The sequence below is a fragment of the Jatropha curcas genome, chromosome 7, assembly GCF_041381405.1.
Source record: "Jatropha curcas cultivar XTBG-Jc1 chromosome 7, XTBG_Jcur_1.0, whole genome shotgun sequence".
Classification (NCBI taxonomy): domain Eukaryota; kingdom Viridiplantae; phylum Streptophyta; class Magnoliopsida; order Malpighiales; family Euphorbiaceae; genus Jatropha; species Jatropha curcas.
The window spans coordinates 18,266,814-18,329,635 of record NC_143157.1 but is presented as its reverse complement, the minus strand read 5'-3'; the positions used below and the strand labels follow the sequence as shown (position 1 = coordinate 18,329,635).

The following is a 62,822-nucleotide window of genomic DNA, read 5'->3' as shown; positions in this document are numbered from 1 at the left end:
AAATAAGTTCAATCAATCTTTTCTCCTTCTTAAACTTATCATTTGGTAAATCAAACTTGATAACACAAGATTGAAATCAACCCCCAATTTCATAATGGGTAGAATAATATGGTTCTGATTTCCATTCGAAGGGATATGCAGGCAGGCTCACTTCAAGTTCTGAACCAAATCAACAAGAACAAAATTTCCCCTCTTTTCTTCTTTATTTTATTGCTTTATTATTTTGGGAGATTTGTGATCATTCTGGAATCCTTAAAAGGATTAGAGATGATACTTTCTAATTACTTTCAAGTAATTTCTTTTCTTTTCTTTTAATTTTCTTTTCACCTTTAATTTAATTATTACTTGAATGGTATAATTGTCATGCATATTATAATTGTTCATCAAATCTATTTTAGGCCAAATCAGAAACTATTTCAAACTGAAAACCTAGTCCTTGAATTCTCATTGGTTTCTTGAATTAGTGCATTTCCAATTGGAATAATATTAGAGTCATATGGTTTTTCCTTAAATTTTGCTTTCAAATCAAAACCTAAGTGGCGATTCCTTAAAAGCAACAATCAAATATTAAACATGCTTATTCCATGATTGATGGTCCAATTCAAAATGAACATTTTTGAACCCTTAGTGGATCAGATCTACTTGCTCGGGTTGGGGCCACAAGTATCTAATTAGAGATTCAATAGAGTGATCACATTCTTTTTTTTTTTTTTTTTTTTTTTTTGTCTAAGAATACCTCTATAGCCAATGCCAGAGGCATCAATTTCTATTATAAGAAAATAATTGAGATTTGAAATTAAAATTTAAGGAAGACTTTTGACTTTAGATTTTATGGTTTTAATTATTTATGTATGTTTTTTTTTATCTAGGGAGAATAGTTTTTTTTAATCTATTAAATAATGGTTGATACAAGATACAAATATCTTTTATAAAATTGGCAACATAGTTTAAATATTTTTAAAATCTTTGTAATTAATTTCTATCAGTAATTTCATTAGGAAATTTTTTTAGTAATTGATATATTAATTGGTTTAATAGTTCGTTGAAAAATATCATGTCCAAAAAATCTAATTATAATTTGAAATAATTTTATTTTTTGAGAAGAAAAAACTAAACAACGTTGCTTAATTAGAATATAAACTTTTAAATTAAGAAAAATGTTAATTAATATTATTGGAGAAAATGAGCAAATCATCGATGTAAACAATCGAAAATTAACAATGCTCATTTAAAATGTCATTGATAATATTTTGAAGTTTGGATGGAGCATTTTTGAAATTGAATAACATAACATTCCATTCATAATGTCCAAAAGAAATATCAAACCAATTTTAAATCTGTCAGACTCATATATTTCTACGTGTTAAAATCTTGATTTTATATTAAATTTAGTAAATATTTTGCATTATATAACCCTTCAATAAAACTATTTTATTTTGGTATGGGATACATAATCCATTTTAATACTTTATTTCAATATTTATAATTAATAACTAATCTAGATACTTCTCTTTTTATTTCTCAACATTTTGAATACAGAAAGTAAATCAGCTTAAAGGATATTTAGATTTTCAAATCAATCCTTTATTTTATAAATCATTTATTTCTTTTGTAAAAATATTTTTATAATTATTTACCAATTATATAACTCTAGATTTAGTTGAAATATTTTTTCTTATCAAAATCTTTTATATAAGATAAGTTAGACTATATGTTGTTTTCTATACCAAAAAACATTTGTAATATTAGAATAAACTTCTTTATTTAAAAGTTATTTTTAATTATTTTTTGTACATAGATTCATTGTAATTTATTTTATATTCTAATATTATTAATTCCTTATCTTAAATTGCTAATATACTTTTATTTTTATCGAATAAGATTTATTTCTCTACATGCATGATGTTTTGTATAATACTTTTAGATCCTTTGTTTAATTGGCTCAATAAAATGAAAACAGATTTAGTTATTTAAAATATTGTCTTAAAATAAAAACTAAGGTTACATATTTTTGCTTTAATTAATTTATATTATACTTTTAATTTATTACCATTAAGTGTATGTAATCTTTCTTTTGTTTCTTCATAATATATATTCGAAATTAATAATTCTTGTAGACAATTTTAATATACAATAAAAGTCCACTGAAAGCTTACTTTAAATATTACATTACATTATAAAATAAATTTTCAATATTAAATTGTTAATATTAATATTATATTGTTATAAAAATATTGTTATAAAATTTATAATTATACACATAGTCATATAATATATAGATTGTAATGATAGATAATATTATTTTCTAAATTACTAATTTTATTTTGTAACTATAATTTATTATTTTTATATTTTTTTTCACATTTAATAATATATTTTTAAATAATAAAAGTTGAAGATATAAAAGGTTCCTCATATTTTCTCTTAGTTAACTATAAGAAAAAATTTCTCATATTTTATCATTTCCTTCAGTAAAATAATATTTTTAAAAAATAACAAAAAAGCGAGTTATTTAAAATAATTGAATTGAAAAATATTTTTCAAAAATAATTTGTTTTTCAGAAACATAAAGAATGTGTGCAATTTTGTACTTTTCTAAAATATTTTTAAATTGGTATTTTATTTCGGAGGAGGGATCCGACATTTTTAAACCTCTTCTATGCTGTGATAGGGTTTAAGCTTTCAGCTTCAGAACCAGTAAAGAAAGAGAAACATGGCGCGCAGGTCGACGTTGGCCGGGATGGAAGTCCCTATAACCGGCAGCGATTCCATCAAGTGGGTTGAACTCTCCGTCGCCGATAGTGAGACAGTCACCGTGTCCGCAACTCCTCCGCCTGTGGCCCCTCTCACTGAAGATTGTGCCTCCTGCTCCGTGATCGGAGATCCCCCTCTCTATGTTATTTGGTACTTAGGTTTTCTTTTCTCTTCGTCTCCATTTGAAAAACTAGTGGAAGCAATGAAATCAAAACTTCAACTAATCAATATGTACTACCTCTTTTAATTGCAACAGGAGGATTAACAAGAATCGGCCTAGAGCTCTTGAGTTACTTGAGCTCTCTGCTAATAAAGAATTTCCCAAAATTGGACTTCGAATCACCCTCCCTGATTCTCTTTGTCCTTTCGCTTATATCTGCAAAAACGAGGTTTGCCCATGTATTCTGTGTTTTACTTTAGGAATTTGAAAATTGAGTATTTATTTTACATAGATAGAAATGCAAATTAGTTTCTTTTATATGCATTATTCTGTGTTTTGTTTAGGGATTTTGAACACTGAATTATTTATTTTCATATAAATGGGAATGCAGATTGGTCGTCCTGCAACACCCTACTTGCTCTATTTATTGACTGTCTCTGGAGTTGCTTACGTTTTCAAGCTCAGAAATGTTTCTGGTTACACTTCCTGCTCCACATTTCCACCAAGCGAGGTTATAGAGTTTAATTTGCGGAGTTATTTTGATAATGTAACAATAACTAGTGTAGCAGCTACTGCTGGATGCCTTGTGGTTGGTAGAAATGATGGATCTGTTGCTTGCTTCCAACTTGGCTCAGCTGATCAAACTGCTCCTGGTACGTTGCTAGTCATGTTACTGTTTTCATGGTCCTTTTTAGGGGGGTTTCTTATTCTCTCTTTTATATTCTTCTTTTCTCTAGTCAATAAATATTCTTTCTTAATAAAATTTCTTTCTTATTGAGAAATATACTTCAGTTGCTGTTTTTTAGCTCTTTGAATGTCAAAATATAAACCTCTACCATGTTTTGCTCCTCCCTATGTCCAAGGAATTCCTTTTGGTGTTGTATTTTGGTTCAGTTGGCGATAACTCTCTCTCTCTCTCTCTCTCCGTCTTGGCTCATAGGTTTTGCGTATGAGCTGCGGGATGATTTGGGCATGAGTCGTTTGTGGGGTTTTATGTCAAGGTACGCATTATTGTTTACTAAACTGTTCAGTTATATAAGAAGCTTTTACTGCATAATATTATGCTCTTTATTTTATATTGCCAAGAAAAATGCAAAGAGAGTTCATAAAATATTATGTTCTTTTTAGACTTCGTTAATTGCTTAAGTGTCAAAAGATTGTATAATATTTGTAATATGTGGATGTGTAAAACCAAATAGTACTTACTTTTTTCAGAGTTAAAATTGAAGTGATTGTCTGCCTGGTGGCTAATTGCTTTTAGTGGTGAGTGGAGGCACATTTTTTGGGCCATCTTTTTGGATTTTCACAATATAGTTCAGATTCTTCATTATTAGGCAACATGTGGCCCTAAAATAGCATTGAGGATAACCTTTTGATGAGTTCTGAACTAGCTAATATCTGCTGTAATTTTTAATTTATATATATCAGAAGCAAATCTATAAACACTTGAATATTATCATCGGGACTGTTATGTAATTGATATTATTAAATCTTAGTTGTCGTGATTAATTTTCTTGTCTATTTCAATGTGATTGAAATATGTTTTTCTGAAACATGCCATGCAGGGGTAAGGTGTTGGGAGCTGTAGAGAATTTGGTAATACAGGAGCTGCATGGCCTTAAACTTTTATTTGTGCTTCATTCTGATGGGATACTGCGAATATGGGATCTGTCAAATCGTGTCAAGATCTTAAATCACACCATGAGCATTCCAAATTCAGAAGGTAATATTATCACTTTTACTTTTTGCAGCTTCAAACATTGTAATTATTTTAATTTAAAAAAAAAAAAAATCATGAAGTGTCACAATAACTTTTGAATGAAAAGGCCTTTGTTACCTTAGTATTAAGCACCTATTGATAGGTTTTTGAAGGAATTCGTGAGATCATTTGAGAATCTAAGATCTTGTTTTTAGAGAAAACATATTGGAGAATGTTGTTTGATTAGTGGTTCCTAATGCCTAATTTGCTGGATGAAGATTGTAATAAAATAGAGATAAATCTAAGATCCTTCATCTAAGAATTTTCTTAAAGTTCTTCTCTGTGACATGAATTTGTGACTCACATCACTTTAAGCTGTTCCCTAATAAGCAAGCATAAAGATATGAATATTTGAAGTCTTACTAGAATGCCTGTTTTTTATGAAAAGCTTGTGATTAGTTTTTGGTAGATTGTTGTGTTTACGGGCAGACTCGGAAGTAGTTGCACGAGTTCCCTGTAAAAGGACTTGGAAAGCAATTAAAAAAAAAGGTTCAATTATCAAGGACGGGCTAATCTGCTTTAAATTGTCTTATGGCTTGCAGTTAGCTATCATGGTGCTACAAGCTGAATTAGCATATCTGGTTATTCATTTCTTTTTTTGGTATTGGGAGAGGGAGGTGGTGGGGGGTTTTGTTTCTCTTAGCTGAATGGCAGGTAGTTGAAAATTATTGTTTAAATTTTTGGCTTGGTGCATATTGCTTTTTGCTTTGGGCTGTCTGGACCTTTTTCTTGTTTTTAGTTTTCTTAGATCTTAAATAATTTTCTCCTTGATGTTTTATTCCAAACTTTTTTCTGCATGCTTATCCAAAAATGGAGCAGAAAAATCCTGAAAAGATGCTACTTGCTTAACATCATCTGATGGAGGGTATCCTTGATTTATACTATTCTCTATGCAAGTTTGTTTGATTGTGAATTTTTAGATTTTACGTATTTGTTAAATCTCAGAAGGTTGCATTTGTTTTATTTTACCTTCTATATTTTTCTTTCAGGTGCAAAATTTGTGAGGTTGTGGGTGGGTGAAGTTATTGAAAATTCAACCTTAATTCCCCTGGCCATCTTGTATAGATATAATGAGGTATTTCTTTCTGCACTCAGTGATGATCCTTATTGTTTTCCAAACACAAAGTAGTTATGGCTTTTATTTAGCTTTATTAGCTGTTCAGTTGCTTCGTAAATATATGCTGAATCATAATTTGTGATTTTTGCCCTTTTTTGGGCGGAGGGTGGTGGTGGTTGTGGGATTCTAGATGATCTATCATCAAGTTGAAAATTTACACATGCCTTTTGTTGAAGTTGATTTCTGAAGGACCTAGTGTATTCATATCTAGTTGGGTCTTTTTTAGGTGCAGCTTAGGAATTTTACTACTTTGTTAAATCTCTAAAATCTTATGCATATGACCTGTGCATTAGGCATTTATTGGTGCAGAAGTATTACTTCTGAGGGAGGCGTCAGATCAAACTCATTCATCTTGGTCATATCCAAATCAATCTTGTTAAATAAATTGATTTATTGCTGTATGACCTAGTTCTTAGTGAATTAATAAATTGAGCCATTTCAAATTCAGTAACTTTTGATAAACATATAGTAGCAAATATCCTCTTCTAAAAAAAAGAGGAAAGAAAAGAAAAAAAAAGAAGCAGATTGATGAAGAATGGTTCCGCATCAAGTTGGATATCAGCTAAAGAAACCCTTCTAAAGTTTCCTAAGACTCTACTCATAGATAAGCTGAATTAAAAAAAAAAAAAAAAAAGTTATGTGTAAATAATAGGAAGCAAGTATTTGGTTCTTTTTCTTTAAACCTATGACTTTTATCTCATCCAAATTCCCATACTTCCAAAAACAGCAGAATGAATGATCTTTATGCTCTTCAAAATATTATATATCTCCTAAAATTGTTCTTAAAACTCCTTTGCTAGCTAGGCAAATCCAACTATCCTTGAAAATATCAGAACTGATTCTAAAGAGGGCAAGCAGAGAAGTGTAGGGAGAGGTATGTTTTGTACTTATTTTACTGAAGCTCATAAGATGGTTAAGGGCTCATCCTAGTTTTTCTCCTTTGGGATAGATGTTAATTCAATGGTGAATTGATGATCAGATAAAAACCCTTACTCTTGATGACACCTTAGCGTTCAAAACATGATCAGATAAAAGAACTTGAAATGAGTATAAAAGGATTTACAAGAGAAACAATGAATGTTCTCTACTAGAGAACATTCATTGTTTTTGTAAAAGCGAATGATCTTCTAGGAAGCTAAGTCTCTGCTGATAATGAAAAAATGTGAAAAATGAGTGCATTATGCTAGAAATTATGTGGAGGTGAGAGCAGAAAAATGGGTGCATTATGCTAGAAATAATGTGGAGATGAGAGCAGAAAGTACAGAACATATTTTCTTCTCAAATGTTCCCACAGAAATGTATATGAACACGTTATATGGAAAACAAAAGAGGTAACTGTGGTACCTCATCAATGTTATCTCAAGCCTGGGAACTTTTCTTTCATTGGTAAGAAAATAGTGTTAGCTTTGTTACCATATTTGGCAAAGGATAACTTCATGTATTTTAAGGATCCCTTTTTTTTTTTTTTTGCTACATTTACATAATAGTTTTACCTTGTTAATGTTTAGCAAAAATGAATAACTTAATTCTTTTTGTCTTTCATGAGCAGGGAAACGTATCTTTAATGAAAATTGTTTCAAATATACCTTCAATTAGTGACAGATCCAGAATTATATAACTTTGGGGGAGGGGTTGCAAAAAATTCTAATGAATATTTCACAACATAATTAATATATAATATCTTTGAAATAGATATTATATTAGTTAAAAAAATTACAGATTGTGTTAATTGAATAAAGCATACAAGTATTAAAAAACTAAAAGTGAAAAGAACTTAAAGGTGGGTTTTTACTCCTCATCATAAGGCACACTTTGTCAAAACCCACAATACATCATAATTCAGAAAACATATTTCATGCCTTTTAAGTTTTTCTGGTCATGCATTTAGAGTTTATAGCGATCATTAACTTTTTCTGTTATTCACTTAATTCTAAGAGCAAACAATATTTGACACCTATGACGTATGAACACTTGAATAATATATTCATGTTATTCTCTTAATCCGTATTGAATTGTTTAAACAATAGTGGAAACAGACTTGTAAAATTAAGTGCTAATAAACATAAATTTCAATACTTGTAACTTTTTCAATTTTGTCTAGTTGCAATTGTTTCCAAATGAGAGAATTGGACAAAAAATGGAACTAAAATAATATTTTGTTCATAATTGAAATAGAATATTAATTTTTTTTCCTTTCCATCAACCTCTCTCTCTCTCTCTAAGCTTCACCTCTCTCATGAGTCATGAATTAATCATTATTCTATTTTGTTTCTTGGGTTGAGAGAGAGAGAGAGGAAAAGAAGAGCTTAAAAAGTATTATTTATTTCAATTATGAATAAAATGTAACTTTTTATTTCAATTTTGACTTATTTCTCTCACTTTAGCCCAGTTGCAACAAAATTTGTAAATCTGAGACAAAATTGATGGAATTAAAAGCTTTGGACAAAATTGCAAAAACATGCAAAGTCTTGGATTATTTTAGCGATTGCCTTAAGGTTAGACATATTCAATCTAGAAGAGCGTACTCCAGAAAACTTTCTCAATTCTTACCAAAAGTATTACACAGTATTCAAAAAAAATTTTCAACCTTGGGGTGACCGATACCGCTTTTGATCCCCTTTCCTTCCGTCCTTGCCTACTCTGCACTGGAACCTTTTTCAAGGTAACAAATTGGCAGTAAAAATATTTGGTTGATTGTTTGATCTAGGTTCCTAGAAGATACAGGAGTGTGGCTGTAAAACATGTGATTTGATCGATTAAATATGATATTTGGTTGCATATTTTGTCGTGTTACTGATTTATGTATTGGCCCACTATGAAGGAAGTTAGCATGGAGATGGTCTGCGTTTATGGGCTTCATTGTAGTTTTGGGGACAGGATCACTTTGTTAGTAGAGACTTCAATGCAAAATATTCCGCTGGAGGAGGTTGGTGATTGGAGTCCTGATATTTTTTGTGCTTTATTTTTATTCAAGATAAACTCTGATCTCATTCTTTGCTACTGATTTAATTTTCAGGGGGAATGTGTTGATATCAAGCTTCATTCAGATAAAATATGGATATTGAAAGACACTGGATTAATTTTTCATACTTTTTCTCATAATACAGATAACTATGCGTAAGTATTTGCTTTTAGGTTGTATCTTTGAAGTGTATTCTCTTCCCAAATTTTGCTGCGATGATGACTATGTGCACATTATTTTTCAATTGTCCTGGGAACTTTATTCTTCAGATTCCCTGGTTCTGTTTTCTTCACTTCTTTTTTCCATCTGAAATTTTTTGTCTCCTATTTTCAATAATATTTGTCATCTAAAGCACTTTACTGTAGGCATTTATGATTCTATAACTTGAATTTCTTATCCCATAAGTTGCAATGTTCTATTCTCACATATCTCTGTGTGTGTGTCAGGATTTTAAGAAGCGGCTGCAAAATTATGTATTGGAATTAAAGCACTTAAATACATTACTTTCTGTTACATTGGGGTTGTCAAATTCATGCTGAAACACTGTCATATTCGGTGTTATGTCTGTTGTCAACTGTGATGTGAGAAGAGTAACAGGAAGTCAAGGAGAACAAGCAAAAGGAAGAGAGGGGAAGAGTGTGGGGGAGTTTGGGGTTTACCTAGACAGGGGGAATATTTGGATTTCTGGATCTTTTTCCAGTCTACTGTTAATAGAAACTATTGATGGAGAGAGTTATTATTTTTTTAATTTCATTTTGAAGCCTTTGTTTATAAAATGGGGAACCCTAATTTATAGTGGGCTTTTATTGAGGCTTTTGTTTGGACTTTCACTTTTATACCTCTGCATCTTTAAGTAATGGGTTTACCCTAATTTACAAATCATTTCTTTTATTTTTTTTCCCTGCCACTAATTTTTATATCTATAAGATCATTATGCCCTGTCATTAGATTTTTGGTTTATGTTGATTCATGTCATTTTGCAGATTTGTGAAAAAACAATTGGGTGGTGTATTCAGTCCCATTTTGTCTTATTGTGCGACAATTAAAACTCGTTTTTCTCTTTATATATGTATGTATGAGTACATTCGTACATAATATATGAGCTTAATTGTTTTGGCTTGTCAGGGAAGAGGCCCACTGCTATGCTTTGCAGGAAGAATTTGTTGCTGAACAACTATTTCAAACTTCTGAACATTCTTCCAATGATCTTATTTTGATTATCCATTCTATATTCTCATATACAAAGGTGAGCAACTATTTCAAACTTCTGAACATTCTTCCGATTATCTTATTTTGATTATCCATTCTGTATTCTCATATACAAAGGTGATACTACCATTTCTTTTTTCTGATTTAAAATTGAACTGTTGTGATAGCATCGTGTGTTGGAACTTTTATCTTCTTGGAGTAGGACAGCTTGGATGACTGGCTATTAAGGCTGGCTTTTAGGGTAGAACGGGTAGAAAATTAGGCAGGCAGTTAGGGTTTATAAAAGGTGGAATTGCAAGTCAGGTTATTTGGGTTAGATTTTAGGTTTTTTAGAGATCTAAAATGGGAAATATTTAGAAGGACAATTAGAGCTTGTATGGGAATATGTTAAACAAGCGAAATCAAACAAGAAAGAGGTTGTGGAATTGTTACAGTACTCTGAATTCTGAACAATCTCATGAATAGTAAAATAGAAGAACAAGTGTTTAGGCTTCATACATAAATGTCACCAAACATCACAACCAAGGTCCCATAGGCATCACAACTATGGTGAATTGCATTACACAACTCAGAATAGTATAATTGCTTGTTTTTATTAAATAATAAAACTGAATTAAAAGCATTACCTTCCTTTGTATTTGTAAACTTAAACAACTCCTAAACCTTTAAGAAAAGCACTTAATAGCTATCCACATGCTCTTTTGATTCCCAAAATAAACTAAATGGAATGATAATATTCCAACCTAGCAAGGACTTAAAAAATAAGACTTAAAATAATTATAAGAGACTCCTAAAGAAATCGGGACAAATTTTCTAGCAAAGAAAGAACTTACAGAATTGCCATTGATACTTAATTACTGGACCAATAGTTTATTTATTGCAATTTGTATAATAAGAACTAGAAGACTAGGACTTAATCTATAATTCCCTAATAAATGTTATATTAAATCTGGGCCACAATGTAACCCTTGGCTCCAACCAGTGTTGTCACTAGGCGCTAAGGTGAGCGATGCGAGGGGAGGTGTAGGCGCCTATACCTTCGGGCACTGCCGGGCGCCAAGGCACTGCAAGGCGTAGGCAAGCGCGTCAAATAGAAATTGCTATTTCCCATATAGATATGAAAATCTTAGAACATTCAAGATAAATATAAATATGGGGAAAAAAACCTAAAAGCGGCTAGAATATAGAAAGTTTGACAGCCATTTAATAATTAGGTCAATATTTATACAAATATGGGAAAAAGAAAAGAAAGTGGCTGAAAATTGGAAACTTTGACAGCATTAAATAAGGAGGTCAAAATCTAATCTAACCATTAAAAATAAGTATCACAAATATGGAAAAAAAAGAAAAGAAAGTGGCTAGCTTGACAGCCAATCAAAGAATTAGTTGAATAAAATCTAAAATAAAGAAAAGAAAAGCATGTAGGATTTTTGCCACATGAAAAGACACAACAGAACTGTAGGTAAAGTGGAAAATCCTCGGCATGATGAAGAAAATTCTTATGAACTAAGATTTTAAGTTTACATGACAGTTTTGATTCTTCAACATTTCATCTAGAATTCTAAATTATTAGTGTTCTTTTTGAAATTAATCTTTGGGTGCATAAATCTAATTCTAAATGCATGTTATAGTTTTGGACTTTTGATTTCTTTAGTAATATATCTAGAATTTTAAATTGTCTAATTCTAAATTTTAAGTTATCTTTAATTTTTTAATCCTCACATCACCCGGTTGAGCTCCTTGAGTGGTGCCTAGCACCTCGGGCAATGGAGGATCTTGTTGCCTCAAGCGCGCCTAGCACTTTTGATGACACTGGCTCCAACCATTAGAGGAATTGTCTGCTTTGGTCATAAGCCTCATGGTTTTGTCTCGCAGGTGGAATAACAAACTTCTCAGGAGGTCACCCATCCTAGGATTTCTCTTGAGCGAGCAAGCTTAACTCCGGAGTTCTTTCAACTCTCTAGGTCATTTCATGAAAATGCGCATTTAGTGATAAGTTTTCCTGTTTTCAATGTGAGATTCAATTCATTCCTGAGCCCTGCATTCTACTATTATAAGTAGCCTCGCCATCCTAGAAGCCTGCCAGAAGCCGTTTAGGCCCTTAACTCGGCGCCACTCACCACCCTCATCGGACTGCTTTCTCGGGTCGGGCTGTCACAGGCCCACCAACTTCTTCTTGGTTCATCTTCGAACCATACATCTATTGGAGGGGGTCAGGCTCTGATACCATCTATAACGTCCTAGCTCCAACCACTAGAGGAATTGTCAGCTTTGTCTATAAGCCTCACGGTTTTGTCTCGCAGGTGGAATAAAGAACCTTCCAGGAGATTACCCATTTTAGGATTTCTCAAAAGTGAGCATGCTTAACCTGGGGTTCTTCCAGCTCTTTGGGCTATTCGACCAAAAGGCGCCTCTAGTGATTAGTTTCCCTGTTGTCAATGTGAGATTCAATTTATTCTTGTGCCTCTTATTCCACTACTCTATGTAGCCTCGCCATCCTAGAAACTTGCCAAGAGCCACTCAGGCATTTTATCCGGTGCCACTCCCTACCCTCGTCGGACCGCTTTCCTTGGTCCGTTGTTACATGCAATTAGCTTCTTGTATCTTTGTATTTGAATTTTTTTTGAATTCCTGTTCTGCATCATACTTGACATAGATGCCATGATGCACCATGTTCAAACCTTGAAAGTTGAAATTGACAGTATTACCTATCGAAAAGAACAAAAAGGAGTTGTAGCGAGTAGGATTCTCTCTTTCAGAGATCCTGAAAATTAGAATCTCTTTCAGGATTTTATATAAAAAAATAATAAAAGCTTCTTTTTTTTTTTTTTTTTTTTTTTTTTTTTTTCCCTTGAGCCCCAGTTAGAATTAGAGAGGAGAGAGCACCAAAATAACACAAACTGAGGTATGGAACTTGAAAAGATTTTTTTATTTCTTCCTTTTTTTTTTTTTTTTAATTTTTATTTTAAATATAAGTTATCTTATAACTTTTCTCCTCTCTGTCTCTCCAACTTTCTCTTCATTGTTCCTCTACATTGCCCATTAACAAAGCTGCTATATATAGTTGCAGATTACATAGACAAGAACAACATTATTACTACCTAACAAAATAATTATAACATTTCTTTATTAAGATAACATTCCTAGACTTGCAGACATATACGCATTCACAATTAACACTAGATTTCATCTCCTTTCTGGAGTTAGAAGTCTCTCTAGAAAAATCTTTCACATTCCAATATACTCCTTGAAATTTTTCTTAGGGATTCCAAACTTTGCTGCCAATTCTTCGGACTTAGACTTTGACTTTGATAATCTGATTTGCCAGGAACAAGCTTCACAAAATAATTCCTCTTAGCTTTGTAGATTTGATATATCTTAACATGAACTTATGTGACTCTTCCCTGGTGGAAAATTCATAAAATTTCTCCTCCTTTGCAAACAACACAATGAACTCTCATACTTCACCTTAAATTGAAACCTGAACATAATCTTTTTTTTATTGATCCATTCATCACTGCATTGGATAGACTTCCAAATCATTCAAGTGCACTTCTTTGGTTGTGTTATCACTTGAATCTCCATATTACTAGGCTTGGCAATTCCAATTTCTAGCTTTAAACATGCTGGTTTTGGCCCTTTCCAAGCTTCAGCCTAAATCATTATAGTCACATTTCAGCCTTCAAACATGGGCACGACTCATTTCCTTTCAAGCCCCTTCAAGAAACTTCAGAATGGGTGTGGCTCCTTCCATATCCAGCCACTCTCAACAAATTCTAACAATTATTCTGGTAGTGTTTGAAGTTTGGACATGCACAAGGTCGTCTCCCGTTTTCAGTTTCTGGGTCCATTTGAATAACCTTCCCTAGCACATAGGGTAAGAAAATTTCTTTGAACATTCACATACCAAACAATAATAGCAGCAAGACACAAACTTGATGAAGCCATTCTTCATCTTGAACCAAAGGCATCAAAATGTAGTGATTTTCACTCAAAAACACTCTTTTTTTCTTCCATCCATAGGCCCTCTATTAGATGCTCTGATACCACTTGTTGGAGTTAGAGAGGAGAGAACAAAATATGGAGAGGGACTAAAGCACAAGTGAGCTATGAAATTAAAACATTCTTTTTCATTTTGAACAGAAGTTTCTTAAAACTCCTTTCCAACTCACTCTCCAACTTTCTCTTGGCTTTTTTCTCTACGTTTTCCATTAACAAAAGCTGGTATATAGTAGCAGCAGATTACATAGACAAGAACAATATTATTACTACCTAACACAACTAAAGCATTTCTTTGTTGAGACAACATTTCTAGACTTAAGGACATACACATATTCACAACTAAAACTAGATCTTATCACCTTGATTTCTGGAATTGAACTACAAAAATCGCTCTAGAAAAATCTCACACATTCCAACACCTTCACTCCATCTAGAGCCTATCTCAATCCTTTGGGCAGCAACCTACTTGATTGGTGTAAATATGAAAGATCTCCCCTGCAAATTACATGTAGAAAATATAATGATCATCCAAATACTTTAGGTAGATAGAATGCTAAAATGCATCATGCAGCTCAAGAAATGGAACTGTTAGGGGTTGTTGAAATTTCTGTTGGTATTTATCTCTGCATTGAAAGTCTTCTGTTTAATTGTTTAGGGTTTTGGACTTGGCCGAATTTTAGATAAGGTTTTGTTCTTACATATTGGTAAGGCTTTATATATGAGATTTAAAGTAAGATTTTCTTTTTAAGTTTTTAATACACCATGTGTAAAGGGTGATAGGCACTTTAATTATTAGTACTTGTATTATTTAAGTAACTTGTTTTAAAAAAAAATGGCATTTTAGCAGGTAGCTATATGTTCCAAATTCCATTACTCTTATTTTTTTGCCTCTTTTTTTCACTTGTGAAAAAAAAAAAATTGCCATTTGAACAGGTAGCTGTATGTTCCAAATTCTATGTACTCTTATTCTTTTGCCTGTTTTTAGGCGAACCACCTTATTGTATTTACTGTTATAGTTTGCCATTATGGTTTATGATTTTAGTTTTTTTTTAGTTTCATTTCCATTCTACATGATTTTGTCTGTTTTCAAATCTTATTCACTATGATGCAATACCTATCTTGTGCCAGTTAGTTGGCTTATTCTTCTTTTGGGTTTGTCACTCCTGTGCAAGGTGCTCATTTGAAAGATATGTGGCTTACATGTTGTATTTGGACTTACAATTTTTACAGGATCATGTTGTGCCATTTCTTTCTTCTATCTTTTTACGTAGGCTGCTTCAACCTGGGGTTCATCATAATGCCGTTCTGCGAGCAACTTTTCTTGATTACAACAAACACTGGACTGACACTGAATTCAATTCCTTAACAGTTGGTGGACTGAAGAAAGAAATTTGTTCACTGATTGAACAGGAGGTTTTCTTATCTTCATTCACAATTTCATTTCTTCTATTTCGTAACTCTATTGGTGTGCATTTGGTGGTGCCATTATTTTTAACCGTTTCCTCTTCCTCTCTTTGGTGAGAGTTGATGAGGAATTGAAGGTTGTAAGCAAGACTGATATTCTGTATGTCTATTGTCAGGGTGTCAATGAAGGTCCGGTATCAGTGTTTTGGTCCTGGAAAAATTTCTGTACACGCTATTTCCAGAATTGGTGCAAGCACAATTCGCCTTGTGGTTTTCTAGTCCAGTCCTGCACAGGTGCTATTGGTTTAGTAAGAAGGAATTCAATAGCTTTATTTCGTGATATGGAAAAATTTGAGGTGCTTATTGATGGTATGTTCAATATTGGTAATATTTGATGTGGACAATATCTTGTACGTTTCATTAGTGTCCCATTTTACTGTTTCTTACATGTATGTTCTCTTATACTAATAGGTTCTGATGAACTAGTTGATACAATCAGCTTCAGATTGGACATGTCTGATGATGATTCTGAGCATCAGATTCTTATGGAGGTTCTCAGATGTATTATCAGTATGAGCCAACAATTGGGGAAAACAGCTTCTGCTATATTTTATGAATCACTTGTTGGCAGATCAACTATTTCATCTGAAGAAATTGTTCCTCGCTTACTGAAGATTCTGGAAACTGGATACAGTTCATCAGTGTCATCTCTTAATGTATCAGGCGATTTTGCTTTGGAGAAGGAACTGATTGATCACAGAAATCTGAGGAAATTCTCGATTGATATGCTATTTTCTCTTCATGCTTTGTCCAAAAAGGCTGATTCTTGGTGCAAAATTTTGAATGTCATTGAAAGCTATCTTCAATTTCTTGTACCTCAGAAGGTCATGCAAAAACAAGATGCTGGAATGCCATTTGATATAAATGTTTCTGTTTTAGTCCAAGCTACTTCTCAAATTGCAAAGTCGATGTTTGATTCTGCATTGGATATTCTCCTATTTGTTAGCTATCTTCTCAACATCAGTGGACAGGTACTTTTTATTTCCTCCTCTTTTTGTGAGTTTTCTAGTGCTTTTGATTTTTGAATGAAATCCTTTCTTTGAAATATGAAATTCAAACATTTTCATGTCCACTAGATCTCTGTTCGTGGTTTGCTGGCTTGTTTCAGACCACCTCTAGCTTTTTTTGAGAAAAGAACTGAAGATTTCTTTTTATCAAATTTTGCCTCACTTTTTGACTTTTTTAATTTTAATCAAATTCCTAGTAATAAACCAAAATCCCTACACAATTAGTTACAAATGTGTTTTTGACAAGCATTTGATGTTAATAGGTTGCATGAACTGAGAACACATTAAAGATAAGAACACATTTCAACCAATTCGCATAAAATATAAATTTGTATCAAATTAGAACTAATAACTAATCCCACCATTGAATTGTTGAAAAAACTCATAAGCAAACAATCTGAAATAGCCTTGCCCATGAGATGTATAATTATAACTATATATAAAAAAAAAATTAAATTCCAACTATAGTAATAAATACTTGCAAAACAGAAGCAAGTGGGTCAATCAAGTGTCCAAACTGTTATCAAGGATAGTCCAAGACTATATATATATTGATAAATAAACTGCTATTTTGACTGGTCAGAAATTAGACTTGGTGAGTTTCACAGTATAAATGTGGGGTGTTTGTAACAAGTACCTGAAAAACTATGATTGTTTTCCCATCAATTTCTTTGCATTTCCAATAATGCAAAATGACATTTTTCTTTCCAAACGATTGATATTTTTTATTTAATAACCATTGGGAAACACTTGTTATTTGAGGAACATAAACTTTAGTGTTTTCTTTTATCCAACATTTCAAAGGTATATATCTCCATCATAGTTATTACCAAAATAGAAGCAAGTGGGTCAATCAAGTGTCCAAACTGTTATCAAGGATAGTCCAAGACCATATATCTTGATAAATAAACTGCTATTTTGACTAGTCAGAAATTATGACTTATGGAGTTTCGCAATATGAATGTGGGGTGTGTGTAACAACTACCTGAAAAAATATGATTGTTTTCCCATCAATTTCTTTGCATTTCTAAAAATACAAAGTTACATTTTTCTCTTGCTGCCAACATGTCCCATGTCTTATATATATATATATATATATATATATATATATATATATATATTGCACCATTTTTTCATACTTAAGAAGTGAAGGGAATGGTAGGAATTGATTAGCAATGGGCATTCTCCATCTTTGAATTATCATTTCTTTTAAAGTCTTGATGAGTGGGAGACAGATACCTTTCTTTGTTGCTTAATGTCCTTATGCAGTTTGCAGTTCCTTCAGAGCGGTTTTTAATTTTAACAGCTAGCGGGTGTTTTCTTACAGATCCTTTTATACTTGTCTATGCTAGTTTCCTTGCCAACTATCATTGGAGCAACCTGATGATGAATAATAATTAGACAAGCAGTTCTGACTGTTTATGAAAATTTAGCCTGCCTTAGAAAAGTTAGCATTGTTTCCTGATATATGTTGCATGACATGCTAGAAGTGGGTCTTAGACCTAATCTATTTTCATATTGCTTTGATTTTTTGGTCTACTCGGCATTTCTTTTTGGTATTTTTCAGCAGCATGACTTGCAGAATTTAAAGGGACTTGAAATGAAAAGGTGGTATAAAAATTAGGGTTCAGATGTTTTGCAGTAGTTTGATTTATTTGTATTTGGTTGCATAGTTCTATCTCTAGGTTACCAAACTGGATAGTTCTTGTAGTTAAGGATTTATGACGTTCCCATATTCAGTTGGGATTATGAATTTTTGGTTTAAAATACACAAAAAGTTGTTGGATTGTTTATTTATTTGTAGTATCTTTCAATATTCTGAATATTTGTTCCCGTTAGAGGTTACAGGTGTCGAGGTATATTGCTACAAATTTTATAATTCGTGACTCAATTGACATGGTCATTTTGGTATCTTGTATTTTTTTTTTTTTTTATGCTTATTGAGCATGTGTATGCATCAATTAAATTTTGTCAAGATGAATTTTTTTTTTTTTTTTTTTTTTTTTTTTTTGAATTTGAGGTTACAATTTTTTTTGCACTTTGCTGTGCAGATAAATATGTCGCCTGATGACATATCCAGAATACAACTTGAACTGGTTCCAATGATTCAAGAGATTGTTTTTGAGTGGCTGATTATTCATTTTCTTTGCACAACACCGTCTGAATCTCCTGCGATCGAAGATTTCAGTTCTCAACTCTCATTATTGCAAATTGGTGGGTTAGTTTGATGGTATTATAATGTTCTATTGCTAGCCTGGTCTTGTTTGCGGGAGGCAAACACAGACCTCTTACTTTTATTATAAGCTGGTTATTACTTCAATTAAAATTGTAGTTTGTACATATTCTTATGTTTATTTTAAAGTTATCCACCAAATTGTTGTTGCTATTGGTTTTTGCTATAGGAAAGTGAAATGTCACCAATAGCATTGTAATTAAGAGTCTTCTATTAGTTTAATTAGACTGTTCATCTGCCTAACATTCATCAGAGTTCTGGTTGGGAAAGCTGTACTTTATATCCTACAGGAGCTTTGTTTAAAAATATCGGAACCATTTTCTTTTTCTATTTTCTTGCATTCTTCATGTTTCTCCACTATATGGATGTCAGATAAATAGTATGGTCATGACTGAATTCTTGTTTATCTTTTGAAGTTTACCTAACTGATGTTGCGCTAACTACACAGATCCCTTTTTCTGTTTACCAATCAGATGGCAGCACCGATAAAAGATCATGGAATGAGAAACTAGGCAAATGCAATTTTACATTGGCTTTTATACTTTTGCTAAGTATTCAAATTTCTCATGGAGACCCAAATCGCCCTTCAAGATATCTCCCAAATCCGCAAGAAATCCTTTGTTCAGTGCGCGACTTTACAAGCTGGATTATTTGGGGAAAATCTGGGGAAGAATCTAATTCTTTCTTAAAACGTTCAACTGAGCTTGCACTGATCCTTCTTAGGCATAGCCAGTATGATGCTGTTGAGGTTATTTATGTGCATCCTCTTTCCTACCAGGAGTAGTTTTCATTAACATTTTAGAGATAGTAACAGAAATCTTTTCTCCTTTTTTTTCTCTTGTTCTACCTTTCAGTACCTTCTAACTATTATAGAGGCCAATTCACGAAAAGAGAAAATATTTAGAAGTATTCAAGATACTGATGGTGATTGGTGTTTACTTCAACATCTGTTAGGATGTTGCCTCCTTGCCCAGGCACGATATGGGTTCCATGGAATTTTGAAAGAAAAGAAAGTTTGTGAAGCTGTTCGCTGTTTTTTCAGGTACTTAACAAATTTAAACCTTATGTTGGTTGCTTATTGAAGAAGTTCTATATCTTTCATCCAGTGTCTAACACATGGATGTAGTTGCACAAATGCCTGAACTAACTATTTATCCCATTGCACTCTATTTCTTATCATTTGGATTTTTTACTCTTCTGAGAAATAAAAATAAATTAAAAGTTTGGGATTCTGAATTGCATAGAAGCAAAAGTAATGAAATATGGAGTAATGTTGAAAGAATAAATCTGCTTTACCAGCTACCCAAATGTTATGCAGTAACATTCTAGAGTCTGTGGATGTATGGTAAATAATAATTCCTTGCCTTTCTTCTGTGTTCCAAAATACTATGTTTCTTTTCTCGTGTATGTTAGGGAATATTTCTTCATACCATCTGCCAGATTAATTGTTACATTTTGCCTAAGCTCATGTTGTATTGTTGTTGTGATCGTGCTATTCAGGGCTTCATCTGGGCAAGGAGCTTCTCAAGCTTTGCAGGATTTATCTCATGATGCTGGATTGCCATATCTTGGTTTTAGTAAGTATTTGTTGGATCTAAAATCTTAATTCCTCAAGGGAAAGTTGACCAAATGATTTTTTTTGCTTAATCCTTCCTTTTTAATCTTTTCTACAGATGATTGTGCGTCATCAGCTGCATGGAAGCTTCATTACTATCAATGGTCAATGCAGATTTTTGAGCAATATGGCATTAGCGAAGGGGCTTATCAGTTTGCGCTAGCTGCTCTTGAGCAAGTAGATGAAGCTCTTAGTCAGAAAGATGATTCCTGCAGGAGAGATACACTCAATGAATCGGCCACTGCCATCAAAGGACGACTCTGGGCAAATGTCTTCAAGTTTGCTTTAGATCTTAATCACTTGCATGATGCATACTGTGCAATACTTTCTAATCCAGATGAGGACAGCAAGTACATCTGCTTGAGGCGTTTCATAATAGTTCTTCATGAGCGTGGAGGAATGAAGGTTTCTGCCAAACCATCGAGATTCCTCTTATTCTTTGTTGTTTCATCCCACACTAATTTTTTACAATCTGCCTTCAAAAAGTTGCAAAACAAGCATAGCATTGAAAATAGTTTTGAACAATTGTTAGGAACTAACTAATTTTAACTTGGCTCAACCTTTTTCCTAAGAAGGTATCAGGATTGATTCTGTCAAAGTACTTCCTAGTTTGCTAGTTTCAGAAAACCAGAGCTGATAGATTGTATAATTTAGTTACCATTAATTTGGTTGATCAAGTCGTTTTGCATGTCTTGCACTGTATGTTTTATCTTTTAAACTGTCTTGAAGTGTCGAGGTATTGACTATTATACGAACTGTATGTAACTGAAACAGAAAATATCAGTGACCAATTTGTGGTTTTTGGAAATTCTGCTTTAACTAGGACCATGAAAACATTAATTGTATCAATATCTTAATTTATTTGGAAATTCTCGTCTATGTACACTGCAGGTGCTTTGTGGCGGTCAAATACCCTTCATAGGATTAGCAGAAAAGATAGAGCAAGAGCTTGCCTGGAAGGTACGCTGTAAAGGAGAAAACCAACTTTACTACCTGTTGTTTTCTCATAGTATTTTTCGTAGATTAATGTCATGTACTTTTTTTGATTGAAATTTTTAGGCAGAGCGTTCAGATATTTTGACAAAGCCAAACCCATATAAGTTGCTCTATGCATTTGAAATGCATCGGCATAACTGGCGAAGGGCAGCGAGTTACATATACCAATATTCAACCCGTTTGAGAGCAGAAATAGTTATGAAAGATCACCAACACATATCGCTGGTGCTCCAAGAGAGGCTGAATGGGCTTTCTGCTGCTATCAATGCTCTGAGTCTTGTTCATCCTGCATATGCCTGGATTGATCATCTCCTTGAGGGAAATTCTCTTCATAATGAGTGTTATCCCAGTAAAAAAGCCAAAAAGACAGTCAAAGAACAGTGTAAATTTTTCATTCAAAAATTGTTTATTTGTTGATTAGTACTAATCAGTCTCTCTCACCCTCCATTCCCCTGATCTTGAACAAAGTTTTTCTGCGTTGTACTGTTGAGGAAATAATGCATGCATACATGCTACTATATACATATATGATTACCATGCTGATTGAGGCGATGATTCATTTTATTTCTGTTGCAGTAGTTGGCAGTGATGTTGAACCTCAAAGGCTGCAGTTTTATGTTGATACTGAGAAACTTGAAAATGAGTTTGTGCTAACTTCAGCGGAATACTTGCTGTCATTAGCAAATGTCAAATGGAAATCCACTGGTAAAACCTCTTTCCTTTTCTTCTTAGCAGATAAATGTCATCCTCATTATATGCTCTCATAAAGCAACCTTGTGTAAGAGTCATGAATTATCTAATTTCATGATCATGAGCAAACTAATTTTTCTGAAAATTTTTTTTTTACATCTTTTAGGCTTTAGACAGAATGACTGCCTTCTACCAGTCAACAAATTTATAATCAAAAACTGAATTTTGTAAATCTTGACAAATCTCCTTCATGATTTAATTGAACGAGAAGTTTGAGTTTTTACTTCTCCTATTTTAATAGGCCGAATACATAAGTTCTCCTCTGAACTTTGTTACTTTAACTTTATGGCACCCTCAACTTTTACTCATAAAATACTTCAACTTATAAAATTACACCTATTAAATACTTCAATTTTCAAATTTATTTTTTTGACTTGCAAAATTAGATCAATTAAACACTTATTAAAAAGTTAAAATTTATGAAAATTATTGTTCCAAAAGTCATGCTAACGATACATTAAGTCGATATTTTGCAGATAAAAGCCAAAATTCCTAAAAAAAAATTTTGACATTAGTGTTGAAAAGTGCGTAATATTACCAAAATTTACAATTTTAAGTGCATGATAGGTCATCCGTAAAGTTCAGGGTACCACAAGGTTAAAGTTGCAAAGTTCAGGGAGAATTTATGTAGTCAGCCTTTTTTAATATAATTGGTTTCATCTTCATTTGATCAATTTGCAATTTTTATTATTCTTCAGAAACAGACAATGCTCCATCGGATTTGGTTGATCTTTTGGTTCAGACCAATTTATATGATATGGCATTTACAGTTCTTTTGAAATTCTGGAAGGGTTCTGCATTGAAGAAGTATGGTGCTCCTGCTTTAGTTGCAAAATATTGTTTCTCTGTGATGGTGAGTGATTCATTTGGAATGCTTGTGAATGTGACTTGTTCCTTTCTTTTCCTAGGGAATTGGAAAAAATTTTCTCTTCTATGTCATTGAAATGCTGTCCAAATAAAGTGGGTTCATCATCTGCCGGGTAAGACAAGTTTTGTCTGTCTTGTTCTCTTGCATTCTTTTTCTATTCTCTTTCCTCTTTTTGTCCTAAATCACTATAAACTTGGTATTGGGCTGTATGACATCATTATACACCATGTAATTTATGATTTTCAGAAATGATATGAGGTCGCATGGTCTTTTATTGACATCCTCAATGGATGATATGGTTGTTCATGGTTCACCTGATGTGGGTCCTGCATCTCAGCAGTCTAGAGGGAATATGCAATGGGAAACTCTTGAGCTCTATCTTGTTAGTATCTTCTTCACTTTTTCTTTTTTTGCTGTCTTTAGTTTTCAATAGATTGCCTTTTCTCTTCATTCGACATTGAAGTAAACAGAAAAGAAGGAAAGTGCCTTGACGACATTTGGTGTTCCTTAAGTATTGGGATTTCTGGCATATGTGCTTTGTTTTTTCTTCCTCCTTTGCTAGCTTCTTGTGGACTTGTAACATTGATAGCTTTGGCTACTAGAGGCTGTATTTATAGTTTTCCTCTTCATTACTTCGTTTACTCCCTATTTTGTCTTATATGCTTGTTTTTCCTTAGCCTCTCTCCCACCCCCCACCCCCCTCTTTTTTTTCCCAATTAAATGTGGTTCAAGTTGGGAGTGAGGCAGTGCAGGGATTTTATCCCCAGCCAAGAATGTAGAAAGCAAATTGCAACTAGATTTTTGATAATTCTTATTGTGGTATTCATGTACTGAAGGCATCTATTACAGATCACAGCTTTTATGATCCTTATGTGTCCAAAATAACATGTATCTGCATTCTAGCTTCCCACTCTGTTATCGTCTTCTACTTTTATTATTATTTTTTTCTTTTTCTAATCATTAGTTGACTTAATCAGACAAGTTAAAAAAACACTAGATTTGGATTATTATATCTATAGAACTTAATGATCAATTTTTTTTCTCTTATATGAAAAGATTAGGAAAGGATGTTATTACAAAGTGGTAAAAATAATAGTTGTAATATCTTTTAAGTATAAAAGGCTATTTTAGAGCGTTACTCCAAGCGCAATTTTGTCAAGTCAAAAGTCAATAGAATACTTGGCTTTGACTGTAACAATTCATTCTTGGGCAATTGCCATCCTTACTTTTTTTATAACTATCATATAAAATTAAGAATTTGTAAATTATAAATTATGAGGTTTTTGTAACCAAAATAAGTCACTTGTCTAGCTGAAATGGGTCAGTTAATTTAGGTTCAACTATATAAGGTTTTCCATTTGGTTTATTTAGTATTATTATTTTTGGAAAATCAATTAATATGCTCGGCCTAGGCATTTTCATGGGCATATGGACCAGACTTGAACACATGTTTTTTCTCATTGATGTGACTCAACTTCAACTTGCCTGAAGATCGAGCTGCGATGGAACGAGCTGCGATGGAACGAGCTTTGGTTTATGAATATGCATGTGTATATGTGTGTTACTTGGTCTTGAAGCCCCTCTAACCTCACCTGTTCTGGCCTGTGAATTTTCTCAAATTTTTGTTCACATAACTGTACCGGTCACTGTTCACGTTGCTGTAGCCATTTCAAATTGGGGTTATCTTATCTTTATTTACATTAGCCTTCATTTTGAGAGTCAAATCTTTTTTCAAATAGGTTTTACCATCTAGGAATTTGATCAGAGCAGATATTGGAAATAAAGGATTCATATAATCGACTCTAACTAATTTGGGATTAAGACTTAATTGTTGTTGTTGTTGTATTCTAGTAGGATTTTATGTTGTCGTCCAGTACTTGTTATATTGTACTTATATTTAAAACCTTATTCTAGTTGGATTAGATGATTAAGAATAGAGCTGCAATGCTCTGTTTAAAGTTAGACTTCAGATTTTAGATTTTGAGTGATAATAAAAGAACCACTTTTATTTGTCCCTATTTTCCTGGTTGTCACCAGAAGATTCCATCTCGTTTTGCTCGAATTATGTTCCATTAATTCATTCTTTTCAATATTCTCTTGTCAAATCTACAGCCTAATTACTGTTGGGATATATTTGCTACATCACTTTGGTTATATTAAGAAAAGTGCATCAGGCGTCATCCAGTGTGACAAATTTTCCAAACAATTAGTTATGCATACAAGTGTTTGTCATGGTCGTAATTTTTGACTTCTTATAATTTTTTTTTACAGATTTTTTTCTCACTCTTGTTTGTTTCAAATTTTAATTTAACCCTGATAAAGACTTGATGCTAGATGCTATCTTTGAATAATCTTTTCCACTGCAGGAAAAATATAAAGCATTTCATGCTGGATTACCAGTAACTGTTGCTGAAACACTTCTTCGTTCAGATCCTCAGATTGAATTACCTTTGTGGCTGGTACATATGTTCAAGGTAACTTTTTGTAGCCAGCAATGCGGCATCTGACTCTTCTTTACTTTTTAGAAAGTAACATTAAGCAGATTTCAGTTTCATTATTCCCCTTCCTTTTCTTTTCTTTTCTTTTATACATAGATATTTATGGCTTGCCATAATTGATAATTTGAAATGCTCATGGTTCATTGTTTTTGCAATTCATCACATTGAGCTGCTTTGGCTGTATTTTCACGTGGCAGGATTTTCGAAGGGATAGGACCTGGGGAATGACTGGCCAAGAATCAAATCCTGCATCTTTGCTCCGACTATATGTTGATTATGGGCGATTTACGGAAGCTACTAATTTGTTGCTTGAGTATTTGGAATTATTTGCATCAGTGGTAAGTGGCAACCTTTTCCATCCCAATTTTTCCTCTAGAACAAATGCTATCCTGCTACTCCATATGTTTGTACTTCTAGGAAGTTGTGATGTGTCAAGTGGGCATTGAGTGCTGTTCTCAGTCAAGATGGGGAGCTATAATACTTTCTTTACCATTCGAATATCAAGTGTTATAGTGCTTTTATTTTGAGATAAAACTAAATGGATATTATCCTAGGTGGAACTTTTCATTTCGTGATTTCATTCTTTCTATTGACTCATGTAGTAGGAGAATGAAATATTAGTAGATGTATACAGAAAAGATATTTAGTCTTGACAGTGATGAGTACTAGATCACAAGTTTGGAGATCTGAAATTGAGTAGATAATATACCTATATTGAAGCTAGTTGTGTTTAGTCATGTAGCTAGTGTTCCTTTATCAGTAAAAGGTATACATAGTTGTGTTTCATTTGAACCATTCCTTGATTCTGTGCTAACTGACTCTCAAATGTCTCCTTCCTTCTGTATCGTGCAATGAGGCATCATTTTAAAGCTCTAAAGTTAATTACTCTAGAGCACCTATACTATTTCATCCATTTGGCAATGGTCTTGTCCATTTTTTAACATGTTGGGATGTCTTCCTGGAAATCGTGTGAAGGCTTGAGCTATCTTAGGAAGATGTTGATAGTGCTTATAATAGTTGCATAGAATCATAAAGACGATAATGTTTGATGCGCCCAATAGGCTTAAACAAAATATTTGCTTGGCCTTGGTCATTTTGGGATGGCAGTTTCAACTCACCTATAGAAAAATAGTTCTTAGAGGATGTTTGGTTTGGCTGCTTTTAACTTTTGACTTGAAATATGTTTTTTGACATATAAATCAATTTAACAAATAAGTAGTTTATTAAAAGTTATTTTTAATTGGTTCAAGTGTTTGGTTAAAGATACTTAAAAAGTAATTTAATTTATCACGATTACCAAAAAGAGTACATTAATTAGATAGAACGATCAAGGGTTTGTTAAAAACTAGGGTAGTGTTGGCGTTTCAAAACTTAACATATGGTCTTTTATTTGGTCAAAGAAGATTCTATAACTGAGGATGTTTGTTTGTATTGTGTGTATACCAGTCACCTCTTTACCCTATTTGCCTCCCTAAAGTAGCCAATTTTTACGTTATTTGAAAGTGCCTATTATTGTACCCTGTTGGTTTACTTGTGAATGAGAACTTCCAATCTTCTGCAGAGACCATCTGATCTGGTACATCGGAAAAGGCCATTTGCAGCATGGTTCCCCTACACAACAATGGAGCGTCTATGGTGCCAACTCGATGAGTTGATCAATTTAGGCCATATGGTCGATCAATGTGAGAAGCTTAAAAAGCTATTGCATGGAGCTTTGCTGAACCATCTGAAGCTGGTGAGTGCTTTTCCATGTAGATAATTTTAGTTCATTAGAGTTGCCTACAGCTAGAATTTCGGAAAATATGTTGAGTAGAAGTACAATCTACCTCAAATGTTGCTTCATTCACCATAAATAAATCCAAACATAACAAATTTATAATATTCCTAAATGTCCTTGTAATATAAGAATTAAAATTTTTGGTTATTAAGACTCCATTTGTTTCTAACTTGTTTGGAAAATATTTTCCATATTTTCCAATGTTTGGGTGCTGAGGAAAACCAATCAACAGAAAAATTTACCTGGTTAAAGGAAAACTAAGCTATTTTTAAGAAAAATGACTTTGCATTTTTAAGAGAAAAAAAATATTTTCTGGACGTTGATAAACTTATCATGACCTTATGAATACACATTTTTGTAGCTATCATTATTGTTCATCCGTCAACATCGGCCACCATCATCGGTCCTCACAATTTATCGATTTTATGCATTTTTTCTCATATTTAATAATAAATTTTAATACATGAAATTTTTATAATTATAAAGATTTTTATGGTCTTATAAATTAAATTTTAATATTTTTAATTAATTTTTAATATTTTAACCAGATAGCGGAAAATAAATTATTTGAGAAATATTTTTAGATAAGTTATTTTTTGGAAACAGACAAAGCCTAAATGAAATTTGCAATTAACATTGAAAAGTTCTATTGCTTGAATGTGTACAGCTTATCTCAATACGCTAGTTTCTTATGTAAGTTATATTTCTCGATGTTGTTACCTAAATTGGCTACATACTAATCTATTTTGTCTAATCTAAATTTTTTTTTTTTGGTATTATTTTTTGTCTAATATTATCTACTTTGTTACTTGGTGATATTCTTACTGCAGTAAATTTTATATTAATGCGAAGTTGGTTTTGAATATTTGATATTTTAATTGGATAACAGATTATAATTTATAAATATACAAACACCATTTTTTTGCTTCATTTGTAACTAAGGGCAAATCTCAAGGACTATTGACAGCTTCTCTGGGTAAAATTTTTTTTTGCATTGATTTTTGTGAACCAAACTTCCATCTTTCTTTTGTGTTATTCTCAGCTAAAGGTGGACTCCGATGATGCGATATCTTCTGCTGCCTGTTAACAAATGTGTTGCAATCTCCAAAAGTTAATGGAGAAGCAAAAGACGAATTGGGATCCTTTGACGACTGACTCGTCTTGGTCAGTGCAAAGCTTAGCTTCAGTATGCTTTCTTTGCATGGCATTTTTAACCAGAGCAGCATTGGAGCGGCAATTCCAAAAAATGAAATACTCGTACATACTGCATGTAGTTGAGCCTCGTTGAGGAACCATTGAAAAAGCAATAGAAGTAGAGGAACACTTATCAATCAAAGGAAAGAAGAAAATTCACCGTCTCTGTATTCTGTAATGTTTATGCCAGAAGCTGCTATTGATTTGCTTGCTTAAAACTCTAGCATTCGAAACATTGGCCGGGAATAGGGAAGGGGTAGTTTCTAGTGACGACTGTATAGACAGTTAGGCATTGTATTTGAGTCTTCAAAATGTTGAAAGCAGCTGTGAAGAGACTTAAATTTTCTCTTACCCTCAGGCTCCACTTTTTGTATATTGCGTTAGGAAGCTCGTGTGCTCGTATTCATATGTTTAACTGAAGTAGATGTATATCTTAATTTCATATTACTCGAGGTTAGTTGCATGAAGGAACCAACCTTTCTGGATCATAATTTCTATTTGGTTTTTTTGTTCATTCAGATTATAAAATCTTGAGGTTCCTTGCTTGTATTGAAGTTTAATTTTCTTTTTGGCTTCAATTAATTTGAGCTCTAGATGCTTGTAGAATGAAGAAATAGTGCATTGTTTCGGACTGAAACTTGGGAGGCAGTGTTTCTAGTTTCGGTCAGTAAAAGTGTGAGGATCTGAATTGGTTCAAAATTGCTGGTCGGATACTTGGATTGGTGGTTCTCGTCAGTTCGGTCCCAAATTGGAAAAAAATAAAGTAGAAGGTGGGAAAAGCCAGACTGAATTAGTATTTCTTTTTTGACTCAAGCTTGGAATTGCAGACTAAACCGAAATCAAAATTGGAATCATAAGACTAGTTGGGGTCTTGATTCAATGTTTTTAGACAATATTCAATCAAATGTTGTTGGTTTATTGGATTGGAATGCGGTTTTAATAAACTGTTGGGTCAATGAACCAGCTAACCTCAACAAGGTTGAAAGCTCAAAATACATACCTAGTTGATGTTTCGAACCAAGAAAACTTACCCAATCAACTCTTTTCGGTTTATTCACCTTCGGTTTTTTTCAGTAGGGTTTCACTTATACCTTGCAATATTACTCGCGTTTAAATAATCAATTGGAACCCATCTGTGAAGCTTTATTGTAATTTAATGCTCTCATAAAACCTAAAATGGTGCTTTAGACGGCAGCCTAAAATAAATCCTGTTGACTAGAATTGTTCTCTTCTTGTTAGAAGCTGATGGGTTTGTCCATTTTCTATTGTTACTACGTTTTATTTCTTTTTTTATTCTTGGAACTAAAAACAAGAAAATCTCAGTTGAGCTGAAACTAAGAAATTGTATGATTACATAAAGACAAATGTGCAAAACAAAAGGGTACTTGATTATTTAATGTTGTTCCACCATGTTTCTTTGTGGTCAACTTAGAATTGCTGTCTTAAAATAATAATAATAATAATAATAATAATAATAATAATAATTTAGAAGCAAACAATTAATTAACTAAAGATGCCATAAAAATACTTGTTTTGTTTGTTAACCAAAATAGAAAATTTTAATTGAAAAAAATATATGTATTTTTCCAACAAATATACCAGCCGGCTGCCAGTCCTCACTATATGTATATATATATATATAAATTTCACTATCCTAAACTAAAAAATTGCTACCTTACCCAACCAACTTGGCCTTACTCACTATGTATATAATTCTATATATATCCACCAAATATAACACACAAACTAAAAAATCTCTTCAACAAATAGGCCATCTCTCAAGCCTCAAATCCACTAATGGCCACAGAAAATTCTACTTTTCTTATAATCTTCCTCTTCGTTTTAATTGTGTGGCAAGCACCATCTTTAGAAGCCAGAAGTAAGTTCATGAGCAAGGAGATGATGAAAGGAGAGGAACTGTTACCTTTTAATTTGAAGAGCAACCCTAAATTACCTTCTTCTCTTAGTGATTATAAAGGCCATAAATTTGTAATGGTCATTAATGGAAATCTTTACTCTCATCAAATGGATAGAGTTTTAGAGTCTGTGCCTAGTCCTGGAGTTGGCCATTGAATTTAGATTTTGTTCTTCAATGCAAAATTATCATTTCTACTATTGGATTCATTAATTTAGGGGAACTAGGTAGTGGGTATACATTATAATTTGTTTTGACACACACATATATATAAATGAGAAGATTTGTTTTGATATATATTGTAAATTCTTTAACTTTCTGCATTGCAAGGAAAAATACAAGTTACTGAAAATTTTATCTAAGAGTATATGCACACAATATGCTTTATCATCAATGTTGACAATTTTTTTCTATATTATTATCTATTTTTTTATTATTATTCTGTTCCAAATTTAGTGTTTTATTTGCTTTTAATCTGAAAATTAAGAAAAATAATATGAAACAGAGTTATTTCATCCGTTCCATTAAAACAAGTTTACTTTTCTTTTCTTTTTTTTTTTTTTTTTAAATATCTTATAGAATGGTGTATAATTTTCTTTTCTTTATTTGGACTGAATTGTAGAGTCTTTTTCTATATTCTTTTATTGGAGAAAAGCTATAAGGATATATCAGAAGAAGTAAAGTCAACAAAAATTATAATTTGACCTATTAAATATATTTTCTTAATTTATCTAAAAGTCAAACTAAACCAATTTTTATGAGACTGACTGAGTATTTTTTTTTATTACTTTAGAAATTTTATTATGAACAATTGTTTTAATGGAAAGGTGCATATAGCTTAATGAGCTTTTCTTAAGGGTATTATTATTAAAACCATGTTTTGATTTATTAACTTTCAATTGAAAATGAGAAATGATTAATTTTTTCCTTAAAAAAAAAAGGAAAAAAGAATATTTTTAGAAACATGCCAAGACAGTATTTTTTTTTTATTATTAATTTTGTGTATATATATATATTGTAACAGATGGGCTCTCCCTCCGCGGCATAATGGAGCAAGCTTTTCTCTTATCTGCAATATTTTATGTCATTTCAAAATTAAAAAATTAGCAATTTCCACTAAAAAAAAAAAAAGAGATTAGAGTAGCAATTTTCAACCGGCACTTTGGGGAAATTAATTTAATTGTCTTGTGAATGGAATTTCATTTCGAATTTGGAATTTAGAGCGATTATTAGAAGAGTTTTATTTGAATATCATTTCAGTGTGAGGATGAAGACACTTGTATAAATAAAAAAAAATTATTTAAGTGGCAATGATTTGATGTATTTAGAATTTTTTGCTCTTTTTTTATTACTTTAATTATTTTAGGTAATAAGATGATATTCATATATTAATAATAGAAAAATTTTATTTATAGGTTATGACTTAATTGGCAATGCAGGTTGAATATGCGAGAAAAAATTCTCAAGTTCAATCCCAATTAAATACATATAAAATAAAAAAAAATAACTTTAACGTAAAAAAATATATTTTAGTTTTATCACCCATAATAAAGTAAAATTATATTTTAACCTCTAACTATTTGGACGACTTCGACACAGCAAATTATTTTTTGACCTCTAACTATTTGGGCTAGTTCGCTCTGCGGACAGTAATAAAATGTTGCCTAGTTGATTTTGTATGTTGAGAGTTGGAATGTCACTAAGTTGACTTTTTCCATACAGAGAATTATTAAAATGGAATATTATCCACTAAGCAATCTATTAGTATTGGACAAGCATAAATTAACGGAAAGTGTACACAGTGTTGGGATCTATAGACCTAAAGTTTGAATTACAACAATCACTTTTCATTAGGCTGGTAGTCTAATAATAAAATATATGGTAGGTCAAGATGCAGTAATTTAGGATTTTGTAATTACTGTGCTTCCTTCTCGTTATTTGAGATTTCACATTATTAAAATATTCTTGCAATTCTTAAAACTTAACGTGATTGAAAAAATTTTATAAAATGTAATCGCCACTCTTTTTTATGTTTATTTATAAATATGTAACGTAATTAGCATATCACCACCATCATACACTACTATCACTATCATCGCTCCACCCTTACCACCACCACAGCTATTATTCTACTACTATCATCACCAGCACAATCACTACTCCGTCACCACCAATACCACCACATTATAATTAACAAAAAAAAATTTTGAATCAAAAGTTATTTATTATATCAAGCTATTAAAGATTATTTAGACTTATAAACTATTTGAACAAGAAAATTAAAAAAATACAAAAAAAAAAATATAATATAACAAAATAAAAGTTAAAGTTATTGAAAATTATTTTTTTTAACAATATAAAATTATGATATTTTGATCCTTTTAGTGATTTTTCATTCCATTCTTTCTATTCCTATGACAGTACAAAAAAAAAAAAAATGTAATAATGATGTTGTGGTGATGAAGTGGTGATTGAGGTGGTGGTGGCGGTGATGTAGTGGTGGCAGTGGTTGCAATTGTGATGGTAGTGGAGTGGTGGTGGTTGCGGTTGTGGTAATAGTGGAATGGTGGTGGTGGTGGTTATAATAATGGTGGTAGTGGAGTGATGGTAGTGGTTGCAGCGACGGTGGAGTGGTGGCCCGATGACAGGTTGTTGCTAGAGATGATGTGCTGTTGGTAGAAATTTGCATGTAAGTTATGTTGGCTGAGATATACATTCCGAATTAATGGTAACAGAGGCATGTAGGTGATGCGGGCTATGGATGGCAGTATCCGATAGTTGGCGTCATGTCGCCCCGAGTAGTACGCCCCTTCGGGCACAATTGTAAGGGGTGGTATCAAGCAGCGAAATGGACACTGAAATGCGAGCTATCAACAAATCTCAATGGGAATGCATAGCATGCCTAGAGTAAAGAGGCAGTATGCGTAGCAGATGAGAACAATAGAGAATCCGTTATGGATAGACCTATATGCAACATTTAGGCATGGATCCGAACAGTAACATGCACATAAGAAGTGAGATGGCATGGTTAAAACGAGCATTGTCGGCTAAGAGTGGCCCGAGCAGAGTTGATTGATTTTGATAAAAAGATAATGGCAAGAGGCACCATTCGAGCTAAAACATAATGGATGGATGCTTAGTGACCGCACAGTTGTACAGAAAATAAGAGATATTAAGCCGGTTGAATTGAGAATACATAGTGATCCCGAAGCAAGGGGATGCATGTGCTCAAAACATATTGAGCAAGCTACTAAATGCGCATAGTGGCGCCCAGTAAGAAGCAGGGGGTGCTAGAGTCCGCCCCGGATGCAAAGTTGATCACTTCATGTTAAAGTTGCCTGCGTGAATTGAAAGTATGGGATTCGGCCGAATATTTGAGCAAAACTTACGAAGCATGGCAAAGATTGCTTGCTGTACATCCGATGAGACTTGTCCCTACCTTTTGAGATAAGGAGGCGCAGAACACCGAATGAGTCGGTTGTTGGAAATGTGATGGTTGTGGGGTGAGCTTGCCAAAGAGTTGGGAGCTACTCACAAATGTTCGGTTGAGATGTGTTTTGCTCGACGGAAGGAATACCAGACTGCAACTGGTATTTGAGGTCGTGAGCAATGATGAGAAAGAATTAAGCTCGGCGGAAGAAATATCAGGCTGCAGCTGATATTTCAAGCCGTGGGCTTAGATACTTGTGCTTTTGTTTTGTGCTTGCAGGACTGTTTAGTCAAGAGTAGCATGCGAAACACTTCCCCAAGAGACCGTATGAGCAAAAGTGACACGACCAAAAGAAGTCAGGTGTCGATCAAGTATGGTAAGCGAAGAAGGCTAGAGGCAAAGCCAAGAGGGCTTAAGGTGTCGCAATCAAACAATGTTTTTCCTATATTTTCATGGAGTGCTATAGGCCTTAGCAAGTTAAGCTTGCATAAAGGGGGTAATAGCCATGAAAACAAAATTGATTTTATAAATAGCTTGTGCACCAATACAGCATGAGGCTGCCAAAGCATAAGGTGAGTTGAAGCTGTGACAAGCGAGGTGACAAGAGAAAAGAGCAAAATGCGATCATCAAAACAGAAATCGAGACGGGTTTGGTGCACCATAAGGGAGTTACTTACATTAATTCCTGCAGATTTAATCAATTGCTATACTATAGTTACATTACTAATGTATGTGTCTACATATGCACTATGGTACCTTGTTTTAACAGGTGGAATGCATAGAAAGACAACTGCAAATCAGCAATGCTCTAAAAGAGGAAGTTGCAGTCCATCAAATTGAGATCGAATACAAATCGATAAGGTGTTCAAATGATGGCATAGCTCCAAAACAACTAGATGTTGAAATGACGGTATAACGCTAGAACAACAAGATGTCAAAATGAGGGCATAAACCCTAGAGGGACAAGCCCAAATAATGGGAACCGAGATGAGGGCTGCGTTGTAGGCAGAGGGTAAGAAAATTATGTGTAAGTTGTATCACTCTTTACCTTGATGTGTTATTTCATTTGTGCTTAATGTTGCTAGTATAATGAAATATGAATATACATTAAGAAGAGGAATCACCAATTTTATCACATTTTTTTTCTATCTTGTGGCTACTTTGGGTGTTGTTGGTTGTGTTTTGCGAGGTACATATAATAATGCCATGAAGTCGCATGACGCATATAGCCATTCCAAGAGACAACCAGGCAAAGGAGAAATGTACCAGATACTCCAAGCACACTACCCTAATGACGGGGACGTCGATTGTTTGAGTGGGGGAGAGTACACATGGGGATCCTACCTGGCTAAAAGGGGGTGGAATGGTGTAAATGTAGAGAATGTAATAGTATAAAGTATAATCCTCTATGTATGAAGGTGGGGGATGGGGTAGATGATGATAATATGGAGTAATAAGAGAGGGGACATTGTATGAAGTATGGCCCTTAATGTAAGAAGATCTATGAGGGGTGGGATAGAAGACATGCAGTTCCAGAGTGGAAGAATGTTATCCCAGAAGAAGAATAAAGAAGAAGAGAAGTAATACAAAAATACGACACAAATTTTCACATCAACTTTTCACGAAGAAGATGTATAGAGCCATTTCATTGGAAAGCTGAGAACAATGAAGATTGGAGAAGAGAAGCACAGAGTGGATGCAGCACGATCGATGAGGTCATCGATCTGTTTGAGTGGGGGAGAATGTAGGGGTGTGAGTCCAGCATCCCTACCCATGGTGCCTTACCATGGTTGTAACGTCCCATTTTTCTATTGAATCGAGTCGTTGCTTAGAGTCGAGTCGGGCTGATTCAAAACCCGGTTCGAGCCATTAGAGTCCAGAGTGGGATAGAATGGGATGTAACTGAAATAAGGAAAAGAAGTGGACTTACTTGAAGGAAACAAAAAGATCAAAGTATAAGGATTAGGACTTGCTTGCACCAAAGTATAAAGTTGAGGTATTGAGTTGTACCATTTTGACACTTGAGGTACCGTTTGGTAATTTTCACATAAAAATCAATGATATTCTAGAGACTACCCGTGAGTTCCATTTCATTTTCATTTCTTCATCCTTATCTTCATCTTCTTCCTCTACTTTCCTCTTCCACTTTCCTTTCTCCATCACTTTTAATGGTAGTGAAGATTTTAATGGGAGTTAAGCATTAATTCAACTACTCTTCTATCCAAGTCAGTAAACCTTCTTGAATTTCATACTTGAATCATTTGGTGATATTTTTAGAGTATTCATAAGAGTTCTTATGTATAGGAGAGGTGAGCTCAAAGGTAAAAGAAAAAGGAAGATAAAGAGAAGAGCTTAAGCTTTTTGGAGTGAAGGTGTGCTATCTCTTTTAGTTTAATTCATTTCCTTGCATGATAAATTGTGTGGTGTGTTGATAATGAGAAGATATGTTGCTTAATGTTGAGAAAGATGACTGAAAATGGTGAAAAAGCATGAGATGAAATGAATAAATGAAGTAGATATTGAGTTTATGCTGAAACAGGTTTTGCTGGAAAAAGAACCAGTAACTTCACCTTGATTTTGACCCTATTTAATGATGGAATTAGGAAGTGTCATAGAGGAGTTATTTGTTCCTCTATGTGTTAGCTTTACATGGGTTTTTGAATCACCCAAATCGGAGTTGTAAATTGAGAGATATGACCAAAATAGTACAGACTGCGCAGGCTGGAAAACACGACGCGCGCTCACGAATTTCATTTGCGCGCTCGCGAATTGTGTCTGGAAACTCACTGACCCTCATATTTGCTTCTCGCGCTCGCGACTTTGCATGGCGCGCTCGCGAATTGTGTTCTGATGCTCTTTTGGACTTCATTTTCAATGCAATTGTATTCCTTTGCTCAACTTGTATGCCTCCAATCATTTTAAAACAAAAAGACAACATTAGAACATGCATCAAAACAACATGCAAGCATGCAAATGATGTGAAATGAGGTAAACACAACTTGTAATTGTATTCTATGCAATTGTGAAATGATGTGAAATGGTGTATGAAGGTATGAATTCTATGCACTTGTATTCCTTTTCTCAACTTGTATGTCTTCAACCATTTTAAAGCAAAAAGACAACATGAACACATGTATAAACACAAAATGCAAGCATGCAAATGGTGTGAAACTAACATGACACAAGTTGCCAGCTTGGCGAGGCTATCAGCATACAGGTAAGCACTAAATTTTATGAAATGATGAAGCAGTTAAATTTTATGACACAAGCATGTGAAAACTAACATGACACAAGCATGCAAATTATGACATAGTTACTATGCTTTTGTTTTATCTATTGTCATTCCATTATTATGCTCCATTGAGGTTAGGTAGAAACCATGTAGATAAGGCTATGTCGCGACATAGAATAGCAGATCTGCGCCCCATACAGTTTGGTACTCCGGCTACAGGCCGTTGAGTGGATATGATTATATAGGCCATAGCAGCCAAGCATACAGTTTCATCCAGTTTCATACAGTTTTTCTTATCACTTCGGTTTCACTATAACCTTATGGAGCCATACAGATATCTTGACATAACATTGCATGAATCATACAGTATACTAAACAGCAAGAAAGATCACCAAGGTAAAATGAAAGTATCATGATATGTGTGCTTACATTCCATATGTGAGTAAATGTTTATTTCTACATATGTATGTGCTTATATGTTTCTTTATTCATTGTGATATTCACTGAGTTTAATCAAAGTTGCAGAGTTCATACAACATGAAGAACATCAGGTAAGATCATGAAAGTATAATGCTATATATGCTTACAAGTTTATTTATTGAATCTTTCAGGAGCCATACAGTCATGAGATGTTATTAATCATAACTTATATGATGTGACTAAAAGTGCATAAGTCATACAGCATAATGAATAGCAAGTAAGACAATGAACATATACTGTTATGTATTCTTACATGTTTATTGATTTCATTCATACAACACAATGAACAACAGGTAAGATCATGATAGTATCATAATGTGTGATTAAAGGTTCATGTAAAGGAGTTATGAGATAATTAGAACTAAATTATTTATGGTATGAATTAGAAGTTTATTCTTTGCTATAAAGATACATTTATGTTGAAATTTACTGAATCTATGATTTTCAAGGCTTTTATGAAATTTGTATTTTAAGTTAGTTGTCATCACACTTTGTTAAGTATGTAAATTATGAGCACCACTGAGTTTTATACTCAGCGCGTCGATTTTTATCACGCGTAGGTTGAAGATCGTGGTTGCTACTTGAAGACTTGAGGAGTACTATCAAAGTATAAGTGCTTAATTTGGTCATAGTAGATTGAGATTTGTATAATTATGAAGTATGGCATGTATTAAGATTTATGGCATGTATAATTATTACATTTGTCAGAGCTTATGTAATTGGAAATATAATTGAAGCATGTAATTATTTTGGTGTAAGTATTTGGAGGAAATGATTTAATATGAACTATTTTATTATAGTTGGTATGATTAGGTCATGAAGACTTGATATAGATCATGAATGCAATTAATTGCTGGATATTAAATACTATTGAGGATTTATACAGTTATGACTATATATATAAAAGGTTATTGTGTTATGATGATTAGTTGGAGATATTGAAAGTTTGGAGTTCAATTGGGAATGTTTTGTATTCATAGTTAGCATACAGGATGATATCAGCATGACAGGACATAAATTCAACCAGATTGTAGCGTCTCGGCTCGGTTCATTCGGGTTAACGGGTGGACCGGGAAGGGATGTTACAATGGTGACCCTATGGACGAAGTAAGGCTATTGGAGGCGAGAATAGCATGTTGTATGGCATATGGACCAAGAATATGAGAGGGGAGACACGGCGTAATGCTCTCCGCCGCCCCGGGGACGGGATGCGAGGCCCGGCCCTAGTGAGCTAGGTGCGGGCATCATGTTTAGCAAAAGGGACTGATGTCTCCATAGAGAAGGAGCTCTATGGACACTATAGGGCCGAGGGCCTATAGTGCGCATCTCTCCTGCAATGGGGGTTTCGGTATAGGCAGGACTATGCCGCTCGGGATGCCCGAAGGCATTGAGCCCATATACGGTAGTGCAAGATCCTTGGATAGACATTGCTAGATGAGGCCTACAGTCGGAAAGGATGCTAAGACCCTTCGAATATGCATGGCTGGCCTTGGCTATGAGCAAAGTCTAGGGGTTGTGGTAGTAGAGTAGTGGTTGAGAATGGGTATCAGTTTTGAGAAATGTAATGAACTTTACATAGATTTTTTTTAATGAATATTACATCAATCTAAATAATAAAGATTATATATATAATCTCAATTACATGACAAGCTAAAAAAAAAGTCTAACCAAATAATCTAATTAACCATGTAATGTAATTCTTTCCATTATATACATGATCCATCATACCAAACATAACTTAGAGTCACTGTGTAAGGTAATGCAATGAAAAATGAATATAATTAACATTTTGTTATCATATTTGGTCATATAAGTGAAAGTTAAAAATACATATATTATTGTAATGTGTGAGATGGTTGCTCGTCTGTCTATTAACAGTAGCGGAATCAGGAATTAGATCTAGAGGGACTAAAAAAAAATTTCAAAAATTTAGGGGTCAAATAAAAAAGGTGAAAACTAAAAAAAAAATTTCATTAGAAATCAGGAATTATGCTCTATACTTGTTGAATTATCTATTTTTAATTCCATTAGAAATCAATTAAAATTAAATTATAAATAGATTTTGTTTTTCTTGGGGATTGAAATTGATCAGGTTAGACTTAGAAGGAAGAAAGAAAGAATCGGAGTAGAAGGTGGGGTCTAATTCGAGACCAATAATTGAGCAATTAGGGCCGTTGGATGTATTAAATTCTTTTTCTCTGAGTTTATTTTTGTGTTGGCTTGGTGGGACAAACTATTTAATTACGTCAAAACATAGAGACAAAATCGTATTTTTATCTTTTTTTTTTTTTTTTTTAATTCATTAGGCCTTTTATGTATAAAAAAAAAAACCAATGGATATGGTCTCAATAATGCACTGATCAATCGGGTCAACTGGAACCTAATCATGAACCGCACATAGGTTTTCCTGTTTTTCATCTTTGCCTTTGTGTGCACATTTCAGTTTCTTTAAGTTATAAACAAACTGTGCAAGTCAATGATCCGAATGAACAGTTTCATCGATAGGCTATTCTATTTGAGATGTTGCTTGCTCAAAGTAGTTGTGATGTAACCCTTATTTTGTCAATTTGTTCAACGCTTATCGCATATTTCAATTTGGATGTTCCCTAACTTTTCTAATTTTGAGCTCTCATATAAGGGATTGGAGAAAGAAAATCAACTAACTACTTTAGTTTTGTATTAGTAAATTGTGCGTCTAAATCTATATCTAAAACAAATTTTGTGAATAAAAACTGCTATTCCTCATATTTTTTTCCCCTTTTATTATTTTTACTTTCTTTTATTTCCCCAATATTCTTTTGTGAATATAAAGAATATTATGAAAAATTTTTATATTTCATTATTTGTTTGGAAAAGTATAATTTATATATGTGAAAGGTATTTTTAGAATAAAATTAAATGGTTTAATTCATAAAAACGCACCTCTAAAATAAGATTTATCTCTCTTCTACAACGATAAAATTAGACTATGCATGAAAATCTTTCAATTCCATGAATTAATAGTCCTCCATTTTTTCGAATCCCTTATTTTTAGAATTTAGTAATATAATCTTCAATTTGTTCTTGTTACACTATTTAGTCCTTCTGATTAAGAGTAAATTTAATATAATATCAAGCAATGTAACAGAAAAAAGTGAGAGACTTATATAATTTTTAAATTTTGAATATAAAAGTTTTGACTAATGTATTTCAGATAACAAGAGGATAAACTAGTAGCGGCCAAATATATAAATTCATCCCTATATTTAATTATGCAAAAAAATTTTGTGGAATCTGAAACTTTACATTAGGCTTATTGTACATGTATCTGAAATTATGATTTTGGTAAGATCCCACTTTTTCCCACACTATAGCAATAATATTTTTTGGTGCTTTAAATTTTTATATACAAAATATTAATTTGATATATGTGTTCACTATGATTTTTGAAACAATTCAATAGAAAATAAATGTTCAATTGATATAATTTTAAAAGTTGGAATGTTTAATAGAAAATTTTTGCTAAGTTGAATTGTTTAATAAAGCAATTTTGTACGTTAAAGTGTTTAGTAGTTTTAATAAAATAATTTGAAAAGTTGGAATTTTGATGGTTTGTGATTGGGATTGCTATTTGCATCATGTCTACTATGAACTAATTATCCAGTTGATTATCTAATTAGGTTGGATCATTTTATTCCCTCCGATTCTTTGGGCTGATGCTTGTAGTATTGACTTTTTGAAGTAGGTTTTCTTTTTCTTCTTGATTTCTTATGTAATAAAAAAAAAGTGTTTAACAGATCAAAGTAAAAGTTGACGGCACGAGTTTTTTTATACAACACATGAGTTAAGTTATCCATTTAGCCAAATTGAAATGCACTCTTAACAGAAATATGAATAGCCAAAGCCACCATGGGAGTTCAATTCCATCATGTGTACTGTATATTTATTTTCAGTTCCTATTAAATCTTTTGGAACATAATGGAGCACTAGCAGCAGTTAGCGCCCAAGGAAGAGATGTGCCTAAACCAAATTCTCAATCTATATATATGTTGCTCTAAAATTCACAGTTTCAAATTCATATATACTACTCGTCCCTTACGCCTCTCTTTCCTTATTCTATTCATAGAAATAATATCAGGGAATCTCTGTACATATTTAGCTGTCTACTTATTACAGCGCTATATTGAGAAAATAAGCTATAGAAGAACTAAGCTTAATTGTTTCTTTCTTTCAGCATTCTTATCTTATGGCCCTTTTAAGCAGAATTGCTCTAATCTTTCTTCTTGCATTACTTTGCCTTTCTCCATCTTTGGAGGCAAGAAAGCTCCCTCAAGTGGAGAAGGCTATTCCTAGTGAGACTCGAAATCTTTCCAAGATTGATAGAGTCTTGCAGTCAGTTACAAGCTCTCGAATTGGACATTATCAAATCTTGCAACCATTTCCAAACCCTGGAGGAACTGGCGATTCTCGAGCTTTACGTTCAGCTCCGAGGCCTGGAGCAGGACATTATCAAATTGTTTCAAGCCCTGGAATTGCTAGAGGCCAGGCTCTGCAATCAGTTCCAAGTTCTGGAATTGGTGATTATCGAACTTTGCAGTCAGTTCCAAGTCCTGGAGTTGGAAACTAGAAAATTTCTTTATAAAATTATAGGCATATTTACATTTCCATTAGGTATAGTTGTGAATGTTCAATTATAAGCAAGTGGCTTGAATCAGGATTGGAAGACTATGAAAAGTAGTATATTATTGTGATTGGAGTTAGATTTTGGAAATTGTATTTCTGACTATTTATTTTTGTTGAAAAAGGAAAATTTGAACAAAGAAATAAAAGAAAAGTAAGTATTACATTTTTATGTTGAAAGGAATCCATATTTCATACATATCATAATGCACACATGAAATTATATTGACAAATGACAAGCTCTATTTTTGAGTTTCTTCTAAAATTCTCATTTTCAGGTACTGTTGAAATTTGAAGGAAAGTGAAAGAAAGGTGCATTTGAAAATGACTGAAAAGGGAAGTTTCCTAATTGTAAATTTCTTGAATACATGGAACAAAAAAAAAAAAAAAAAAAAAAGGTCAAAACAAAAAAAATAAGTTCCTAACTTGAAGAATCTTTCAACAACATAAAGGAAACTACCAAGAGACTGATTTAATTTTCATCATATGGACTAATCTCAGTCTAGCATGTAAGAGAAACAATTATTGGATTTATGGCTCAATGGAGGATTTAAATTTTTTTTGTAGATGTAAGAACTAGTCAAAAAGTAATTAGGAAAAAAAAGATTAGAGACTGTAATTTAAACATTAACTGTTATTATTTTTGTATTTTAGCAAAATAAAAAATAATCTTGAAGGAAAAATTAATCACTATTAAATAAAAAATATTTAATAGTTCTATCAAAATCTAATTTTAATATAAGTAATAAAAATAAAAGAATTTACTAAATTCTAATAGACTAATTTTACTAATTTTTAAATATTTATTATATTTATTAATTTCAAGTAGGGGTGCAAATCAAACTGTTTATAAACTATTCGAAGTTTGGCTCGAAAAAAACTCGGTTTCCAAACGAACCAAGCTTGAACAAAACGAACCAAGCGTGTATCTAATTAACGTTACATGCATAGTCACATTAGCATATATACCTTTTACTATGCATTATATATAATTATAAGTAATATATAGGATTTCTTTTATATTAAAAATGAGCTAATATTATTATTATAACTAATACTCCAGTGGATAATAGTATAATGACACGTAATGTCACTATATACCGTAATATATAACATATTTTCTTATTAATTATGATAACTAATATTATGATTTTGAGAATATAGTTTTATAATTATCACTATTTTAATTATCATTGATATTTGAATATTATTATAATCATGTGTTTTAGTGTTTATAGTATTATTGAAATCACATTTATTTTAATTATAAATATTATTCAAATAAATACATTAATTGAAGAATTTTTTTATTATAATTATATCTAATATTACAACTATTAATATATTAAATATTATTATAATTATCTATATCTATAATCTATTTATCTATAATATATTTAGAAGTTCGAGCACTTTCATTTTATTAGTTGGAAAATAAAGATACTTTGATTTTATTTGATTATGTTAATTTTCTGTTTGAATTTAAATTCTATTAGGAAGTCTAATCTAATTCTAAATAGAAAGATATACATAGTTTTAATTGCTTTTTTATTTAATTATAATTAATTCTCTAAGCTAATACTATATTAGAAAATTATTACTATCTATCTATGATATATATAAAAGTACGAATGAGTGAGGAACATTGGGTTCCTAAAATGCCCATGCTAAGCTTATGAATTGACAAAAATATCATTACTAATCCTATTCTAATTATAATATCAATTTATTATTTTTATGATATTATAAATTTAATCTCATTCTAATTAGGAATTTGTCTTATCACTACGATATATATGTTTAATTTTAATTGTTTTTGCTATTGTGAAATTATTGAGGTTGCAATCACGTCTTCTTCTTATGATAAATATAACTTTAATTCTCTCTCTATTTATAAATTAATAGAATAATTTGTATTTATAATTTTTATAATTTAGATTTATCGATTTATAGATTATAATTATTTAGCAACATATTTTAAAGAGATGGACCATCTAATTAGAAAAATTTTAATTCTATTTATCGATTAAAATTATATAATAAATTTTAATCAGATTGATTATATTTGTATCCTTAATCATATTATTTTTATTAATTAACAAATCTTGTTTCATTATTTTTCATGCTAAGAGTTGAAAAAGGTCTCTACAAACGTGTTAGCAACGTAATTTTTGTCCGTTTCTAAAATTATAACTTACATTGATTTGTTTTGCCGTTGTTTAGAGTTGGTTCTGCAAATGGGTTAGCAATGGAATTTTTATTGTTGCTAAAGTTATAACCAAAATTCAGAACTTATTTTCGCTGCATATCTCTTTTCCTTCTTTAGTATGTTTGCACTTCCTTTTCTCTTTTCTTCCTCCCTTTTATTTTATATTTTATTTGATATTAAGATTAATATTTTTCAAGATAATATTTTTTATTTTTTTTATTTTTTTACTTTCAAGTATTTCGATGGAAGTAAGACAGCCATGAAAATTTCAATATTCGAATTATAATATTATAAATCATATATTTTTTGCATGTATAGAAATTCCTATATATATATATATAAGTACGAATGAGGGGAGGAAACATTGGGTTCCTAAAGTGCGCCTGCTAAGTTTATGAATTGACAAAAATATCATTGAGGACTTTAATTTTATTGGTTGAAAAATAAATGTAATTTAATTTTGATTGGTTATGTTAATTTCCTGTTTGAATTTTGATTGGTTATATTAATTTTCTATTTGAATTTAAATTATATTAGGAAGTTTAATTTAATTCTAAATAGGAATTAGTTTTAATTTTTTTTTTATAGAAAAACTGTTATTTTCTTATTTATTAAAATATTGAATCGTTCATGGGATTATTAGGGAAGACACATAAAGAAAGGTTGGATCTTTTTCTTTGACAATTGATAAAAAACTAGATTGTTGTAGGACTAAGCATATTTGGATTAAAATTAATTGAATAGGATCAATACAGCGGATTTGATTGTTATTTAAAAATTTTAAATATTTGATTTAATATAATAAATGGGATGTTTACTATAAATATTTATGAGACGTTTATCTATGTAGTATAAAATTATTGGTTAATATTATCTATGCAGTAAAATTCTAATATAATTAGAAGTTTAATCATATTCTAATTATGATATCAATTTATTATTTATATTATATTAATATTATAAATCTAATCTTATTCTAATTAGGAATTTGTCATATTATACCGCTACATATGTTTAGTTTTAATTATGCTTAACTATCAATTATTTGTTGTTTTTGACTATCGAAAATTATTACATTAAGCTCTTATTAATTTGAAATTATTGAATTTGTAATGATGTCTTATTCTTTCAGTAAGTGTAATGTCATTGTATGAATTGATACCATAATCTTTACCTTTTAGTGTTATATTTATTGTTAATCATGTATTATTTTTATGTTTTAACTCTTCTTATAAATTGATAGACTTAAATGCTTTCTTACATAATAAATATACTATCTTGAGTTTCCCCATCGTTGAAGTTGTGTGTTGGTTGATGCCTAAAAACATCCAATGCGAAAAGCCTATACAGCTTTTTTATTTCACTATTCACACATTATTATTATCCAAGTCCCTAACTATGGATAGGCTTATGAAGCTAAATTCATTGTATAATTAAACGTTATATTTTAATATATTTATTTTATATATTAGAGTATATATTTGATTCGTGATAGATGTACTCAAGATTTAACCATGATAATAAAAGAAAAATTTGTAATCCATTCAATTAATAAAAACAACACACCTTCACAATTTTGAAACATATTATTTATATTAAATCTTTAAATAAATAAATAAATAAATCATGATCATAAAAAAAATTTAAACGAGAAAAAGAATACTTTTAAAAATGATAAATGCAACAAGTAAGCACAACTGAGTATCAACGACCATAAATAACGTGCAATGCACATTAAAAAAATACTAATACTATTTACAAATAATACAGATGAAATATTCTTTTTAATGATATAATATATATTATTCCATATGAACTTTATATTGATATTTTGGATAATCCAAATTAAAAAAAAAAACTATTAAAAAACATAAAACCTGGATAGTTCAACGTGAATGAACTCCCATTTATAAACACGTAAATATTATGCCCTAGTCCATCATAAAGTGTGCTCGCTTCAAATTATCTTTATCACAGTTTCGAATCACAGGTATCTTTTTCGGCTCTTAATTGCAGTTTGGGTTTGTTTAGTGCTTTATCACAGCTTTTACTTATTTGTTTTAAAGAACGGCTTAGTTAGGAGTAAAAAAGATGGGAGATGGATTTAGGGTTCTTGATATTGTGAAGCCGTTCCTGCCGTTTCTTCCTGAAGTTCAGAGCGCTGACAGAAAAGTTCCCTTCCGTGGGAATGTCATATATACTGTGATCTCCATTTTCATTTTCTCGGTATATAGTCAACTCCCATTGTATGGGATTCATTCGACAACTGGTGCGGATCGTTTCTATTGGTATGCTTCAAACCGTGGGACTGTTATGGAGCTTGGTATCGTTCCAATTGCAACTTCTGGCCTAGTAATGCAATTTCTTGCTGGGTCAAAGATTATTGAAGTGAACAATAATGTTCGTGAAGACCGTGTCCTCTTGTAAGTTTATCAATCTTTTGTGCACTATTCTTAACCTAACATATACGGACATCGACATTTCTCAGTCACTAGAGACCTCTCAGACACTCTGGACAGGGATTCTTATCTTATTATTTATTTTATTTTATTAATTTCGAATACAGTTTAGGGCACCGTACCTCAAATACTACGGACACAAATACTACAAATACTAAAGACACGGGTCAGACACTTATCCTATTATATATTTAATTTTATTAATTTCAGACACATGAATACATTTGAAAATTAGTAGATTAATTTAATTTCATTTAAAAATGTTGAAATTCTTTAAATTGTCAATTTATCTGTAAATAAGCTAGTAATGTTGTGATTGTTTATTTATTTGAAGTATTAATAAATTATATTTGTTTAACTTGGCTTGCAACCTAACTCTTAACTAATGTCTTAATTGTGCAAATTGGTTGTACTCATACATCATTGTAGAATGATGGTTAATGAATAAAACCATTGAAATAAAATAATTAATACTACTTGTCAAAATTAAGTAATAAGAAAATATAACTTATCTTGAGTCTCACCTATACCCCAAATTAATTAAAATATATATATAAATAAAATAATAATAATTTAAAAAAAAAAAAAACAAGTTTCTGATCAGCTTGGTGTAGGCAACTAAACTCACTTATAAGCTCATGTGGTTCCACTTACTTGAATAGCATGTTTAAAATTGCCCTTGATTGATTTTTTTTTTTCTTTTACTCCTAGCAATGGTGCCCGGAAATTATTAAGCATCCTGATAGCTGTTGGTGAAGCAGTAGCGTATGTTCTTTCAGAGATGTATGGTAGTGTTGACCAACTTGGAGTAGGAAATGCCATTCTAATTATCATTCAGCTTTGTTTTGCTGGGATCATTCTTATCTGTTTGGATGAGCTTCTCCAGAAAGGACATGGATTGGGTTCTGGAACCTCACTTTTCATAGCAAACAATGTCTGGTAAGCTCTAGTCTCCTGTTTCTAGATATCTGCAGGTGAAAAACTTCCTTCCCTAGGTTGAGCGGATCGGTGCCGATAAGCTAGTTTTCTTTTCATGGAGTTAATATTAACATTTTCTACGAAATAGGGTATCTTAACAAGAGCTCTCCTTACAATATTACAGTGAAAATACCATGGGGAAAGCATTTAGCACCATTACTAGCGGAGGAGGTCTGAATTTGAAGGTGCTGTTATTGGCTTCGGTCCATCATCTGATTACTGATACAGACAAGGCCCGTGCCCTACACAGAGCATTTTACCGGCAAAATCTTCCAAATGTGACAAATCTGCTTGCAACAGTATTGATAAATGTAATTGTGACATATTTACAAGGGTTCCACGTGGTTTTACCTGTGATATTAAAAGATCCTCCTGGACAGCAGGGTTCATATCCAATCAAGCTGTTCTACACATCCAATATCCCAGTTATTTTGCAGTCTGCTCTGGTTTCTAGCACCTGCTTTATCTCCCAGGTAAAAAGATTCCTATGATTGGTTTGTCATTTAGACTGTGTTCCATGGCATCTTTTTAAGTAACGTTTAGCTTTTTATAAAAAACTGCTAAAACGATTAAACTTTATTAAAATAGCTAATTTTACCGAATATATCCATAATATATTAATTTTGTTTGTTTACAGTTGTTGTACAGGAGATAAGGTGGAAACTTCCTTGTGAATCTTTTGGGTAAATGGAAGGAATCTGAATATTCAGGTCGTCAGCCAGTACCTGTTGGTGTCCTTGCATATTACATGACTGTACCATCAAGCTGATTAAAGTTTTGGGAACTGTCCTCCTAGTCCTTCGCTTCTTACCCCCTCGTCCCCTCTCCTTTTTCCCTCTTGTAGTTATTTTCCCTCATGTTAGCTTCCCTGCTCTCTTTGCTAATGCTGGCAATGCTTCTATTCTTCTGTAGCCTTGTTAATGTGACCAATAAACCTTTCCATGCGCTTTTCTATCTGACTTTTATGTTGTCACATTGTGCATTCTTCTTCCAAACTTGGGTTGAAGTTTCTGGATCATCTGCTAAAGATGTGTCCAAGCAGCTGAAGGTATGTGACCTTAGAATTCTCTTTTTTTAGATATTTTGAACAAATTTCTTGTTTCCTAACTGAGCACTCTTCATTCATCACATCTTTTTAGGATTTAATAATTTGTTATATGAATTTGCCGTAGTTTAGTTTCCACCTGCTTTCTCACCTCTTTTATTTTGTATTTTGAGGAGATTGGATATATTATTCTCTTGTTTTGTCTGAGAACAATGTTATTTTCTTTATTATCTTTGGCTTTCTTGTCAAGATAGTCAAGGAAGAGATCCTCTCATGAAGCCTCAATAATAGGTCTATGGCATCACCTACGTTTCATGCCTTGCAATATGTGTTTGTGGGTTGCCGTTTGGGATTATCATAGAAAAGGGTGGCAATTAGTTAATCGTCATATAAACCCAAACATAAAAATGGCTCAATTATGGTTTAAAGGATTAGTTATATCTTTCCAAGACTTTTTCCTATAACTTTAAAAAGAATGATCTTTTTGTGTAAGAGACAACATCCCTCTTTTTCATTCTCAACCTTTGTGTGATTTCACTTAAGATTGTCATTAGTACTTTAAGGGATCAACCTGGTAAATCACAATTATTTTTGTGTCATTATTAAGTTGACACAATAGTATCCAATTCTGCAGGAACAAAATATGGTTATGGCTGGTCATTGGGAGTCAAACTTGCAGCCAGAGCTATATCAATACATACAAAACTTGCAACAAGAGATATATCAATAGATACCCACAGCTGCAGCTTTTGGAGGGATGTGCATTGGTGCTTTGACAGTGTTGGCAGATTCCATTGGCGCAATTGGTTCAGGGACAGGAATTCTTCTTGCAGTCACATTCATTCATCAGTACTTGGAAATCTTTGAAAAAGAGAGAGCCAGTGAACTGGGCTTCTAAGCTTACGTCTTGTTTAGAGTGACGATGGATGGTGGTGACAGAGAGCTCCCAGCAATTTTTGTGTGCTAAGAGATGCATGTAGGTCCTTTTGACGCTAAAGGTATAACTTAGATTTTAGCATAGATCATGGTAGGAGTTATTTTTATAATATTTTTAATATAGTTTTTGTTGGGATTTTTAGTAGTTTTAATCACTTCAGTTAGTTTTTATTCGGTTTTAATTATATATTTGTTCAAAGCTTCCTTGAAATATAAATCACTTGATCTTGAAGAAATTTGTGGGAATTTGATACAGAAAAGAGCATAATAAGCAAAACTCTTAGAGGCTGGCACGCCCTGGCTATGCAACCTAGCACGCCCGTGTAGGATTCAAGGAAAAATCCGCTCGGAGACTCAGAGCCTAACACGCCCTAGCCATGCGGACCGGCACGCCTGTGCCACAGAATGATATAATTCAAAGGCGTGATCATCTAAGCACGGCTCGTGCTGTGATCACCTTAGAACTCAGACTCCAGCACCTCCAGCCCGTGCCAATTGGTACATCCGTGCCGAAATTTAAGTTTTGTTTACGTCAGCCTAGTCTCCTCCACTTGCATGGGCCCACATGAAATACTTTCCTAACGTGCTAATCAAGTTTAAATCCTATTTAGATGCATGGGAGAGTCCTAATTGAGAAAAAATTAAAAGTCTAAACAATCTTCTATCTCCAAGAGATTTCTTTCTCAATAAAGACTCTATTTTCTAAATGAAGTTGGAGTTTTTCCTCAGGAAGTCTATAAAAAGAGAGAACCCATTCATTATTGAGATATTTGGTTCTACCATATTTTGTTCTATTGTTTTTCTTTCTCTCTAAAACTTTAAGTGATCAAGATTTGTGCCAAGATTCAAGGAAGCCGATCACATTATTTGTTGACTAGTTTTTATTTCTAAACTCTTAATCTTGTTTTTACTTTTCATTATTCACATTGATTATGGAATTATTTTCAAGTTTAATTAAGTTTTATTTAATAATTATGTTGAACTAAATTCTCATACTAGAGATTTGATGTAGCTTAATTTTTTTCCAATTTATAATATTAGATTTGCTTTTCTATGTTCAAAGTATAATTTATTATTGAACTTAATGCTTCCAAGTAGAATTTCTCTCCCCTGAATTGATTTATTTCATTAATCACTATCGGTAGAAAGGGTTTTTGATATGAAAAAGATAATAAATTACATGAGAATAAGAACTTGATGCGGAAGCTATATGGTTTGACTCATAGGGGGTTTTCATAAGTTAATGACCTTGGGTTATGAATTCACAAAACAAACCATAAAACTTAATGATTTAATTCATGTTTGATTGCACTATTAGAAGATAGGTAATTAGATTGGATCAAAATAGCTAACAATAAATCGGAACAGCTTGTTAGTGATTTTAGGGTTGTTTCTCATACTTGAACAATTAAAATTGATTATCAAACTAATAAAATAAATTGGATAGAATTAAGTGAAGTCAAAATCCCTAGTAGCTTTTAATCCTTGATTTCTTATTATCAAAAATTGCCTTGCTTAATTTCTTTTTAGTCTCTTTTATTTATTGAAGTTAATTTATTAAAATAATTTCCCTGATTGTTAATAGTAGGTTAACATAATTTTGATACTTGGTATACAATCCTCGTGAGAACGATACTCTTGTCATTTTTTTATTACTTGTCGCAATTTCGTACACTTGCGAAAATCACTGTCAGTTCATTAGAAGCTGAAGTACATATATGCATCGTCTCTCTTTCCCTCTTCCTTTCTCTCTTACAATACTGATTCTCTTGTATAAATGGATCCATGGTAATTCAAGTTTCGTTTGTAAGATGTGTCTGCTTGGAAATTTTGATGCTATGATGTTGGTCTTTTTTTTCGTTTCATGCCTATTAAATTCATTTATCTCTGTAGATTACAGAGAGGTAAGTCTTTTACATTTCTCTGTTACTCTTTTGGGTTAATTGGCATTGAGAAGAGACTATAAACTGTATTATAAATAAGTTGAGTCAAGTTAAGTTTTATTGAGTTCAAGTTTGTTTGTTAAACATACACTCTAGTTACACTACGTACGTATCAAAATGCTATAAGAGTTAAATAAAAATGTCTCCTCTACACTTATTTTTTAATTATATCCTATTTTAAAATTAAATGAAAATACTATAATTTTAAAAAAACAAATTATATTCTACCTATCAAAATTTTTAAAAAATAATTAATTTTTCTTTTTTTAATTTATTGTTATTTTTTAATATCTTCTCTCTCCTATATCTCCACCCACCCACCCACCACTACCATCATTTTTGGTTTTCAGTACACTTAATCTAAATATAAAAGATGACAAATTAACAACATGTCCACAACTATACATGGAAAGAAAAGATTATATTAAGAAAAATAAATACATATATGAAAACTGAAACTGAGAAAAAAGAAGGCAACTAAAAACAAAGTCAAACTTTTGGGTTTTGAAGAGAAGAAGAGAGAATGGGATGGATATAAAGAACAGATTGAAATATCGATCCGTGGTGAATATGGGAATGTAGAAGAAGATATTGAAGAAAAAGATTAAGCAATACTTCAAAAAAAAAAAAAGAGGAGAGAAGAAGAAGCATAAGGGAAAAATCAAAACATGGTGATGCTGGTGGAGATAATGGGTGGACAGATAAAAAAAGAGAAAAACAGAGAAATTAAAATTGAGAAAATTATTTTTTTAATATTGAAAATAAAATATTACTATTCTTATTATTTTTTTAATTTTGAAAGACAAGATATAATTGCAAAATATAATAATCATTTAATTTTTTAAAAAATGGATACAATTGCTAAAACTTCTAAAATTTGAAATAAACCCTATCAAGCTTGTAGTAAAATGTTGGAATTTATGGACAGATTCGGCTAAGTCCATCATGAGTGTATAAACCCCGATCCATAATATATTAATTAATTTTAACAATTAACTAATTAATTAAATATTATTGTGATAATAATTATATAGAGTTTAAAATGAAGGGTATTGTTGGAATTATGGTTACCCAACAAAATATGAAGTAGAGAAACAGGTTCTCATAAAACTCTTCATCACTCTATTGCTCAAAAAGAAAAAATTACTGAGGCAGACGCTTTTAGAGTGTGGCTAAAGGAAGTAGTTCGGTTTTCGCGATTGTTTCTACTATCAGTAGACTCGTGATATTTATTTTCATGTATAAGTATATGAAATCTTTTCATAAATAAATCCTGAGAGGTACTAGAGTAGTAATTTCTAACGAAGTCCAATGTCATAAATAAAACCCTAACAACTTAAACTAATTTTTTAAAATTTCTTTTAAAAATATTTTGAATATGTATCAAGAATAGACAACTACGTACTGGACCAATGAAATTGTTTACAAAGAATGTTGGTAATAGCAATATCATCATTTCTCTTCATATATATCAAACTTTTCAGCTCATAAGTATTCTTTCAATTCTAAAAACTTGACGTGAGGATTCAACCTTTCTCAACAGTAACGCCACTACCTTTAGTTGGGATAGGGGAGAAAAAGAAGAGTTTAATAGCTAGCCGCCATTGCCACTGCTTCTTCATCATCCACCCCAGATTCTTGGAGGTACAGTAGCCGACAGGACTGTATTGTTTGGCAGATTCTTACTAGTTGATTCGTGCCAAACGCACTCTAAAACTTCCGTTCGATAAGCCGATATTTATATTAAAACATTATTTGATACATTGAATTACGATACGTCGAAGAAAACTTCTATATATACATATGGAAACACCAACACACTTCCCATCTCACAAATAAACTATTAGCTTTCAAGATTCTAAATATTTCCCTAAGATTTCTCCTAAATATTCTAAATGGCTCGTTTAAGCACAGTCGCACTTGTTCTTCTTCTTGTTGTTTACTTATGCCATGGTTCGGAGGCTAGAAAGCTCTCATCCATAGTAATAGGGAAGGGGAAGGGCCTTCCTTTGAAGGGCAGCTTGGTCTTGAATGTACTTCCCAAGGGTCCTACATCTCCTAGTGGTGGAGGTAATGAGATAACAAGCAATATTAACGTGCACCTTGGTAGGCCTCAAAGGTTTCTTGTTGAATCGGTTCCAAGCCCTGGAGAGGGACATCTCAAATTCTCTTCTTCACATGAAGAAAACTTTTAGCTGTCCCTCTCTCTCTCTCTCAAAATATATATATATATATATATATATATATATATAAATTTTATTTTGTGTCCAAGAAGCAATATATTATAAAGAATAATTTTATCGTAATAGTAAAGTTATTCAGTTTGTAACCTGAAGATTAGGTATTTAAGATATGGAAATAGCATTTTTGCAAAAGCAAGGAAATGCTACGTACATCAACTCTCTCCAGCACTATCAACTCTCTCCAGCACTATAAATATGGACAAATATGGAATGCGTACATTGGGTCTCCTTTCTATCCTACAAGCAATAGTGTGTAAGGAATAAAAATATATACAAATTTGTTACTTTACAAATAATATGAATGCATTAATTTCTTTTATCAATAAAATTCAGTTTTTTTTTTTGGTTGCTTTACTCCCTTCAATTGAGAGTGTGGAGAGTGGGAGTTTGAATACAGGTTCCTCAATTACCATTATAGTAAAAGACAAGGGAGCATGATGGGATTGCTCTATTTTTACAGTAAGGTTTGAGAAATTGGCATGGGAGAAACAAATACTTTTAAATTTATAATTCTTACAAAGTTCATATCAAACTATTAATGCAACTATAGATTTCAAAGTTATAGTATTTTTTATATAAGACTCTTATGGATTTGATTGTGTGCAAAACTCCATGTTTATAGAACTTATGAGAATTGTAATCCTTTTTATAAGTTTTTTTTTTTTTCTAATTATATTTTTGAATGATCACATATGGTAAATCCCTTTCAAACATTCAACATTTTTTAATTATAATAAGGTTGTTTTATGAGTAATTTTAACAAATTATAGTATAGCTATTTACTATTTAATAAAAGAAAACTGATTTTTAATTTGGTATTATAAGATTTTAAAAAAAAAAAAGAAAAAAATTTGATTTGACTTTAGAAGTTGAACCTGGTCTTTAATAATGTGATGGAAGATCGTCTAACGTTCATGGGATTCGATTTCGTTACGTACATATCATACTAAATCCATATTTTCAATCTTATTGAAGAATAATGATTTAAATTTCCGCCGTCAGTCCTTGGATTAATTTATGAATAGTGCATCACTAATATTCCTAAATTTCAAAAAAAAAAAAAAAAAAAAAAAACGTAAATTTTGTATGATAATTAATATTTTGCTATCACATTTCACAAACTTTGGTAATAGAAAGATAATACAAGTGAAATGTAAAATTAAGAAAAAAAATTCATATAGACACATTACTGTCATAGATTTTCTCACTTCACTCTTTTTTTTTTTTTTTTGTCTTAATCTTTTTTTCTCTAATTATTTTTTCTCCAATCAATATATAATTTTTCATAGAAGTATTGAGAGATATGGAGAGAATTAAATTTTAGTTCAGAATGTCATCCTTATTCTTTTTCCATCATTAAAATTCACATAATTTAAAGTTTTTTTTTTCTTTTTTTGAATACTGGAGGAGAGAGATTCGAACTTGATAGTAGATATTTTATTATTAAATTATATTATTGAAATTTATCCATGTTAATATGCATAGTAATAAGTTCAAGATCAATCAAAGAAATTAAAATAAAAGAATAACCATCTATGTTGCTATAAGAAAATTCATGGGGAAAAAAAATAGTTTGGCACTAAACAATTGGTTATGTACGTTGGATTCATTTTCCAACTCCTAATACTCCATAAGCTCAAAAAATAAATAAATAAATAAAAAGAGCTCAATCGAGTATTTCCAATATTAAAATGCGCACATGCTGCAGAGGCTGTTTGTGCATTATAATTTCTTCCCATAAGAATGGCAGAATTTATATACACTCTTAAAAAGTAAGAAGTGAATATATAGCATTGGTACAGAAAAAGTAATTACCCTATATATATATATATATATATATATAGGGTAATTACTATATCGTCCATAAGTTTTTATCTTTAAGGATGGTATAGTAATTACTACTTTTAACATTTTATAATCACTTAACGACCTTATAATACAATGAAATTATAATGCAGGGATTACAAAGTGTAATTTTTGAAACTGAGGTACTTACTAATGTTATTTAAGTAAAATCAAAAGACTAAATATATCTTTATATATAAATTTGATGGTTTCAAATCTAAAGACTAAATATATCTCTATATATAAATTTGATGGTTTCAATAATGCACTAAGTGGTATGCCTTTTTTGTTTTGTCATTGTCAAGCATCAATTCATTCCAATAAGTTATTTCAGGATTCAAGATTCATAGAACTATGTATAAGAATTTTAGGTCCTCTTCTTTCCATTATAATTCCTTACAAGGAATGTTTTTCAACATTAGCCAATGAATGAGGAAAAACCATATACCTAAAATAGGTTATTTGAGATGTTGCTTGCTTAAATTACTTGTGATGTAACCCTTAATTTGTCAATTTGGTCAATGCTTATCCCATGTTTCAAGTAACACAATGACAATGACCTACCTTGTCGAATTTTGAGCTATTCCTCAATTCTCATTAGGGACTAAAGAAACAAAATCAACTTACACCAAGACTTTGTTTACTTTATTTCCTCATTCATTATTACTTGAATCATAGTTCAAAAATATTTTGACTGTTTGTTCATGAAGTATACCATCCTTAAATTTCAATTTGTCACTTAAAAATTCCTCAATTTTTATTGGAGTAATATAAAAATACTTTTTCGCCAGTGGTTACTCCTTTCTCCTTTCTTGTTTTTTTTTTTTTTTTTTTGAAATAATCCTCAGAGTTGTATCTTTTGATACAAATCTAAATTATTATTGTCCAAATATTGTGATTATCATTGCCCATATTTTGAGATTTTATTCTCAAATCTAGTTCTAAATTATTGTGATCGCAATTATGTTGATTTTATTTAGGGTATTTTGTTATTTGAACAATTATGCAGAAAAAATAAATTTGAAAGTGATCAGATCAGACTTGTAGAAAGACCATGAAGTCGAACAGTGGCTATGGATAGCCACCAAGTGAAGCAAGCGATTGCCTATGGCATAAATATTATGTTCTATCAATTCGATCGGATACTTTAAATCAAGATTGTGTTCTTTTAATCTTCTTATAAGCAATTTATTATTAGACTTTCTATACAAAAATATATAAACATATTGATCAATATCCCATATCTGTATATAGTTTCCCCTTAATAAAATTTCTAGTTTGATTTCTTTAAAAAAATCTACAAATATTTTTATGAAATTAAAGTTTTTTTTCATTTAATTCTCCTCTCCTATTATATAATGTTGAAATTTAATTAATTAAGTTCAGTATATAATATTTTCCTTTATATATCTATGTATATTTATTTTAAAATATTCATGTGTTTGTTAAAAGAAATCAAAAATATTTTATTATATTATTATTTCCTTTGTTTCTACCAAACAATATGTTGTTTCTATTTTTACACAAATTAAAGAAAATTATTTAATGTAGTTTAAAACAATTAATTTTAACTACACTTTCTAATATGCTCCTATAATAATATTTGACGGTTTATGAAGAATTAAATAAAAAAATTATTAATAATTAATAAATTAAATATTGATATATTAGAGAATTAATAAATTAATTTATATTTTTAAGAAGAAAGTAGCCAATACTGATGAAAGGATACTTGAGAAAATAAAAAAAAAATGGAAAGAAAGATTTAATTATAAAATGTAAATTTAAATTTTTAATGCTTAATCATAATGTTAGAGTATTTCTCTCACCATAAATTAATCACATAGTTAAATTATAAAATCAGAGTTCTTTACTAATAAAAATGGTTTTCGATAATTTTTTAATTAAACCTAGAGAAAATGAAATGATAAATGAATTAATGGTGAAAGAATGAAGGAAAAAAAAAAAAAAAAAAAAGGAGTGTGAGTGAAAGCAAGAATATGGTTGGGGGTTTTGTGAAATACGCACTTTTATATGCAGATTGAAGCAAGTGAATGACATTATAAAGTTAAAAGAGTTTCAACTAAATCACGTAAGTTTTGTACAGGGTTGGAGTGGTTCTTCCTATCTGATAGAGATTGAATCCATTCAGTTATTGAAAGTCCCTACACATCAGCTTTTAACTGGTTGATTGCAGGAAAACTAGTAAACAACAATTTTATTCGATCAGAGTTGAGGGACTTTTAAGTGATGAATTGAAATTTAAAGACGATAAAGTGATAGGCCTGCAATTCAGAAACCACAGATGAAAATAAGCTAAAATGTAAAGAAATTTTTTTTTTTTTTTCAAAGTTCGCATGTGAATATTCGCTCAGAGGCCTACAATTAGTATATAATGTGTAATAGTTAATTTTGTTATAAAATAAATAGATGTCATATATATATATATCTATATTAATATATAATCTTCCTTAAACAAATATGAAGATTACCATTAAGTTTGTGTATTCAAATTTATGTAGAGCCTATTTGATTTTCTCTTTCTAGTAATTGCTGACAAATAACAAGTACTTATTCTAATTGGTAGCTTATAGTGGCTAGCTAATGAATTTTTGAGTTTAGTAAAATATTAGTAGCAGTTGTTGTTGAAATGTAAAAGTAACCACTAAGGATATAATTATTTTCTTAAATTATCATATATACTTTATTTATTTATTTTTAAAGTAAATATATTATTGTGACATCCTACTGATTTGAGTCTTGCATTGAGTCGAGTCTTGCATGGAGTTGAGTCGAGTTGAACCAAACCCGGTTGGGGTAGAATGAGATTAGAAGTGGACTTATTTGAGTGAGAGAAAAAGATTAAGGTATAAAGGTGAGGAAGGATTTGCATTAAAAGTTTGAGCTTGGGTATTAAGTTGTAACCTTTGCATAATTGAGGTGCCATGTAGGAAGTTTTACATCTATTGTGATAGCCTACCCGTTAAAATCATTTTCACTTTCCCATTTTTCATGTTTATCTCCATCTTCTTCATCTCCTTCCCTTCCCTTCATTTCATTTTCATGGTAGTTGTGGTAATTAAGCATTAGGGCAACCTCAATTTGCAACAAGTAAGTAGTATATCTTGAAGCTTTGTGTTATTCAACTTCTTTGAGTTATATTGTGGGTAATGGATAAGAATTGTTATGGATAGGTGAAGGAAGTTCCAAGAGTGTAGAGAAGAGAAGCTAGAAGAGCTCAAGCTTTTGGAGTGGAGGTTTGATATCTCTTGATTTTTATTATTGTCTTTGCATGAGAATTTGTGTGGTGTGTTGCTATTGAGCTAATATATTGCTTCATGTTAGAGAATGGTAGTGGTGAGAAAACAGAGGAGGTATAGAATTGATGTTGAAAAAAGGGGAGACCTTCATCTTGATTTTGACCCCATTTATTGATGGAATTAGGAAGTGTCATAGAAGAGTTATTTGTTCCTCTATGTGTTAGCTTTGCATGGGTTTTTGAATCACCCAAATTGGATTTGTATATTGAGAGATATGACCAAAAGAGTGCAGACTGCGCAGGCTGGAAACGCGTCGCGACCTGGCACTGCGTAGGCTGGAAGCACGTCGCGCGCTCGCGACTTTGCACTGCGCGCGCGCGACTTTCACTTCAAACTCACTGACTCTCATTTTGCTCTTCTCGCGCTCGCGACCTTGCAAGACACGCTCGCGAGGTTGGCCCTTGGCCTGGAAGCGCTCGCGACTTGCGTTGCGCGCTCGCGTAGTTGGCATGAAAACTCACTGTCTCTCATTTGGCACCCTACGCGCTCGCGACTCTCAAGTACGCGATCGCGACTTGTGCCTGATAACACACTGTCTCTTATTTTCTGCATCTCGCGCTCGCGACTTCCACAGGCGCGCTCGCGACTTATGATTTCATGCAATTTTGGCTTTCTTTTTCATTGCAATCTGATTCCTTTGCTCACCTAGTATGCATCCAATCATTCTAAAACAATAATACAACATAAGAACATGGATTAAAACAACATGTAAGCATTTATATGATGTGAAATCAAATCAACATGATGAACTAGGAAGTTGTGAAACCATTTATGTGCTATTGTGTTACATTGTTGACATGCTAATATTAAGCTCCATTGAGGTTAGGTAGAAACCATGTAGATAAGGCTATGTCGCGACATAGAATAGCAGATCTGCGCCCCATCCAGTTTGGAACTCCGGCTACAGGCCGTTGAGTGGATATGATTATACAGGCCATAGCAGCCAAGCATACAGTTTTCATACAGTTTCATACAGTTTTTCTTATCACTTCGGTTTCACTATAACCTTATGGAGCCATACAGATATTTTGACATAACATTTCATGAATTATATAGTATTATTAGAAACAGTACAAAAGATAATCAAGATATCATGAAAGTATCATAATGTGTGCTTATATGTGCCTTGTGTGCCTACAGGATTCTTTATATACAAGTATGTGCTTTATTGTTTCTTTATCTGTTGAGATATCCACTGAGCATTAGTTGCTCAGCGAGTTACCTGTTTAACTCGCAGGTTTTGTGGCTGGTCCATAGAGAGTCCGTTTACAACTGCTGCCGTTCATCTGTAGAAGACTCGGTCTTCAGGGTAGAAACTCATTTTGTTATTCTTTTTATGGCATGTACAGGGCATACAGTTGGGCCCAATCCATTTTGTAAACTAGTATCATGTTTTGTAAATAGAAATTACATTATTTTTGTAAACAGTACCAGCATGTTATTATATTCAATATATATATAGTATGTTTTCAGCATGTCAGACCACATAGTCAACCAGTTTGTAGCATCTCGACTCGGTTCATTCGGGTTTACGGGTGGACCGGGAAGGGGTGTTACAAATTTTGGTATCAGAGCCCTAGGTTTAATTTCCTCGGGCTTGCATGCATAAGTCAGTATATGTACATGCCATGACTACCCTGATGAACTAAGCAGTTGTTGTTCTTTTAGGAGGATGTCACAAGAAGGGGAGAGTGAGTCACATGCCTCCAGAGCAGTGGAGGGTGAGGCTCCAGCAGCACCAGGTCAAGAGGTGTTGTTAAAGCAACTTGCAGACACTTTTCGACAGATTGCAGGGGTGATGCCTCAAACACCCGTAATAGTAGAAAGAGAGAGAAAACCCCCATTGGAGAAGCTTAGAAAATATGGTGCAAAGGAATTCAAAGCGAGCAAAGATGATAGTCCCGAAGTAGCTGAGTATTGGCTAGATGGGACATCGAGAGTCCTAGAACAATTGCAGTGTACAGCCGAAGACAAGTTGATTTGTGCCACTTCATTGCTGATAGAGGAGGCATATACATGGTGGACCACTGTGCAACAGAGAGTAACAGCAGATCAGCGTACTTGGCAATTCTTCTTGGATGAATTCAGGAAGAAGTTCATTACCGAGGCTTACCTAGATGCGAGAAGGAAAGAATTCTTATACCTGCGACAGAACAGAATGTCTGTAGCTGAATACGAAAGAGAATTTACTAGACTCAGCAGGTATGGTAAGCAGATAGTGGCTACAGAAGCCGAAAGGTGTAAGAAGTTTCAAGAAGGCTTGAATGATGAGATTCAGATGGGAGTGGTAGCTTCCAGATTCAGAGAATTCTCAGCCTTGGTAGAGGCAGCTCAAGAGATAGAGCGAATACAGGCCAATCAGCGTTCTAGACGCCAGCGGTCTTAGCAGAGAAAAGACCAGACTCAGAGTGCACCCAGTACACATCAGCCGGAGAGCAAGAAATTCAGAGGTGCAAGTAGTTCATCTGGTTCTAGGCCTCCTTTTAGTCAAGGCTTAGTCAGGGGCACTAATATGCCAGCAGCATCAGTGGTGGCTAGTTCTACCAGTGGGAGTCGAGGTTCAGGCAGAGGTTCTGGTAGAGGCACTGGTAGAGGTGCAGATTCAGCCGGTTATACTTCGTCACCTTGTGAGCATTGTGGCAGACGACATGGTGGAGATTGTTGGTTGGTGACTGGTAAATGTTGGACATGCGGAGCCTCAGACCATCAGAAGAAGGATTGTCCTAAAAGGGCAAGAGTTCCTACACCGTTCCTAGCAGGCCGAGGTCGAGGTGAGACCTCCGGAGTGCAGAGACAGCAGTCAGAGACTGTGGACAGGCCTGAGACCAGGGGTCCAGCCCGGGTTTATGCCATGCGAGCCAGAGAAGATGAGGAAGCTCCAGATGTCATAGTTGGTGAGTTTTCTTTATGTGATCATGGAGTTTATGCTTTAATTGATCCTGGCTCATCTCATTCATACATTAGTGTGCCTATACCCTGGGTTAAAGGGTTAGCGGTTGCACATGTGGGTCAGGGTATGTTGGTTACCAATCCATTAGGAGGTGTAGTAACAACTCATACAGTGATCAAAGACTGTCCAATTGTTATTCATGGAAAGGAATTTCCAGGAGATCTTATGGAGTTGCCATTTAGGGAATTTGATGTTATTTTGGGCATGGATTGGCTATCTAGACATAATGCTCTAGTTGATTGTGCAAAGAAAAGGGTGACATTATATACACCAGCAGGGGAAGAGATTACAGTAGTCGGGAAGCGGCGAGATTTTTTGGGTAATGTGATATCAGCCATAGCAGCAAAGAGATTAATGCAGAAAGGTTGTGAAGCATACTTGGTATGTGCATTACAAGCAGAGAAAGAACAATCCAAGGTGCAAGACATACCAACAGTATGTGATTATCCAGATGTATTTCCAGAAGAGTTACCAGGGTTACCACCAAGGAGGGAAGTGGAGTTTACCATAAATGTCTATCCTGGAGCAGCACCAGTATCAATTGCACCTTATAGAATGGCACCAGCCGAGCTAAAAGAGTTAAAGATTCAGCTGCAGGAGTTATTGGATAAAGGCTTTATCAGACCCAGTGTATCACCTTGGGGAGCACCAGTTTTATTTGTAAAGAAGAAAGATGGATCATTCAGATTGTGCATCGACTACAGACAACTAAACAAACTGACAATCAAGAATAAGTATCCATTGCCTCGCATTGATGATTTGTTTGATCAGTTAAAAGGTGCAGGTATGTTTTCTAAGATCGACCTCAGGTCG

The 62,822-nt window shown here is 32.5% G+C and overlaps 1 protein-coding gene and 1 pseudogene across 2 annotated transcripts; both read left to right on the top strand.

Moving 5' to 3' along the window:
* Positions 1-2,627: 2,627 nt before the first annotated feature.
* Positions 2,628-28,919, top strand: SAR1 (SUPPRESSOR OF AUXIN RESISTANCE1). 2 transcript variants are annotated; one of them, XM_012219057.4, is made up of 27 exons: positions 2,628-2,904; positions 3,011-3,143; positions 3,306-3,567; positions 3,855-3,915; positions 4,480-4,637; positions 5,663-5,748; positions 8,612-8,716; positions 8,807-8,907; positions 9,878-9,998; positions 15,194-15,376; positions 15,544-15,736; positions 15,839-16,398; positions 18,486-18,648; positions 19,141-19,415; positions 19,522-19,709; positions 20,168-20,244; positions 20,341-20,687; positions 21,174-21,242; positions 21,342-21,660; positions 21,858-21,983; positions 22,727-22,835; positions 22,937-23,008; positions 23,143-23,278; positions 25,263-25,370; positions 25,592-25,732; positions 26,956-27,129; positions 28,214-28,919. In XM_012219057.4, exons 1-27 carry the CDS (start codon positions 2,714-2,716, stop codon positions 28,256-28,258), a joined length of 4,503 nt encoding a protein of 1,500 aa, XP_012074447.1. In that variant the 5' UTR covers positions 2,628-2,713; the 3' UTR covers positions 28,259-28,919. The 2 variants fall into 2 exon arrangements, with proteins under 2 accessions (XP_012074447.1, XP_012074439.1); XM_012219049.4 differs by having other exon boundaries at positions 21,855-21,983.
* Positions 28,920-46,381: 17,462 nt separating this feature from the next.
* On the top strand, positions 46,382-49,683 carry LOC105635925 (uncharacterized; annotated as a pseudogene).
* The last annotated feature ends 13,139 nt before the right edge of the window (positions 49,684-62,822 follow it).

Bases quoted from the DNA above. Each gene is read 5' to 3' on its own strand.
- SAR1 (XM_012219049.4), top strand. From the start codon at position 2,714: ATGGCGCGCAGGTCGACGTTGGCCGGGATGGAAGTCCCTATAACCGGC. The intron at 15,377-15,543 runs GTTTTCTTATCT...GTCTATTGTCAG, and splicing joins GTTCACTGATTGAACAGGAG to GGTGTCAATGAAGGTCCGGT. The intron at 18,649-19,140 runs GTGGGTTAGTTT...TTTACCAATCAG, and splicing joins ACTCTCATTATTGCAAATTG to ATGGCAGCACCGATAAAAGA.